Below are 72089 nucleotides of genomic sequence, written 5' to 3' on the forward strand. Positions count from 1 at the left end.
AACTAATTAGCTTTTCCAGCATGTGATATAATTAGAAGATAATACTAGACCTATGTGAGGGAGAAAATATATCAAAGTACTGCAATATGTGATAGATCAGAGTGATAGATAGATAGATACATACATACATACATTCATACATACATACATACATACATACATACATACATGCATATTTACACTGATTAAAGATCACAGATGATATTGTCTACTTTCCTGTCCATCACCGCTAACCTCTACCCCTCACCTTTTATAGTGATTGTCCCCTCCACATTGATATCCCCTTACTTAATGTCCCAGACAAATAAATATCCTAACTTTTAAAATTGGTTAGAGTGCTAAACCAAGAATTCTCAACTGAGGTACCTCAATAGCTGAGAAAAACATCAAGAAATGTTCAGCATCCATACTTATCTGAAAAAGGCAAATCAAAATGAACCAGAGATTCTACATTACACCAATCTCAATGACTAAGATAAAAAACTGATGCAGTAGCAGAGTAAGCTAGGATGTAGACAAATGGAACACTCCCTCACTGCTGGTGTTATTAGTACCTGTAGAGCCACTTTGGATAGCAATATGGACGTTCAGAGAAAATTGCAAATAGCTTTACCTGAAGACCCAGCTTTACCACTCACTTCAACACATATACTCAACCTTGATCCACATACAAAAAGGACATGAGGTTGAACAGGTTCACAACAGCCTTACATACAATAGTCGAATGCTGGGCACAAGCGTGATTTACCTCAACTCCACTGAGGAATAAATAGAGAAAGTGTGCTATATTTAAACAAAGGAACACTACTCAGGTATTAAAAATGAGGACACCAAGAACTTTGTAGGCAAAGGGATGGTGCTGGAAATTAGTGAAGTAACAGAGATCAAAAAGGACATAACATGGGATGAACTTAGTGACAAATGGATGTTAGCCATAAAGCTCAGAACTCCCATTATTGAGAGCATTTATCACATGAAAGGTAACATGTTAGGAGGCCAGATTGCGAATCCTTGCAAACAACTTAGAAGGGAGAACAAAATAATCATGGAAGGCAGAGGGACGGAGGGACTTATTTAGAGGTAGAGAATGATGGACAAATTGGGGGGAGTTGCAACAATGAAAAGAGACAGGAGAGAATTCCAGAGGAAAAGTGTAATAAATGACAATAAACATCAGTGGTTGGTGGTGAACTTGGGTTTCCCCAGGAAAGTCCCAGGTGCCAGGGATGCAAGAAGATCCCATAAACCTAATGGGATGATGGTAGTTGAAATACCAAGCAGCAAAGAGATAGAACCATTAGAGACTGCCTCCTGTAGCTAGACGTGCCCACCAGTGAAGGAATGGTGCTTCCCACACAATTCAAAATCTTTATCCTATATACATCCAAGGTCTAAAAAAAGACAAATACAAAAACAGAGCAAAAACTGAAGGAAAGGCCCTTCAGAGACACACCACCATAAGAAACATTTCTTCCACAGACTCTAAATCCTGGCCCTATTCCTGATTTCAAATGTGCTTACAGATAAGACCCTAATATGTTTGCCCTCTGAGGGGCTCTGCCATCACCTGACTGTGACAGATGCAGAAACACCTAAGCATTTGAGAGCACCTGACAGCCACAAAAGAAGAGTTAGGGGAATGCCTTAAGTATCTGGAGGGGATTGCAACCCAATTTGAAGAATAACAGTATCAACTAAATATAACCTTCAGAGCCTCAGGAAATTTTCCACATCCTAGAGTATGCTTTGCCCAGTCGAAGACTTCTGCTACACAAATAGCAGAGTATATGGTGAAGACAACTGCCTCATCTGCCATATGTGTGAAGGGAGGCAATTGGTCCTTTGGAGACTTCATATCCCAGAGAAGGGGGATGTTAGAGGACTAAAGCGGAAGTGCGCATGTAGATGGGGGAGCACCATATTAGAAAAATGAGGAACAGAATAGCTTAGGGGATTCAAGAAAGAAAGACCAGTTTGGGAAATGACATTTGAAATGTAAGCAAATAAATAGATTATTTTACATATATAATGTATATAATTAATATTTTTTTAACAGCAGAGATATTCCCATCTGTCTCCTTAAGGACTGTATATTTCACTATCTGTACTATAGCTTTATTGAAAGTTGAAATCCATAAGTACTGTGAGTTTCTTATTATTGAAATTTCACATAGAAACACCCAATCAATGTTTTATCTTCTGTCCTTATAGCTTTAAATCTTTAGTTTGACAAAAAACATAATTAAATAAAAAAAATAGTTTTATTTCTGTTGCATATGGTTTTCATTCAATGCCTCAAACGTCTCCCAATTTAACTGTACATCTCTGCATTCCCTCCATTGTCATACTCTTCCCACTCTCTTCACATTTGACATTCCTGTTCCTGACAGTGTTCCTCTGCAATCCATAAGTACATTTGTACATCACAAAGTGAGGATAGTCTGGACCACATCCCTTGACTTTTACACTAAACTAATCAAACTGATACAGTGTGGAGAATTAATATTCAGATTAAAGTGAAAATGTATCCCATTTTTTCTCTTTGGTCCGGATTATCTCATCTATGATGACTTTCACATGATCCATTCATTATCCTGAAAATTACATGCTTTCCTTTTCCAATCTGTAAAAGCACCACATTTTCTTTATGCATTCATTTGTTAAGGAACAACGTGAATATTTCTAAATATTCAAGAGTCTCTATACTAGCATGAATCAACACTTGGATATATTTTCCTCGCGTTATATCTTTAGGTGCATACATTTCCATGTTCCTGAAGAAACATCATACTGATATCCAAAGTTGCTGTAGAAGATTGCATTCCCACCAGAAGAATATCAATGTTCCCCTCTCCCCATAACACAGCAAACATAAGTTGACTCATGTGTTATAAAACTAAAATTTCTGAAAGGGAGGAAAAAAATCTCAGAATAATTTTGATTTGCATTTCTGTATTGTATAAGGATGATAAATATTTCACTTTCGATTCTGAGTCACTTGAGTTTCTTCACTTTTGAATATTTTGCTTAGACATGTAGCCAAATTTAATTATGTTTTCTTGATATATAGTGTTTTAGTTTTTTCTATTATTATTATTTATTGAAGCCCGTTTTTGAACATGTACATGGAAATAATGTTTACTATTTTTGAAAATAGCCACTTTAAACTTATTAAGATCAAATTACATAATGCACATATTCAACTCACAGAATTGGCAGATCTGTTTTAACCAACAGAAATCATAAGGTCGCTTCATGAAGTATCCCTATATAATAAAACATTTTCTATGTACATAATGTTGAGGAATAGAGTTCATATATTTTATTCTTTGAGAATTTCCAAAGAATTTTGATGATAATCTTTCCATTTATTTTACCCACTCACTCTATTTCTTTGAATCCTAAATTTGTATATCTTCTACATTAAAGTACTGTTTAATAACTCTATTATAAACCCTTACAAATAATTTTTCAACCCTCCAACTGAAGATACTTACTGTCCATAGTATGTCAGTTATGTACAGCAGTTTTTAGGCCTTTTCACTGCATTCTTGACTGTTGACTGGCTTGAAGCTTTGCAGGAAACCACAGCTGCTATGTGACATGAGGGCAGCACCTCTTGTATCAAGAAGACGCTTTATGTCTGATCCCATCCACAATTTTGGGGACCTATATTCTCTTTGCATCTTGTTTCAGGATGGCTTTTTAGCCTTGGGGAAGGGGTATAACATGTATATCCAACTCGTCATGGCTGAAATCAATAAAATGTAGACAAATGTAGACAATATAACGAATGAAAGGAAGGGGTCACTCTTGGAAAGTATTAACAGGATCGTCATAACCTCTGGCCATGTTAGGTAATGAAAGGTTTGAATTAATAAAATGAAAGAGAAAATCGGAAACATGGAGAAAACACAGATTATTTATATTTACAGTCCAAAATCTAGAATTTTTTTAAAGCATTCGGATTTACTGTGGGGAGCGGGTGTAGCGGCAATCCCAAAATGGAGCCCGGGATTGCTGCCGCGTCTCATTAATAGCACCTGAAATTAAGCCACGCCCCATCGTGAGAGCTGCGCAGGCGCACCATGACGATATATCAGACCATGTGACGTGGACCTATGAATGGAGGTCACGCAGACTGGACGGTTGAGGTGGTTGAGGGAGGATATAAGGGAGTGGGCTCGGGGCTGGATGGAGACATTGTTCCTGCTTGCAGACAAAAGGGTTCCTGAATAAACTGCTTTGAGAAGAATGTGGGGTGTCAGTCCTTTCCTGCTGGTCGGGGTTGGAAGTGACAGTAAATACTAGATGTATTTATATACCAATATTAAATCAGCTCATTTTGCATAATTTAAAAAGCTATATACTAAACAATTACAAAGAATCAGGTTTTTAATTTCTCCCACCTGAAATATCATAGGACCACATGTATTCAGTTGAACAGAAATGAATATACATTTAAATAGCATTTAAAGTGTCTAAGACTATTCAATAAAGTAGACAAAAGGATTGAATACATTAAAATTGTATTTTGAATCTGGTATTATCTAACAATGACAGAGAAAATAAGGAGAGAGAATGAGACATGGGGACAATGAGGCAAAAGGGAAGGTAATGAGAGAGGGAGAAAGAGTTACAAACGACTGACACAAAGAGAGGAAGAGAGAGAATTACACACTAATTTACTCATATACACACATATTCTCAATAAAATACTTGTGAACAGATTCAAGTCAACATTAAAAATAATCTTCTACCAGATAAGCTTTCTTCAAATCCCAACATAAAAGTTTGATTCGTCCTGGGGAAGCTGTAGATATGGAGGATATAGTTCAACATAATAAAGGCAAGGTACAAGAAGCCCAGCACAAGCATCGTGCTAAAGAGAGAAAAATTCAAAGCAGTTCCACTACAAGCAGGAAGAAGACAAGAATAAACACTGGTTTCACAACTATGTATTACAGTATGTGTAATTTTAGCTAGAGCAATATGACAACCGAAGAAGATCCAGGGAATACAAATGAAAAATGAAGAAATGAAAGTGTTCTCATTTGCAGATGTCATGATACCATTTTAAAAACTCTAAAAATATGTCAGTCTCTTAAGACTGAAAAATACAGTCATAATAGCAGAATATCATACGAACACACAACATTCCTTAGCCTCCTTTATGCCAATCCAAACCATACTGTGAGGAAATATGGGTGAAATTCCCCTCACAATACTCTGAAAATACAACACAAAATATTGTGGACGAAAGTATTTAAAATGCAAAGACCACTATGAATTAGCTAGACGTGATCCTGAATAGAGACAATTTTTCTTTAAAAGATTAAGTTTCTTAAAGCTGAAAATGCATTCATGAAATAGTAGAATTCAAAGTGAACACTCAAAACACGTTATCTTTTTGTTTTCCAATTTCAAACTATGGGCGAGTCATCAGGGAAATATTCCACTTAAACACTCTTAAAATATATATCAAATACCCTGAATTCGCATTGTTAGAAAGAACACAGTGAGTTAGAAGACATATGAAGTAACCATGATACATCCAGATTATACATAAGAACGTTCCAGCTGATGTTCTGAAGGACCTTAAAGCCTTGAATGAATCAAATCTTTTATAGTTTTAAGGATAACTAGATAGTATAATAATGTCAATTTTTGATTAATTAATAAAGTTAATGCAATAAATATTGATTAGAATATTTTACTACAACAAATCACCCACTTTTATGAAAATCAAAAATTTGACTATACTATTTCTATGGGACATAAGATAACTTAAAATGACAAAGTGCTAACATGTTTAGGGAGATAATTTTAAAGAGAAAAAATGTGGGAGGAAAAATATGAGATTAAAAAAGTAAGTTACATACACAGTGTGATTTTGTTGGCAGAGTGAATATGTCAAAAGTTTGGAGTGACTTGGATTTATTTATTAATTTAAAAGGGTAGGTTACATGCCAGCAGGAGGATGGACTATCGGATCAGATCTCAAGAAAATGCCAAATGTTCCAGTTAGTATGACTATGTTATAGTAAACATAAAAATGCCAGTGTGGGAAATTGAAGGTTTAATTCACCTCACAAGTTCCAGTTCATAATCAATGGAATCCATGAAAAGAACACAAGGCAGCAGCATGAAAATAAAGAGGAACTCTGCTTACTAATCTGCTCAGCTACCTTTTCTCTGTAACCTCCTCAGCTTACTAGTGCTGTTACCATCCACAGTGGGCTAAGTCACCTTACATAAACTAACCATCAAGAAAATGCAAAATACTGATGCCCGCAAGCCATTCTTATGGAGTCAGTTGCTCAATAATGCATCATTTAGACAGTCACAATAAGCAATCACAGCAAGCCATAAAAGCAAAATAGAAAACTTAGCCAACGAAAGATAAGAGTACCCCTTCATGAATGGAATTTGAGGTCAAAAGTGAAGTTCTATGTGAGGAAGAACTTAGAAGGAATTATGCCAGAAATCACACTTTATTTAAAATAAAAAGTGAAAAAAAGACAAAGCCACAATTAAAATATTGTTATGTTTGACACTTTGAAACCTCTTCTGGATTGCAGGGTAGAGTCAGGACTTGGTTTTTGGCTGGCAGCACAATTGATAGTCCAGTATTTTGGTGGAGGATTTTCCATCAGAAGCCTTAGCTTTACCACAGAGCCTAGATCCAAGTTAAAAATCATAGTCAGTCAACAGTTTGCCAGATCTTGTGCTCCAAAGAAAGGAGCAGTTCATTTAGTGATGATTTGGTGATGACTCTAATTCATTTCAGAGTCATAGATATTGCCAGCATATAGAAAACCACAAGACCCATTGTCAAACACCAATATTCTCTGCATTGCCCACAGTCACCATAGTAATATCAGTGTTGAGCTCTACAGTATGATTTTTTTCTCTTTCCTGTTGTTGCAGCTTATAAACCTTGTTTCTTTGACCCACAGAGAAGTTTCAAATAAAATAATGACAAACTTTTGCATTGAAAGCTATTGGTGACTTGTAGTTGTAGTTAAAAATGAGGACCTCAAGCAATCTTCACTCGGTCCTCTTCTTTTAGGATTGGGTTGATTAGCTATTTCTTTTGCTTTTGGTTTCATTTTAATGATTTTTTGTTTTATTGTGTTTTCTTTTTCTTTTTGTTCTTTTCTACATGCAGAGATCAAGAGTGGTTAGAAGAATTTCAAGTACAAATTCAGATGGCTGGAAAGAGACCAGTCTTTCTAACAGGTCCACATTGTTTGCTGTACTAGGGATTTTTCTCTTGCCTTTAATGTTGCCCATTTCCACTTTTTGGATCCTTTTATCCTGGCATAATTAATACTACATATATATTATAATTATTTAAATTTCAACTCTGAATCTAAGTGCTCTATCTCCGTCCCAAAACCAGAGACATGGATTGAGTCTTGTTTGCTATCGTTTTGATTCTTAGATCGGGAATCATCCTGCGAACACTGAAGGTCCTGTTCCCAAATTGATTCTGTATAGTTCAATAAAGATGCTCTTGGCCAATCAGTTGTGTGGATTTCTACCAACAGGCTAGTAGACACAAGGGTGGAGAAAGGATTTAGGGTGGAGCAAGAGTTACCAGTCATGTGAGATCTAGTATGGAGTGGCCATTGGTGTAGCAGGCAGGATGTTAGAAACACAGTAAGATGAGTGCATATTTGGGGTGCTGAGCTATGACTAATGTCAATTGACAAATTGAGTTAGGGCAGATTTAGAGGTGTTGAGAAGGGGGTAAAAAGGACAGCTTGCTATTTGGTAAAGGCTTAAAAAAACCTGACAATAGAGCTAAAGCACATCAAAAGTTCCTAAGCATATGTGGCTTTCAAGTGCATTGTAAGGGAACTTGAACAGCTCTGGTAGCTTGGAATTCCTGGACCTTAAAGTGAGGCAGTAGGAATTACCTTCTGCAGAGTATTATGAGAGCAATCCATGACCATAAGGAGCATGTGCAAAGTCATCTTGACCATGAGAGTTAGACTGTCCCACATGTATCTTTTGATTATAACCATTTCTTCTTTGTGATCTTTTAGTGTTCCATTTGCTTAAAACTATTACTGAAAAGGGTAAAATGATTCTAAAGGCTACTCTTCATTGTCAACTATTCATTGGAGATTAATTAAACCCCAACGATAGAGGGAATATGTGAAGAATTTCTGCATAACATAAGGTCAATGTCAAATGAACTTCTTATATGTATCTTTGTGGTAGGATGTTTCAACATTAACCTAGATCTTTATCAAGAAATATTCTTTCTATTATTTTTTCAGGCATCTGCAGATACATCCTTTTGAGGAATGAATTCTTCATACTGGAGACTATAGAGGGGACCTGCATTTCAGTGATAATTAAACATCACTTCAAGACATCAAAGCAAAATATCAAAGTGAGAATGGAATAAATTTATTAAGACAGTGTTTTGCAAACAACTTCTTTCAAAACATCTTTGGAAGGAGAATTCTGAAATTTTGCATTTCCTTTTTGACTTTGCTGGTACTCTGACAGAATCAACTCTCAATTGTTTGGGACTTTACGGGGAATTAAACACTACAAACAGAGATGAATGCATCATATGCTCTGCCGTCTGTGTTAATATGGCTACAGTGAAGAACAACTATGCTACAGCTATTCTTCTGTTTTTTCAAATATTATCCTCATACAAAGTGTGGAATCTAAGGGTTGCTGGATGGATAGGTCGAGAACACTGGCTGAGAGCTGCAAATGCAGAAGTGGGATGGTACATGCTTGGGGCGTAAAAAGCCTGTGTGTAGATCATAAACAACTTCAAAATATTCATTGCTTTAATAATTACTTGGAAGTGGACTTCTGTAAAATGACTTCAGCAGACCAGCATGGTAGAGAAACAGTAACTGATTCCCTGGAGATTTAAATGCACTGGATTGTGAAACATGGACTTAGAGGTAGAGACAAGTCAGTGAATGAAGACTGGATTATCAATCCTCTGTTGTCTCTTAAGTTTCCCTGCCCCATGGTTTGAGGCCTACAGCAAAAGATTTTTTGGAATGAGGAATAGAATGAAAGCCAATTTGTTGAAAATCCCAGTCATAAGAAAATACTGACATCATCTGTGACAAACATCAAGTCTCAGCATGGCTTCAGCATGTCTGAATGTCTGCTGTCAGCATGGGCTTTTACTGCCATCCCTTTAATAAATGCAGAGCTCCAATCTGCTTCAGCCACATCATCATCTCTTCATTCTGTTGCAGGTAGATTAGATCACTGTGCCTGCCTATGCAGTCTTTCTCTACATATAAGGACCCAAGGAACAATGCTCACTCCAGGGAGCTGTTGAAAGTAATCTTGAATTGCATTGGTGTTGTTAGTAGATGTAATGTCTTCAAATCCCAGAAGACCATGTTTGCAAAGGAGTTGATTGAGGAAGTCTTGGGTATTTCAGTATTAGGGGCAGGTTGGATCGATGAACAGGACCGCCTTCCCAGACTAGATCTTGCAGTTCACATACACGTGAGCCATGCTGACAGGGTGCAGCTTCCAAGAAAAGAATGTTCAGTTGAAGATATTGGTCTGTTTGAGAATGGCAAACCCAATGTATTCTAAACCATGCATTCTATTTGAATCCCCGTAGAAAACATGGAAGAAAGAAGCCTTTACTTTTTCATTTTTGCACTCACAGTGATACCAAATCCTCATAGACATTAGAACCTGCATACTGAATATTTATCCATATGTCAATGACCAGATAAGACATCTTGCCTTTTGGACTAATAAACTAATGGATTCTAGGACTTTAAAAATAGTCAGTCATTGTTAAATTATGTGTTCCATAGTCTGTGATCATTGTGACTAGTCCGATTTCTCTGTACAGAGAGATTCATCCTTTACTGTCTGTTGGGGAACACCAACTACTACACCAGATATCTAGAGAAGACCTTTTATGGCATTTTGTCTCTAGTAAGAGTTTCAGGTCAGTTACAAATTTCCAATGGCCACATTACCTTAGTCGGATTTTCATATGATGCTTTGATACAGTCCTTCTTTTTTTCTATAGTTCTTGGCAACATAATTAAAATAGCAATTGTAACCTATTAAAGAAATGCACAGTAATCTATTTGCATGAATGCAGCAGAGAGGATTATAGGATAAACAAGAATTGGAAAGCAAGATATCCTTCCTTCCTAGGACCAAGACCAGGAAATCTTAACTATATAAAAATCTGAGACAAGTTGTCTGAAGTTTGTTCTTTTCTTCAATCATGGGGATCCTAGTGAATGAGCTCAAGTCTGAAGAGTTGGCAAAAATTACCTTCATTTCTGATCCAGGTCAACTGCTGAATACCTCATTCATGGACCTGAAGAAACTCTGTATCCATCCTTCTATAATGTGTATATATCAATGTATCATTCATAGAATGGACACTTTACTGTTGGTTTGAAAGCAACAATTTGTCCCTGGAGAGACACAGATTTCTTCTTTCGCACATTATTTGACAGGCTGATGGTGGGTCTCATAAGTTCATTCCGGGATTTGCTTTACAATAATCATTCAGTTATCTGGAAGAAACACTTTTTAATGTAGTGAGATCTACTAGAACAATATCAACCATCATCTTCCATTCCCAGTTTAATGCTGAATCATTCTCCACTAATTGTCTGTGGTCTCTGATGACAGCAGCATCTCCACAGACTAGTCTGAATATTGCTCTTAGCACTGCATTTAGGATACATCAATGTGATTTCCTTACCACTTTCATTCCCAGGAGAGTTTTTCAATTCATTTCATCTGATGCGTCTAATCTACATTGTCAGCCAGGATGAGTTTTGAGAGTTTTTCTAAAAAAATAAAGAAAAAATGGAAGAAATGAAAGAAAGGAATCCGGCAAGTATATCTCACCAATTGACTCAGAAATCTAAAGTGTTAGTCAGTGGAAATACTAGTGGAAAGTCTGAGATCATGAAGTCTCAACTAGAAGCACTTCTCTCTCCAAGATATTAGTGTAAGAGAGAAACTGCACTATTGGTATCCAAAGCATGGAGAAGTTTACTCTGAGCAGAGGACACAATACTTGCCTTTTATTTCTTACTTAGGACCTTTTTATAATTGACAAAAAGAATAAATGCAATGAGCTCTCAGTAAAACATCTGTTCCCTTCAAAATTCTTGGCATTTGGAATAAAGAAATGAATGATATAAAAACTCTGACTTCCAGGAGCCATAAGAACTGCGAAGTCCAGATGTTTCTGAGAGGCTCGCAGCTCTAGATTCCCATATGCAGAAGGCTCAGAACAAGTCTATCTCTTCAGTGATCCTACTCAACTCCTACAAGGACTCACTGAGCTTTCCGAAGTACCATGTATTTCATCCTTTTTTTATAACAAGACAGAAGACCACCTTCCTTCTTCCCATCTCTGATCTCATCATCCTCTTCCTTCTCACTCCACAATGACTGTTTACTCTCGATTAGAGTTAAATTAGTAAACACTAGAGGTACTGAGGGGATATCTGAAGGGAGTTGCAGTCACGACAACACTTGTGACATCACAGAAGAAGCTAGTCCTCTCCAGGTTTCAATAGATGTTTCAGGGAGGGCCTACTGATTATGTCATTGTGATGTGCCATGGCTTACCTGTTAAACATCTTTCCTTACATTGACCAGATTCAAGGGTGCCCATTCCACGTATGTCTCATGTGACACAGTAGAAACCTTTATGTACTCCATCTCTCTAAAGCTAGAGACTTCTCTTTGCTTTATTAGCAGTTACAAACTTGGGATGGAGAAAGGTAGTCAGTGGCTTGGCATGGGTAGAAAAGATTTTGGAACATCTAGTGTAGAAGATTCTTCTAGATAATATTTTTATTCTCAGGTTGATTCCTGAGATATAGAGTTCAATTTTCTTGGTTATCTATGTATCACAAAGGCCAGTATTTTCCCTACAGACCTTTAATTAAATGAATATTGTATATCACTTTCTTATTGTACTTTCCTTGACAGGGGACTTCATAAATATTCCTGAATGTGTACTGAAAAATTATTTTTTCCTATTCCATTATCTGCAACAAAGTGATTTTGGCAACAAAGTGTGGCCAGCTATAGAGTGAGCATAACAGTGTGAGTACTGTGTACTCACTTCAATTAATAAACTCCTATAAGCTTCTTTTATGTAAAAATTACCAGGCATCAGAAAAGCAAAGGGCAACATGGACTACAGAATTCAGTTCTCTAGTCCCATTTGATATCAAACCTGCACTACCTATCTTCCTGTGTTCCCATGGCCAGAATTAAGGGTTTTGGATGTTTTATCATTATTTGTCCTTAAGTAGCAACCTTAGATACAGGAGGATAGGCAGGGAGAAGAATGACATGTTTATCAGTCAAACCTCAAACTCAATATGTTCATAATACAGGAGGGAGTCTATTTGACATTGTCATATCTGAATTCTACATTCTTGACCTAGTTTGGCAGATTCTATGTTAATATTCCAACGAACCACCTAGCTGTAGGAGCCACCAAAAGTGTATATATATATATATATATATATATATATATATATATATATATATATACACACACACATCTGGCACCAAAATGATATAAAATTGATGAACCTAAGAACTGCAATCGGCCAGGAATCATATATAGACATTTCCTGAGAGACACTGCTAGAGTATGTGAAATACAGAGGTAAATGATAGTGGCAAACCCATGAACTGAAAATGGACTTCTTGTTGGTAAATGTTGAGAAAGGATTACAAGATCTGAATGGGGCTTTAATCCCCACAAGGACAATGCCAATACACGAAACCTTTCTGGTACTAAATCAATATTCAAAGACTGCTCATGGGCAGACCAATGTCTCCAACTGCAAATGTAGCAGAAGATGGCCTTCGTGACACCAATGAAAAAAGAGGCCCTTGGTCCTCCCTAGATTTGATTCCCAGTTCAATGGACTGTCAAGAGGCAGTAAGGGGGGTTATTGAAAAAGGGGAGGGGGACAGGTTAGGGCTCTTATGGACAGGAAACTGAGAAAGGAAATTACATTTGAAATGTAAATATAGAAGTATCCAATTAGAAACTCAATAAAAATTCCTAAAGAAATGATAGAGTTAAAAGAAAAGAAAACTGTCAATGAATCACACATATTGATACAGAAATCTAAAGGGTAACTGTCAGGGAATGGTAATCAGAGAAATACTAGTGGAAAGACTGAGATGATGATGTCTGAACTAGATGCACATCTCTGTCCCAGATATCTGTGTCAGAAACAAAGTGCACTATAGGAATCCAAATCAAGGAGGAGTTTACCTTGAGATGACATGACGATACAATACTTGTTGTCCCTCCTTCCTCAGGACTATTTTTCCTGGGGAAAAAGAATGAAAGCCATTAGCTCTCAGAAAAACAACTGTAAACTTCCGAATACCTGACTTTTGGAATAAAGAAATTAATGATAAACAACCTCTGACTTCCAGGAACCATAACAAGCAATGAAATCCAGATGCTACCGAGAGGCTCCCACCTCCTGATTCCCATATGGGGAAGGCTCATATCAAGGCTATGTGTTCAGTGAACCCTCACAACCCCTACACAGCACTCCTTGTGCTTTCCCATGTACCACATATTTCTTCGTTTTTTAAACTAAAACTTCCTAGGCCAACTTCCTTCTCCCCATCTCTGATATCTGCATCTTCTTTGATCTTCCTCACAAATAGCTGTTTACACTGAAATAAAGGCCAATTAATAAACCCTAGAGGTACTGAATGAATGTCTGAGAGGCAGTTGCAGTCTGGAAAACACTGTGACATCACAGGAGAAGCTAGGGATCTCCAGTATACAAGAGATTTTTCAGGGCCAGCCTAATGATGATGTCACTGAGAACTGCCATGGCCTACCTGCTAAAGAGCTTTCTTTATATTGACCAGATTCTAAGGTGACCTTTCCAGGTGTGTCTCCTTTGACACAGTGGACACATTTATGTAGAACATCTCTCTAAAGCTAGACAGTTCTCTTTGCTTTATTAGTGGTTACATGCTCTGAATGGAGAAAGTTATTACGGGTTTCGCATGTGTAGAAAAGATCTAGGAACATGGGATGTAGGACAATCTTCTGGATTATAATTTTATTCCCAGTTCCATTCCTGTGACAAACAGTTCAATTTCCTAAGTTCTATCTGTTTCCCAAAGGCCATTGCTTCCCTACAGATATTTAATTGAGTGGATTTTGTATTTCATTTTCTAATTGTTCATTCCTTGATAGGGCACATTATAGATATTCCTGAATATGTACTCAAAAATTCTGTTTTGCAATTCTAGTTTTTTGCAATGATTTTCGCAACAAAGCTGCTCAAGCTAAAGAGTGAATGTAATAGTGTAAATATTGTGTTCCTACTTCAAATGATAAACTCCCAAATTTTTATTTTATGCAAAAATTACCTGACATCAGTAAATCAAAGGACAGCATGGACTATAGCATGCGGTTCTGTAGTCCCATTAGGTATCATTTCTGGAATATCTACCTTCCTGTGTTCCAAGGGTGAGACTTCAGGCTTTTAGATATTTTACCATGATTCTTTATTCAGGCCATACAAAAGATACAGGATGATGGGAAGGGAGAGGAATGCCTTGAGGCCCAGTAAAAGCTCAACTTCGATAGGCGCATAAGAACAGGAGGGAGTATATTTGGTATTGGCATTTGTGGATTCTCCATTCTTGACCTAGGACCTCAGAATCCATGTTAAAATTTCAACTAATTTCATAGATGTATAAGCCATCAAATATATGTACATATATATAAAAATAGATATAGATAAATAGATATAGATATATAGAGATAGAGAAGAGATAGAGCTAGAGACAGAGGCAGAGATAGATAAATATATGCATAGATAGATAGATAGATAGATAGATAGATAGATAGATAGATGGATAGATAAATAAATAGATCAGACAGCAAAACTAGATACGATTCAGATTAATAAAGCTAAGAAGTGCATGCTGCCAGTAACAGGTTATAGATCTTCCCTGAGAGACACAACTAGAGCATGTCAGTTACCGAAGTGAATGCTAGTGGCAAACCAGAGAATTGTAAACGGACCTCTTGTTGATAAATTTTCAGAAAGGATTACAAGAGCTGAAGAGGCTATCAACCCCATCAGAACAATGAACAAGAACTTTCTGGTACTATACAGATAATCAAAGACTGTACATGGACAGACCTATTGCTCCAACTGCATATGTAGCAGAGGATGGCATTGGTGGACACCAAAGGAAGGAGAGGACCTTGGTCCTCCCTAGGTTTGACTCCCAGTTCAAGGAAATGTCAAGGGACAGTAAGGGTGGTTTAAATGTCAAGGAATGGAAACATTTAGGTCTCTTATGGAGAGGAAACTGGGAAAGGAAATAACATTTAAATGTAGATATAGAAATATCCAAAAAATATTAAAATTAGCTTAAATTAAAAAAAAATTATGAAAGAGATAAAAGTAAATAAAACTGCAAGGTAATCAGACATATTGATTCAGAAATCTACGAGGGACACTGTTAGGGAATGGTAGTCAGCATAACACTAGTGGAAAGACTGATATGATTAAGTCTGAACTAGAAGCATTTCTCCCTCCCAGATATCAGTGTCAGACACAAACTACAGTGTAGAAATCATGTACACGAAGGAGTTTACTCTGAGCTGAGGATACAATACTTGTCTTTCCCTTCCTCCTCAGGACGTTTTCCTTCTCGAAGAAAAAATAGAAGCCATGTGCTCTCAAAAAAAAAAAAAAAAAAAAAAAGCTGTGCCCATCCCAACACCTGACTTTTGGAATAATGAAATTAATGATAAAAAAAAAACCTCTGACTTTCAGGAACCATAACAAGCAAGGAAATCCAGTTGCTACTAAGAGGCTCCCACTTCCTGAATCCCATATGTGGAAGGCTCATGTGTTCAGTGAACCCTCACAAACCCTACACGGCACTCACTGCACTTTCCCATGTACCACATATTTTTTTCATTTTTTTCAAACTAAAACAGAAAGCCAACTTTCTTCTACTCATTTTTGTTATATACATCCTCTTTGTTCTCTTTCCCAAATGGCTGTTTGCACTGAAATAGAGGCCACTTAGTAATCCCTAGAGGTACTGCAGGAATATATGTGATGCAGTTTTTTGTGACATCACAAAATTAGGGCTCTCCAGGGTACAAGAAATTTTTCAGGGAGGGTCAAATGATGATGTCAGTGAGAACTGCCATGGCCTACCTCCTAAATAGCTTTCCTTACATTGACCAGATTCGAGTTTGCCTTTTCCAGGAATGTCTACTCTGACACATTGGTAACATTTATGTACTACATCTCTCTACAGCTGGAAACTTCTCTTGCTTCATCAGTGGTTACAGGCTCTACATGGAGAAACTCAGTTAGGGGCTTCTATTGAGTAGAAAAGATCTAGGAACATGGGATGTAGGAGATTCTTTTGGATAATAATTCTATTCCCAGTTCCATTCCTCTGACAAACAGATCAATTTCCTATTTTTTCCCTGTTTCCCACAGGCCATTTTTTCTTTAAAGATGTTTAATTGAGTGAATATTGTATTTCATTTTCTAATTGTTCATTCCTTGAAAGGGGTCTTTATAGATATTCCTGAATGTGTACTCAAGTATTCTGTTTTCAAATTCCAGTTTTTTGGCAATGATTTTGGCAACAAACGTGGCTAAGCTATGAAGTGAATTTAACAGTGTAAATATTGTGTACCTACTTAAAATGATAAACTCCCAAATTTTTATTTTATGCAAAGAAATAACTGCCTGAGTAAATCAAAGGACAGCGTGGACTATGTAGTCCCATTAGATATGATCTCTGTAATATCAACCTTGTCGTGTTCCAAGGGTGAGATTTCAGGGTTTTGGATGTTTTAAAATGATTCTTTCTTCATTCCAAAGATAAGATACAGGAGGATTGGCAGGGTGGGAAGAACTAGAGGTCCAATGAAACCTCAACTTCATTAGGGTCATAAGAATAGGAGCGAGTCTATTTGGCATTGCCGTTTGTGGATTCTACCTTCTTGACATACCTGCTCAGAATCCATGTTAAAATTGCATGTAATCTCATAGTTGTAGGAACCACTGATATATATATATATATATATATATATATATATATATATATATATATATATATACACACATATATACACACACACACACACACACACACACACACATATATATATATATATATATATATATATATATATATATATATATATATATAATCAGCCACCAAAACTAGATAACTAGATAAGATTGATGAACCTAAGAAGCACATTCTGTCAGGAACCAGATATAGATCTTCCCTAAGTGACACAAAAAGAGCATGTCAAATACAGAAGTGAATGTGTTGTTGCAAAAATATAAAAATAAAAAAGTTGTCTTATATCCCGCTATCTCTGGCACTGTAGTTTCCCAAGTCTCTGCAAGATATCTTGGTTGAATACATCACCACTTCTCAGCTGCCCAGTGTCTCTTATTGCCACACATGTTTTTACACTCAAAACCTCACATGAAAGAACACACAACACAATAATCTTTGACCCAATTGATAAGATATAGTAGCCCACATAAGCATACAAAGCCTGGTACGATCCATACCTTAGGGACAATAATAACAACCAGTAAATACACAGAGCAGTATCTTAAATTCACCTGCCATGGCTTCTCACCCTCTCCTCTTCCTGTCTCTCCTTTTTCCTCTAGTCTCTTCTACTTCCTTCAAACTTCATTCCTGCCCATACTTCCTTCTCTTCCAATGATAGGCCTGCTTCTATCCTGTACCTGCCCCTCACCTGTACTTCACAAATTTAATGTGAAAGCTGTTCTGTAGAATTCACCTGAGTTCTGAGTACAGGACAAGGCAGCTGTCCTTGGAGCAGTGGATTAGCATCAAAATACAGATAACTTTAGTGTAAACAACGTTTCCCCCTTTTTGTCCAGTTAAACAGACTTTTCATTTATATATATCAATTGAGTAAGATTATTACTATTCTACAATTTATAAAGCATTTGATATACTCAACACCCAGTCTGTCACTATATCAGTTAGAAAGAGCATTTAGTTCTTCATTCCAGCTTCAGAAAGGCTTAAAATCTATATTATGTCTTGGCTAGCTTGTATACTATCTGATAACTATCCAGTAAAATATGTATATTCAGAGGTATACAGCCTGATAAGCAATGAGGCTATAATCAGTCTCCTACCCCGTCAGAAATCTGAGAGTGACCAAATATCTATACACATAGGATGTCTTAGAGGGCTTCTAGAACTGAGAGGTTGTAGAGACAAATCTCCAATAGCACAATCCCCTGTTAGCAACATGTGAGCTTAAGTCTTCAGCCTTCTGACACAAGATCAACTGACAGCCTATTGAAAGGCGGACTTGGAAGGGCTGATTACCCTGTATTGGCAGGGTTTATCCCTCAAATCCTCTGCATAATTTGTCCTTTTCTGGATAGTATTAATCTGCATATGAAACAGGCATTTTTTTCCAGTGACTGCCTAGCCACAAAGTATTGCCTCATTTGGAGGTAGAGATGTTCAAATTCTTCATTAAATTTGCCAAAGGGGAACAGTTAGGAGAAGATATGACTCAACAAAAGATAAGTAATAACTTTAAATCTCAAATTTTGTGGATTTCTTACATTTTTGAAAAGCATCTATCTATCTAAGACAATCTGGACTGTTGTCTTTATATCTTAATTTTTTCTTGATAGTACTCTTACAAAGTCAGATGCATGACTTTAATATTTCAATCTTAACTCACAGGTTTAATCAACTCAGAAGTGTGTAATGACAAAAATAATAGAACTGGCTCTTGTAATTTTAAAATTTTTTCAAATTATTTCTATACCCAAACAAAGATAAGATTAAGCTTAGTTACCAAATACGATTATGACTGTAACTAAATCTAGCTTATTCCTCCCTGCTAAATTTCAAACAATTTTCAATTCTTTATAAAAACATCTTTAAAATAACCACTTCCAGCCCCACCCCACAAATTCCAGGTAATTGAGACAACGGATCCACCATAACTTCTTCAAGTTGTACATGGGCATTGAGATATCCTTAGGTGTAGGGGGTAGGAAAAATGAAACAAATGCGATAGCCGATATGTCCTGACTGGACCCAGCTGAAATTCACTGAAACCAGGATTCCAAGTAGGTACACTCTACAAAATACAACTCTCAGGAAAAAGGTTAAGAATCGATATATCTTTTGTTTGATTCTCCTGAATATATATTTGATAGCCGTCTACTGACATCAAACCTGATCAGTATGACTCTGTGAGGTTTCCAGAATCCTAATCACAATTTTTAAAAAGACAAGGACAAAATCTTTCTTCCAAAATACTCTGTTTCTTAATCTGAAACCAGAGAAGCTTGTATCTTGCACTCTCTCCCAGAGTAATAATATAAGCATAAAACTCAAAGTCACACCCATCCTGAAGATTAAACAATTTTTAAAAAAGGAATTTAAGTATAAAATGAGCCTGATATAACTCAGTACTTGGTGATATCAGGAAATAAACCCAAAGTTCCCATGGAGCCCATGTTAAGAGAATTTGAACTTGCTATTGTCATAAATATCAAAAGTAACCACAAATCATCGCTAAGCGTCATCAACGAGCCATATAGTGGGATAATTCATAAAACTAATCGAATACCTTCTATCAATTCTAATATCAATAAGAAAACTTCAAACCAGGACTTTTGCCCAAAATATCTCAGTCTGTTAAGCTCTCTACCTGAAGCCACAGATTTTTCTTTATCGTTAATAACTTCTACAATATATGTCTGCATTCACTTTCCCTGTTGTTACAGACATTTCATCAAAACTCTCTACTTGGTAGTGCCTAATTTTTCCCTAAGTTCTGAGCAGTAGATGAAAATCCCCACCTGATTCAGGTAATCTCTCTACTCTCTTCTTTCTTAAATAAAACTTAATCACTTGTTAATAATACCTTAATAGAAGAAGTATCTTGTGTAACTAGGATTTCCACACAAAATTCCCCTGTGGAGCCTATGTTAAAAAGAAAATGTGTATCCTGAAAGACTTACTAAACAACTCTCATTAAAAAGCAGCTTTAATCTCTTAACTCTCTGAATTGCCATTACTTATCACACAGCAGGGGACCAACAGCCTGTCAGCTCTTACTTCTTCCCCATTTTTGTTTTATATTCTGCTCTAAAGTTATCAAGAATTAATATGGCACAGGTCCTCTTACTTAGAAAATAAAAAGGTTCTCTCAACTTTTTGATTACTAGTGGATTCTTGCCCATCACCTTGTTTTGCCATCTGTTGTTGTAAAAAAGAAAGAAAACTTGTCTTTTACCATGCTATCACTAGCACCGTAGTGTCCTAATATAATAGGTAGATATCTTGGTGAAAACACATCCCTACTCCCTGTCAGCCCAGTGTCCCTTGCCGCCACACACTTTCCTATACTCAATCCCTCACATAGAAAACACACATCACAAAAATTTTGACCCAATTGCTAAGATATAATTGCGCACTTAAATATACAAAGCCCTTTACCATCCATCCCTTAGGAACATTAATAATAACCTGTAAATACACAGACCATAATTGTAACCTCACCTGCCATGACTTCTCACCCTCTCCTCTTCCTATCTCCCCTTTTTCCTCCAGTCTCCTCCTCTTTCTTCAAACATCTCTCTCACCCATTCTTCCTTCTCCTCCAATGACCTCCTTCTTTACATGGTAAAGAAAAGTTCTTTACATAGTACAAGTAAAGAAAACAAAGTTACTCCCAAAGCATCCTTCTATCATGTACCTGCCCCACACCTGTACTTTACAAATTCAATAGGGAGGTGGTTTTGGTGAAGTCACCTGAGTTCTGAGTACATGATTAGGCAGCTGTCCTTGGGGCAGTGGAATTAGCATCAAAATACAGATAACTTCAGGGCAAACCACAGCAAATAGCTTTGATATCCTAGTGAAATCTTTCAAGCCAAGTAAAACTGCAAATGTGATAATGTTCTAGTTTCTTCTCATGCTTGATGCTGAAAAGAGTGATAGTGTATGAGAAGAAATATTACATAGTACACGTAAAATAAACAAATTACTCCCAAGGCCAACAAGGCTCATAAGTAAGCAATATGTTATAGAGTAACAAAGAGTAAGCAAAGTAGTTTTCTCATTCGGTTTCCCTTCACTGTAGGCAGCATTTTGAATTTACAGAGAAATGGTTGATATTGTATCATTTATCTTTAAAAGTACTCTAATAAGAATCTTTTAAAAAGCACAAATCTAAATATGTGTATAAAAATGTCATATCTACTTTAAATGATCAGAATGCACACCTGTGATTGTCAATCCTTATTAAATCCTATCAGGGAGCTGAGGGTACAACTGGGACAGAAATCAGTCCTCAACAGTCCAGCATGTGTGACAGTCACACCATTAGCCTGTGCCACCATTGTTCTTGATCCCTGGCCTTAAAAAGTCCCTGTCTTTTCGAACTTCAAATTGTTACCTAATTTTTTTTTACATCAGAGGCAGTAGTTAAAACATGTTAGCCAGCTTAACAAACAATTTTATTTTTCCAAATGCTTTTTAAGGGTGCTGGTCGTCACTAATTATTCTACATTTCCTTTGGTGATGGTGGAAGCACTGGTCTTCCACAGAGGAAATTCCTAAAAGACCTCGACCAATATTATTGCAAATGCCAATGATGTTGCTCCCTGAGTGGTGGGAAGCTCCAGGAGGATTTTTATGTACTTCTTAGAATTAGAGAGATATGAGGGGAACAACCGAGCGAAATGCTGCATGAAGTTCTCAGTACAGTTGGTCCTTGGGGCTATGACTCACCAAAGAGCAATGAGGCTGTTCTAAAGAGTGGGCCATACCCCAGGATTTTTAAAATGTTGTGCCATTCCTCCTTCACAGCACTTGGCAATACTCCATGTCAGAACCAAATTTGAACCATGCTTTTACCCTGGATAGAATTTCAAATACTATACTGAATAGGGAGAGTGGGCAGCCTTACCTTGTCCTTCACTTTAATGAATTGTTTTAAGTTTCTTTATATTTAGCTTGATGGTCATTACAGGTTTCCTCTCCCTTGCTTTTACTATGTTTCTCCATAGGACTTGTCTCCCTTATCACTCACACTCTTTTATCATGAAGCGGGGCTGGAATTGCTTTTTCTGCATCTAATGAGATTATCATGTAATTTTTTTTCCTTCAGTTTCACTTATAGTGGATTATACTGATGGATTTTCAGAATTTGAACCATCCCAACCTCCGACTAGAAATTAAAAATTACCCAGCATAACCTACGGAAGTACTCGCCTGCATACTCTAACAACCCCCCCCCGAAAAAAACAAAAACAACATGCAAACAAAAAAAAATCATTCACCCTACAGAACAGATTTTATACTAACATACACACTCAAACATCCCACCCCAAAAAAAAAAAAAAACAAAAAACAAAAAAACCAAAATACATGCAAGCAAGAAAACCCTGCACCCACAACATCAAAATAGCATGAAGTTAATATCACTGGTCATTAATACCGTTAAGCATTAGTGGCCTCTATTCAACAACAAAAGGACAGAGGTTAAAATAATGGATGTAAAAACAGGATCTGTCATTCTGTTGCATTCAAGAAGCACACTCCAGCAATTGAGATAGACATAACCTTAGACTAAGGTGTTGGGACATGTTTTCCAAGAAATAAAACAAGAAACAAGATGGTGTAGCCACTCTAACATCCAGCAATCAGACTTCCAAACAAAAGTAATCAAAAGAGAAGGGGAAGGACACTTCATATTTATTAGAGGAAAAACCCACCAAAATGGCATCTCAATTCTGGATGTCTATATCCCAAAGAAAAAAGTAGCAACATTGGTGAGAGAAATATTGCTGAAGCTCAAATATCACATCGAACCTCACACATTAATAGTGGGGGGCATCAATGTCCCATCTCACCAAGGGCAGGTCATTGAGACAGAAACTAAAAATAAAACAATAAAAATAGAATATATAACTGCCAGGGGTTTCAATTAATCTGACCTCACTCATATCTACAGAATATTTCACATGAACACAAAAGTACACACTTTCTTTTCTGTACCTCATGGAACCTTATCCTGAACTGATCATTTTCACCCTCAATAAACAAGTCACAACAGACACAGAAAGACTGTGCTAACCATTGGATCTTCTCAGATCACCATGGATTTAAACTGGACTTCAATAGTAACAAAAAGTCTATAAACTCATGGATATTCAATAGCTTGCAACTGAAGAACCACAAGTTCAGAGAAGACTTGAAAAAAAAAAAGGTTCCTAGAATTCAATGATAATGATGGCATATCGTCTCCAAACTTAAGGTACATAAGGAAAGCAGTGCTAAGAGGAAAGTGCACATGCAGCACAGAGCAATTTTATAAAGAAATTGGAGAGACCCCATACTAGCAGTTTCCCAGCACACATGAAATCTCTAGAATAAAAAGAAGCAAACACATATTAAAGGAGGGCATAGAAAGAAATGATCAGACTCAGGGTGAGAGTGATCCACCAGAAACAAAAAGAATACTAATATTAACAAAAACAAGAGCTAGTTCCTTGGGAAAATCAACTAGACAGACAAACCCTTAAATAGATAATGTAATACGAGGTAAGACAGCATCCAAATAACAAAATCAGAAATGAAGAGGGAGACACATCGATAGACAAAGATGAAAGTCACAGAATCCTTAGGTCTCACTTCAAAAACCTGCTTTCTACAAAATTAGAATCTCTGAATTAAATGGATGTTTGTGTAGATGGATAACACTGACCACAGGTAAACTAAGGTAAGATAAACTATGTAAATAGTGAAAGACCCCAGCTTAGCAGCAGTAACACCATTTTGCAAGGCTGTACTTAAGATGACTGGTTCAGGGAAAGGTTAGAACACTGAGTATACAGCGGCTGCCAAGCAGGAGATGTTTGGTTGAAGGCCTGGCAACAGGATGACTGGGGTTGAGCACCTGACAATAAGAAAAAGCCCCGGGAGAGGTCCCACACCCTGGTGGGGGGCCGAGTCAGTTGTTATGTTTCAAGAAGGTAGCTTGGAAACTTGCCCCCGGGCTGAACCCTTTGGGGGCCGAGTCAGCCGTTATGTTTCAGGAAGGTAGCTAGGAAACATTAGAATCCACCAATGATATCCCTGTAACCATGCATCTGCTTCTGTATGCTTGCTTCTGCTCCCCAAAATCCTATAAAAAAGCCCATCCTTGGTTCCGTGGGCGCGCCAGTCCCCCGAGTGACTGAAGCGCCCGCAGGTGCCTGTGCCTGTGTATCCCGACAATAAACCAAATCCTCTTGCTGATTGCATCCTGTGGTGTCTCGGTCTGGTCTTTAAAGTTGGAGGGTCTCCATCCCGAGGGAAAGTTCTCCCTGAGAGCTTTTCAATAGCTGTACAACCCCTAAAAAGACACAAACAGTAATTGAAAGTTTAACCACTGAAAAATTCTCAGGGCCAGTTTCATTGAGCGCAGACTTCTACCAGATTTTCAAAGAATTCTCAACCTACTCCAAAACACAGAAACAGAAGGAAAATCACCAAACAGATTCCACGACACCACTGTCGCCTTGACACCGAAATCACAAAATGACTCAACAAAGAAAGAATTTCAGACGAATTTTCTTTACAGACAATGGTGGAAAAAATACTAGGTAAAATGCTCAAAAACAAAATGAAAAGCATTTCAAACTGCCATTCAGTGCAATCATGTAAGCTTTCTCCTGAGGATGCAGGAGTGGATCAATCTATGAAAACCCATTAAAGTGATCCACCATATTAACAAACTTAACTGAAAAAAAAATTGTGCCCTCTGCACTTCAAATTAACGTGGGAGCTCCCCTTGGATTTAACTTTTTGGTAGTTGCATATCATAATATATATTTTTTTAATAAAATACATATATATTTTAATAAAGTAACATTAAATTGTTATATCCTAACATCATAATATATAACTAATATTAATATACTATGTTAATATTAACATGTATTTATACATTAAATTATTATATTAATAAGGTAAATATAATTAATATTAATATATTTTTACTATATTAAATTAATATATATTGATATAATAATGTAACTGATATATTACATTAATATATCAAAAATAATATATTAATTATTAACATATTTAATATGATTTATTAATATTCACTATTACTCAATGGTGTGAAGGAGCAGAATTAAAGAAAGAAGGAAAAAATGAAAGACTATCTCTTAAATGCTGAAAATGCTTTTGACAAAATCCATCGTCGTTCCATATTTAAGGTCTCAGGAAGACCAGGGATGTCAGGCACATACCTAATGTAATAAAATACTAAAATAAATACAAAAAATATTACATAAAATGCAATATAGCAAGCCAACAGTTAATATCTAAATAAGGGGTAGGGAAGCAAAAGGCAATTCTACTAAATTGGAGAATGAGAACAGACTGCACACCTCGCAGCATCCTTTCAGTAAAGTCCTTAAATTCCCAGCTAGAGCAATAAGACAACCAAAGGAGGTCAAGGGGATGATATCGCAAAAGGAGAACTCAGTGTATCACCATTCACACATCATATAATAGTGAACATATGTGATCCAAAAGTTTTACCAGAAATGACCTACATATGAAAAACACCTTCAGCCAAGTGGATGGATGAAAAATTAAATGAAAATAATATGCCATGCAAATGACAGAGAGGCTGAGAAGAAATTATGGAAGACATGCCAATCACAATGGAGATATATATATATATATATATATATATATATATATATATATATATATATATATATATATTATGAAATATAAATTAACTCTAACCTAGCACATCAGAAGCATATCTGGTGTGAACTCCAAGTCTCTGAAAAGAGACACTGAGGAAGGTAGCAGAAGACAGAAAGACCTCCCATGCTCACAGACGGGTAGGATTAAGAGAGTTAAAGAGGCCATCTTAATTTTGGGTGTAGATTCAAAGTTCCTATCTTGCAGTCAGGATGACATGGTTGCCAAGGTGCATGCAGGAGAAGAGGCAATTTTGCAGTCACATGTGGAGTCAAAGATGACATCATCTTGCTGTTTGGGTGTCACATGGTTGCTCATTGTGCACATGTGACATCATTGGCTGTGGAAGCAGGGTCAACCTGAAACATCTCTGGCTTTCTACCATGCGGATGGTGTTACAATTTCTAAATCACATCAATCACCAAAAATAACCAGGGTAAAAACCTGTGACAGAGGGATGGCAGCCATTACTGGAGAAGGAAATGGCTTTGATGTCCCTAAGAAAAAACTGCTCATGCCATGGCCATTCAGGCAAAGCAAGCATAATGGGATGAGGAGATCTAGATTTAGAGACTGAATGTTTAATGTTTTCTTGTGAAATTTTAGCCTACTCAGGACGGTTCACTGTTATCAGAAAATTTTTAAAGTGGAATAATATGCAGGTATGAGCAATAAGGACATTGTGAAGCTGCGGTTAACTAAGTGGAACAAGTTGAGAAACCTGAAACTCCTCTGGGTGAGATCATTGAAAACCTTGAGAAAAAGGAACACTGGGCATGGATCACTGAAGAAACAGATATCCACAGAAAATACAAGAGACATGACTGAGGAAGAAACAGCTGTATCTACTGGACTATGGAGCAATGGTTAGAGCCCCTACAAGGGGTGATCTCTATTAACAGAAAATTTGATTCAGAAATACTGTTGAGGAAAGCTTGTTGGAATTTCCAAACCCAATGACCCATAAAGAAAACACACAATTTGGTTATTATAATTATAATCTATAAACGTGTATTGGGTAGATCTAATGTTATCATAACTTATACTCCAACCATAAAACCCCTGCTACATGTGCATTCTTCAGGCCACATGGATTGTTTCCATCATTACTTCCTCCTCTTTTTCTTCAGTCTTCTCCCTTCCCCTCTTACCCTCTTCTGCCTCTCTACCTAACCCCACTGTCATACCTCCGGTACCAACTTTCCCCTCCGGCTATCTGTAACAGGCTCTAGCATTTACTGACCGGTTAAAATGGGAAGAAGTTTCATATGTGATCACCAGTGTCCATGATAGAGGGCTAGTTGGTGGGGGGAGACCTCCTTTGAGGAAGCAAATAAATATCAGGATACAAATTGCATTTGCTTGGGAAGAGCAAATCTGTATAATGCTATCAATATCTGTCCAGTGGATTGTGAGAAAATGGGGAATATTCTTCCTAAAGACCCAGCTATACTACACCTGGTCTTATATCTGAAAAGACCTCTGCCATGCAGAGAGTACATGTGCTCCATCATGTTCCTAGTGGATTTCTTCATAATGAACAGAAAATAGAAATAAGCCAGATGCCCCTCAACCAAACAGTGGCTACAGATAATTTAGTTCATTTACACTATGAAATACTATACACATATGAAAAATAAGGACCCCAGCTCTGAAAAAAAGAAAAAAAAAGAAAGAAAAATAAGGACATTGAGAAGCTGCGGTCAAGAAGATGGAGTGAGAAAGTATTGTCCTGAATGAAGTAATTGAGACCCAAAATAACATGTATATATTCATTAAAAGAGGGTATTAGCCATTAAGTACAGAATTCACACACTAAGTTCTATGGAACCAAAGAGGATAAACAATAAGAAAGGGCCAAGAAAAATGTTTGAATTTGACTCAGAAGGAGGAACAAAGTAATGAGAAGAGGCAGTTGGAAGGAAAGGAGTGGGTGACTGAGGGGATGGGAAGGTAAATAGGGTTTGAGAATCATTTCTTGGGAGAGACGAGCAAGAGGGACAGAGCGCCAAGAGAATAAACTGAAATCAGTGACTGTCCAGGGTGGGTACTATCTCTATGATTTGCCAGCAATCTGGGATGGGTGAGGATACCCTGGCGTCCATGAGGGTGACTTTAGCTGAGACTCGTAACAGTGGGGATACGGACACCGAAATGGTCAATTTCTGTAGCCACAGAGGACCCAAGGTGGAAGGATAAGGAACCAAACACATCCCCAAAATTTTGACCCAGAAATTGCCCCCTCTATAAGAGACACACGGAGAGAGATGGAAGAGGAAATGAGGAAATGGCCAAAGGAAAAGTGGCCGGATGTGAGACTTATCCTATGGGCAGACGGCAAACACTGACATTATTAATGGTCCTTTCTTATGTTTGCAGACGGCAGTGTAGCATTATTGTCCTCTGCAAGGCTCCAACGAGCAGCCGACTGATACAGATGCACAGGCACAGGGCTTGATATCAGACAGTGCTCAGTGAGTCTCACTAAAGAGCTGAGGGAAGGACTGAGAGAGGTAGAGGAGCACAATGGTTCTCACATGAGTTCAGTAAACCCGTCGCCTGTCTGTGGATCCTGTTCTCCTACCCGGGCTGCGTTTTCAGGACCTAGTGGGAGACGATGAGTCTAGTCCTGCAGAGACTTTATGTGCCAGGGGACGGGGTGTACCCAGAGGGGTCCTCTACTCAATAAGAGTAGAAGGGGAGAGGATAGGAGGAAGAACTGTAAATGGTGGGTGCCTGGAGGAGTCTGGTGACAGGGCAGAATTGAGAATGTTACCTGGTGAATATATACAACCATTCTAACAAGGGGCCAAGGCATGACATCATGGGGGTGGGGCATGACATCATAGGGGTGGGGGAATGACATCATAGTGGTCGAGGCATGATATCTTGAAGCCAAAGAGTAAATAGATGAAACTAGAAAAAAAAATCAGCCCAAGAGGGAAATGAGAACTAGAGACACAAACATGGCAGGCGTTTACCTATGCATGGTATCGGCTGTGAGATAAATCATATTCCATCTACAATCCACAAATGCAGAGAGGACAAAGGAAAGGAGAAGGCACCTTGAGAAGAAAAGCATCGACCTATCTGAAAGGAAAAACTGGAACAGGTTCTGTGAGTGAGTGAGTGCGACTGAGGACAGGAGCAGAAGTTCAGAGGGGAAGATGGAGGGATAGCGGGGTGTAGAGAGAACCGGCCAGAAATAGAGGACATACGGGTTAATGCAGAAACTCGATGGAAGCACTGGTTAATTCATGATGTCTAGAGGGCCACGTTCCTGAGGATTTATTCTGACAGAGAATGCAGAACATGAACCTGCAATCCTTTGAAATCGAGCAAGTAGGACCTCAGGGTTGGGTATGGGGCACATTCAGTGGAGTCGATTTCTGAGTAGGTAAAATGGAGATCACTGAACAACAGACCGATGCTGGGTCAGAGATTATAAAGATATAGCAATAGAGGACTTCCTGGTACCTTAAGCCTGCAACTGATGTAAGTGCACACAAAAACCCCTTCCTGCTCTCCAAGGTTCGTTTAGCCCTTTTGACCCTGAGTAAATTATATGCACACAACCATAGCGTGTCCCTAAATACCTTCTAACAGAGCTGTGACACTGAAATCCTTGGAAGACACCAAAATTCACTTGCACGCAGACCAATATTCTGCTGACTAACTGTTTCCTGGGTCCACTTCATCCTTTCACACATTTTATGCACCTGGACACTCTAGGTAGGAGACAAGAGATGAGTGTGTGTGTGTGTGAGTGTGTGTGTGTGTGTGTGTGTGTATGTGTGTGTGTGTACATAAGTGTGTTTGTGTGTGTGTGTGTGTCTGTCTGTGTCTGTGTGTGTATCTGTATATTGGTTATCGTCTCTGTGTCTGTGCTTCTGTATATTTGTGTGTATACGTGTGTGTGTCTGTGTGTTTGTGTCTGTGTATGTGTGTCTGTGTCTGTGTGTTTGTCTGTGACTGTCAGTCTCTCTGTGTGAATGTCTGTTTGTCTAACTGTCTATGTCTCTTTCTGTGTGTCTCTGTGTATCTGTGTGTGTGTACATGCATATGTGTCTGTGTGTGTGTTTGTGTGTTTGTGTATATGTTGTGTGTGTTAGCCATGCATAAGCTAACCATCCTCACACAGAATGTCTGGATTGCTTTTCTTTATAGAATGTTGGCGAATCTTTCTCTTGTCCTAAAAGACCACTCTGGTTCTCAACTCTCTCTGTGAAGCCATGACAGTTTGAGTGATTTTCATGTGAGAGGAGTCTGTCCTATTGAAAATTGCTTTCCTGGATACAATATCACTTAAAAAAACACATCTCAACATTTATTTTCCTTATAACGTGATCCCTCGAGGGGATTTTTCCATCATCATCATCATCATCATCATCATCATCATCATCATCATCATCATCATCATCACTAATATTATTATTACAGGATTATTCCATTATATTGTTATCTGTGTTGTTACCAGTGTGCTAAAGTTCATTGATGGCAGAAAGAAAGATATTGTTTCATGTGGGTCATGGACAGCCACGATTTTGTTCTTGAAACTGAAAGATTTATTTGCATGCTCCCATGAGTAAATACATGCAAGTACAGAAAGTTCCTTGGTCTTCTACATGAGAGTGACACCCTCACATAGTCCTCAGATCTACATGAGAAACAGAGAATTTAGATGGGCAATGAAAAGTAGGGTGATCAAAAACCAAGTTGGGGAGAAATAAGACAGTTTTCCACAATGTTTCAGGCTTTGGGGATTGGTAGACATTACACAACCATCTTATTATTCATAGCAGTAATAGTCAAAATTAATAAAGGCAGAAATTTTAACAACATATTTATGCTGGCTAATTTAAATTCCCATATTTCATCTGTGGAACATTATATATTCTCTTTCAGGTTCTTCTTGAAATTATTTGAAGAAGTGAAAACTGGTATGTGTTTATCTATTCACATTCATAAAGCATCACCGTTGCTCTAGTGATGAACAGACTGCACAACTGTCAAGAGACAGACTGACTTTCTTGCCAAAGAAAAAAATCTTCACCTTCATGGAGGCAGTTTCCTTCTTAGGTGCAGAAGTTTAAAATCCCCTGAGAATGCTTCCTACAGGTACCATTTCCTGTATATTGTAATATCCTAGAAAATGGGTTTCTTTTTGCATTTTATTTCAAGTGTTAAGATCTACAAACAAGTTTTGAGTGCGTGTACTATTTGTAGATGTAGTCTTTTTTCTTTCCTATAGATGGATTCTGGTTTGTGGACTCTCAGGCATTTTCTGATCCATCTCTCACAGCAGGGGCTGCAAATGAGATGAGTCTTAATCAGGAATAAAGGAAAGAAGAAAGGTAAGGTAATAGATGATGCCCTTATGTATTTAACCCCTCTGAGTCTGAGATGGCTGTTGTCATCAACCTGTATATCTAAACTTTAACTTTGAAACAAAGTACACTCACATGAGTTTAAGCCTTTGTACTTTTCATTGTGTAAATATATGCAATAAAGAGAGCTTTCAAAGTAATAAAGTTGTGTGATGTGTGTTACTCATTTAACAGATGCCCTTGTATAACTTAAAAGAATATATAAATGCTTTTCCTTCATGTTGAAGGTAATGAAGACAGTGTCTCTTCTAAAAGTATATGTAGGAATTTTGACAACTATTAAATTAAATATGTTCATATCTTGACAAAACACCAACCACAATTGCTTATGGGATACTTCCTATACTTACTCAGTGTTTTTTCCTAAATATTGACTTTAAAATGCAGTTAGCAGAATTGATATTGAGGAGGATGGAGGGAGAGAGGAAACTGAATGAGAGGGGAGGTTGGGAAGGGAGTGGCCTTTGCAGGAATTAGGTATAGGGAAAGCAGGGAAATGAGAATGGAAGATAACCTCATACTAATACTGTCCAAACTCTTCCACAAAATTGAAACAGATGGAGCACAACCACACTCCTTATATGAATCCACAATTACTCTTATACCTAGCCCACACAAAGACTCAGCACAGAAAGAGGACTTCAGACCAATTTCCCTTAGGGATATTGATGAAAAAATTCTCAATAAAATTCTTGCAATCCGAATATTACAACACATCAAAAAAATCATCCATCTTGATCAAGTAGACTTGAACCAAGGGATGGAAGGATGGTTTAATATAGGAAAATTCATAAATGTAATCCATCATGTAAACAAACTCAAAGATAAGGAGCACAAGGTCATTTCATTAGATGGTGAGAAAGCATTTGACAAAATTCAACAACCCATGCGAATAAAAGTCCTGGCAAAATCACGAACTGAAGGCTCATATCAAAATAGAGTGTAAGAAATATACAGGAAACCTGTAGCTAACATCAAACTAAATGGAAAGAAACTTGAAGCAATCCCACTAAAATCAGGGACTAGACAAGGCTGCCCACTCTCTCCCTACTCATTCAAAACAGGACTCCATGTTATAGTCAGAGAAACCAGACCACAAGGGGGTCAAACTGACACAAATTGGAAGGGAAGATATCAAAATATCACCATTTGCAGATGATATGATAGTATATACTTAAGTGACCCAAAAGTACCACCAGAGAACTTCTTAACCTGATAAATAACTTCATCAAAGTGTCAGGGTATAAAATTAACTCAAACATACCAGTAGCCTTCCTCTCCTCAATGGATAAACAGGCTGAGAAAGAAAATATTGAAATCACACACTTCACAATAGTCCCAAATAATATAAAATATCTTGGATTAAGTTTATTCAAGCAAGTGAATGATCTGTATGACAAAAGATCAAGTATCTGAAGAAAGAAATTGAGTACTATCTCAGAAGATAGAAAGAGCTTACATGCTCATGGATTGACAGGATTAATATAGTAAAGATGACCATTTTGCCATTCAATTTAATTTTACACATTCAATGCAATCTCCATCAAAATTCCTACTCACTTCTTTAATAGAGATAAAAAGAGAAATTTCCAAATTTATTTAGAATAAGAAAAAACTAGAAGAGCTTAAACTATCCTCCACAAGAAAAGAACTTCTGGGGGAATCATCACCCCTGAACTCAAGCAGTATTACTGAGCAATAGTGATAAATACTGCATGGTATTGGTAAAGACACAGATGGATAGACCAGTAGAATAGAAGTGAAGACACAGAAATGAACCCACACACCTATCATTTGATATTTGGAAAAGTAGATAAAAACCATTCAAAGGCAGAAACATAGCATTTTGCAAAAATAATTCTGGTTCAACTGGAAATCAGCATGAAGAAGAATGCAAATTATCTCATTTTTATGACCACGTACGAAGCCTAAGTCAAAGTGAATCAAGGACGTACACATCAAACCAGAGGGAGAGGAGAAGGAGAAGAAGAAGAAAAAGAAGAAGAAGAAGAAGAAGAAGAAGAAGAAGAAGAAGAAGAAGAAGAAGAAGAAGAAGAAGAAGAAGAAGAAGAAGAAGAAGGAGAAGAAGAAGGAGAAGAGGAGGAGGAAGGAGAACAGGAAGAAGAAGCCATTGAGAAGGAGGAAGAAGAGCAGGAAGAAGCAGAAGAGGAAGAAGAAGGAGGAGGAACAGGAGGAAGACAAGGAGGAGGAGACGGAGGAGGAGGAGACGAAGATGATGAAGAAGGAGAAGAAGAAGAAGAAGAAGAAGAAGAAGAAGAAGAAGAAGAAGAAGAAGAAGAAGAAGAAGAAGAAGAAGAAGAAGAAGAAGAAGAAGAAAAAGAAGAAGAAGAAGAAGAAGAAGAAGAAGAAAAAGAAGAAGAAGAAGAAGAAGAAGAAGAAGAAGAAGAAGAAGAAGAAGAAGAAGAAGAAGAAGAAGAAGAAGGAATTTAAACAGAAAGAGAACTAAACTTCCATTCTTCCCCATTCCCTCTCTTCCTCAGCTGTTGTTTAGGCAGTTGTGTTAGTGAGACGTTAACAGTGTAATTTCTGGTGTTACTTTGAGACACCAACTCATAGTAAATTTTAGTCTCTTAAAATCTTCTTTCATGAAGTAAGACACCCATGGCTACATCATTCTCTATTCTCCAGCACTTCACTTAGTTCCTTTGAATAGGCAGTGTCAATATTATATAGGGTCTGTTCAGATAGATGTAAGTATTTTGAGTTCCTGAGGGCCACAATTGTATCATGCTCAGTGGACAGCACCTCACAGATCTCCTTACCTATTAATAAGCCCTTTAAAGAACCCAAGGCCTGCATATCACCTTATCTCTAATTTGGAAGTTATCTCCATTGGATAATCATGTGAAAATGAAAACTTAGTTTTCTCCAAGGGAATATCACTGGGTACACAAACTAATTTTAAGGGTAGACTGCGTATAAAGCACTAATAGAACTGAACATCATCTTTGGAGGATCCTTGTCTCATAATGGGTCAGGACTTTTTCTTCAGAATGTCTTTTTCATTTTCTTTTATGTTTATTTATCTATTAATTTTTGCTCTGTATGTTTTGTGTATATATTTTTCCTGGTTTTATGTTTCCATGGAATTCCAGAGTGTGTGAATGGAAGTCTGGGTCTCCGTGTCTGTATCTGATTCTTGAACCTTGTTTTGGCTCTTTTCTATATGCTTGTTTTGTTCTACTCCAATTCATTAACTTTCATTTTATTTTTATCCCTTAGATGATGGTTTGTTTTGAGAGTCAGAAGGATGTAGATACAGATGACAGGAGAGGAATAGAAGGGGGGAATAGAGGGTAGAGTAATCATAATTCAAATATATTGCATGAAAAAGTCTAATTTTAAGAAAAGAATTTTAAAAACATACTTTCTGGGGCCTGTCTGCCCCCTTTTCTCAAAATCCTTACTAGTTTCATATAAAAAGTTAATGAAAATATTTTAAATCTTTTCCAAGGCAAAGAAAATTGTTTGTTTACATCTGATCTGGAACTGCCACTATGGGAGTGAAGCTTCTGTAGAGTTGCAATAATGCAGTAGGAGAGTCTATAAATGCTTTCAGAGAAATCAATCCACTGAGGTTCAGCGGGAGTTTCACATGATTGATGTTACAAATTTTCAATGGGAAGATATACATTTTCGATACTTCAGTTTTCATGAAATTCTTCAAGATCAAATTACAAGTAGTATGGAATACAATCATAAAATAGGTTTGTTCCTTTGAAAATTTCAAAATTACCCCAAATAATACTTAAATATCATTAATAAATCAGAACATATTGTATCCTAAACCCATATAAACATGACAATTATGAAATAGAAGTAGATGCGTATTAGTGGATAAAAGCTGTTTCTGGAGAGGCACTATTTTATGTCTGTGATAATTTCACTTCGTTGGTAGATGGGTTAAATCAAAGTCTGATAATGAAGACCTTGCTGTAAAAGACCATTCTCTCACTAAGGGACTCTAAAACCCTGTTGTATAGAGTGCTAGCATTTCAATGTATCTCTTAATGACACTCCATTGGTTAGATGTGCCATATTTCCTGTATTCATTCCTCTGTGGAAGATCATCTGGGTTCTTTCAGCTTCTGGCTATTATAAATAAGGCTACTATGAACATAGTGGTGCTCATGTCTTTGTTATATATTGGGGCATCTTTTGGGTATATGCCCAAGATAGGTGTAGCTGTGTCTTCAGATAACTCAATGTCCAATTTTCTGAGGAACCTCTACACTGATTTCCAGAATGGTTATATCAGTCTGCAATCCCACCAACAATGGAGGAGTGTTCCTCTTTCTCCACATCCTCTCCAGCATTTGCTCTCACCTGAGTTTTTGATCTTAGACATTCTCACTGGTGTGAGGTGGAATATCAGGGTTGTTTTGATTTGCATTTCCCTTATACTATAGTTGTTGAATATTTCTTTAGGTATTTCTCTGCCAATTGATATTCTTCAGCTGTGAATTCTCTGTTTTGCTTTGAACCCCATTTTTCAAATGGTTATTTGTCTCCCTGTAGTCTCACTTCATGTGTTCTTTGTATATTTTGGATATAAGCTGTCTATCAGTTGTAGGATTGGTAAAGATCTTTTTCCAATCTATTGGTTTCCATTTTATCCTAACAACAGTGTCCTGTACCTTACAGAAGTTTTTCAGTTTTTTTAAGATCACATTTGTTGATTCTTCATCTTAGAACATGAGCCTTTGGTGTTTTGTTCAGAAAATTTTCTCCAGTGCCCATGTGTTTGACATGTTTCCACACTTTGTCTTCTATTTGTTGGAGTGTATCTGGTTTGAAGTGGAGGTCCTTGATCCAATTGTACTTATGCTTTCTACGGGGCAGTAAGAATGGATTGATCTGCAATCTTTTACATACTGACCCACAGTTGAACCAGCACCACATGCTGAAAATGCTGTCTTTTTTTCCATTGGATGGTTTTGACTTCTTTCTCAAAAATTAAGTGACCATGGTTGTAGGGGTTCATTTCTGGGTCTTCAATTCTATTCGACTGGTTTATTTGCCTGCCTCTGTCACAACGCCATACAGTTTTTTTTTTGTTTTTTTTTTTTGTTTTTTTTTTTATCGCTGTTGCCCTGTAATACTGCTTGAGTTTAGGGATAGTGATTCCCATGGAAGTCCTTTTATTGTTGAGGACAGTTTTAGCTATTCTGTGTTTTTTTTTTATTACAGATGAATTAATGAATGTTCTGTCTAAATCTTTGACGAATTGGATTGGAATTTTGATGGGGATTGGAATGAATATGTAGGTTGCGTTTAATATAATGGCCATTTTTACTGTATTAATCCTGCCAGTCCATGAACATGGGAGATCTTTCCATCTTCTGAAATCTCCTTCACTTTCTTCAGAGACTTGAGGTTCTGCTCATATGCTCATATTTTTTACTTACTTGGATAATGTCACCCCAAGACATTTTATATTATTTGGGGCTATTGTGGACGGTGTCATATCCCTACTTTCTTCCTCTGCTTGTTTAGCTTTGTGCAGAGTTATTTTTATACTCAGCCACTTTGCTGAAATGTTTATCAGGCTTAGTAATTCTCTTGTGGAATGTTTGAGGTCACTAAGTATACAATCATATCAACTACAAACAGTGCTATTTTAACTTCTTCTTTTCCAATCTATATCCCTTTGACCTCCTTCAGTGTCTGCTTGCTCTGACTAAGATGTCTAGAACTATATTGAATAAGTTGTGAGAGAGTGGGCACCCTTGTTCAGTCCCTGATTTCAGTGTGATTGCTTTAAGTTTCTCTCCACTTAGTTTAATGTTAGTTACGGATTTGCTGTATATGTTTAGGTGTGGGCCTTAAATTCCTGTGCTTTCCAGGACTTTTTTCATGAAGTGATGTTGAATTTTGTCAAAATCTTTCTCAGCATCTAATGAAAGGATCATGTGGTTTTTATCTTGGAGTTTATATAGTGAATTATGCTGTTTGTTTTCTGTATATTAAAGTATCCCTGCAAGCCTGGGATGAATCCTACTTAAACATAGTAGATGATTGTTTAATGTGTTGTATGAATAGGTTTGCAAGAATTTCATTGAGTATTTTTGTGTTGATATTGATAAGAGAAATTGGTCTGAGTTATCTTTCTTTGTTGAGTCTTTCTTTGTTTTAGTTATAAGAGTAATTGTGACTTCATGAAAGCAATTTGGTAGTACTCCATCTGTTTCAATTTTATGGAATAGTTTGGACAGTATTGTTATGAATTTTTCAATGAATTTTGGATGGATTTCTGCACTAAACCCATCTAATCCTGGACTCTTTTTGGGTGGGAGAGTTTTGATGATTGCTTGTATTCCTTTGGGAGTTATGGGTTGTTTAAATGGTTTATCTTTTCCTGATTTAGGTTTGGTATCTTGTATTTGTCTGGAAAATTGTCTTTTTTTTTCCAGATTTTCAAGTTTTTTGAACCTAGGCTTTGTAGTACAGTAATTTTTTTTAATTTCCTCTGATTCTGCTGTTCTGTCTCCCTTTTTAATATTTGATTTTGTTAATTTGGACACACTCTCTGTATCCTCTGCTTAGTCTAGCTATGGGTTAATATATCCTGTTGATTTTTTCAGAGAATCGGGTATTGGTTCTGTTGATTCTTTGTATGGTCCCTTTTTTTCTACTTGGTTGATTACAGCCCTGAGTTTGATTATTTTCTGCCTTCTACTACTCCTGCATGTATTTGCTTCTTTTTGTTCTAGAGCTTTTAGGTGTGCTGTAAAGCTGCTGATGTATGCTCTCTCCTGTTTCTTTCTGCAGGCACTCAGAGCTATGAGTTTTCCTCTTAGCACAGCTTTCATTGTGTTCCAAGAGTTTGGGTGTGTTGTACCTTCATTTTCATTGAATTCTAAGAAGTCTTTAATTTCTTCCTTTATTTCTTTTTTGACCAAGTTATCATTGAGTAAAAAAATTGTTTAACGTCCATGTATATGTGGGCGTTCTTTCCTAATTTTTATTGAAGAACAGCCTTAGCCCATGGTGGTCTGATAGGATGCGTTGGATTATTTCTATCTTTCTGTATGCTTTGAGGCCTGCTTTTTGACTGATTATATGATTAATATTGGAGAAAGTGCCAGGAGGCTGTGAGAAGAAGGTTTATCTTTCTGTTTTAGGATAGAATGTTCTGTAAATATCTGTTAAGTCCATTTGGTTTATACCTTCTGCTAGTCTGTCTATATCTCTGTTTAATTTCTGCTTCTGTGATCTGTCCAGTGATGAGAATGGGGTGTTGTAATCTTATACTATTATTTTTTGCGGTGCAATATGTGCTTTGATCTTTAGTAAGGTTTCTTATGTGTATGTAGGAGCCCTTGTATTTGGAGCATAGACATTTATGATTTTGAGTTCATCTTGGTGGATTTTTCCCTTGACGAATATGAAGTGTCCTTCCTTATGCTTTTTGATGACTTTTGGTTGAAAGTCGATTTTATATATTCTTCAGATCCTTTGCTTGGAAAATTGTTTTCCAGCCTTTTACTCTGATGTAGTGTCTGTCTTTGTCTCTGAAATGTGTTTCCTGTAGTGCAAAATGCTGGGTCCTCATTACATATTGTGTGTCAATCTGTGTATTTTTAGTGAGGAATTGAGTCTATTGATGTTGGAGATATTAAGGAATAGTGATGGTCACTTTCTGTTATTTTCATAATTGGAGGTTAGTTTATGTTTGTGTGCTTCTCTTCTCTATGTGTTGTTGTGAAAAGATTAATTTCTTGCTTTATCTATGGTTTTACTTGAATCCTTGTGTTCGGTCTTGCCAGTTAGTGTCCTTTGTAAGACTAGATATGTAGAAAGGTATTGTGTAAATTTCGTTTTGTCATGGGATATCTTGGATTCTCCGTCTTTGTTAATTGAGAGTTTTGATGGATACAGTACCCTGGGATGGTGTTTTTATTCTCTTAATGTCTGTATGACATCTGTCTATGATCTTCTGACTTTCATAGTATCTGGAAAGAATTCTGATTTAATTATGATAGCTTTGTCTTTATATATTACTTGACCTTTTTCCTTACAGTTTTTAACATTTTTATTTGTTTTGTGCATTTGGTGTTTTGACTATTATGTGATGGGAGGATATCCTTTTCTGGTCCAATCTATTTGGAGTTCTGTAGGCTTTGTGTATGTTTATGGGCATCTCTTTCTTTAGATTAGGGAAGTTTTACTCTATAATTTTGTTGAAGATATTACTGTCCCTTGATGTTGACAGTCTTCACTTTCTTCTATACCTGTTAAGACTAGGTTTGATCTTCTCATTGTGTCCTGGATATCCTTTATGTTTTGAGCTAGGTCTTTTCTGTTTTACATTATGTTTGACAGTTGTGTGATTCTTCTGCTCCTTAGATTATGTCTTCTATGTCTTTTATCCTGTTGGTGATTCTCACTTCTATGACTCCTGGTCTCTGTCCTAGGTTTTCCATTTCCAGGGTTATCTTCCTTGTGCTTACTTTATTGTTTCTATTTCCATTTTTAACTCCTGGGTGGTTTTGTTTATTTCCTTCTCCTGTTATGCTGTTTTTCAAGTAGTTCTTTAAGGTAGTTTTGTGTTCCCTCTTTCTTGCATTATATTTGTTTACTTCAGTTTTTTCTATTGTCCTGCATTTTCTTAAGGGAGTTATTATTCTTAACATCCTCCATCGTCATGATAAATGTGAAATTAAATTTAGATCTTCCTTTTCTGGTGTGTTTAGATATCCAGTGTTTGTTTTGATGGGAGAATTGGGTTCTGTTGAGCCCAAGTAGTCTTGGTTTCTGTTGTTTGTGTTCCTGTGCTTACTTGTGGCCATCAGGTGGTCTCTGGAATTAGCTTGTCTTGCTCTTTCTGACAGTGGCTTGACCGTCCTGTAGGCTCGTGTGTCAGGGCTGCTGTAGACCTGTTTTCCTGTTTTCTTTTACCCAGTTAAGGGAACAGAGTATTCTGCTCTCAGGCATGTAGTTGCTCCTGTCTACTTACTTTCAGCTGTCCCTGTGGGCGGGAACCAGAAGGAACTTCCCATACTTCTCCTAGGTCCCTCTGTGGGGGGAGGGGGCACAGATGGTACAAGGTGTTTTCCTCTTGAGTCAGGAATCTGGGCAGAGAGTAGTCTCCTCTGATTTCCCAGGAGTGTCTGCTTCTCTGAGGCTCTAGTTACCCCACCATCATGATTTGGGTACAGGGAGCTGTTTGACAAGATCAGTTCCGATCCAGGCACAGTCTGGAACATGGTGCTCCAGTAGATTTACTCCTCCTCTATTCCAGAGTCACTATGCAATTTTGTCTTGGGCTAGAGATGTGGGTAATTGTGGGCAGAAGTGGTAGTCTGTGTGCATTGTATGCTCAGTACTGCCCACACTCCTGGGTGATCAGCTCTCTCTCCCACAGTTTCTAGGAGAAGGGAGCTTTGTGCTGGAATCAGCAAGGTTCAGGAGCCAGCTAGAAACTGGAAATGCCTGATCCCAGAGGAGTTCTGCCTTTGCATGTCCTGAGTCAACCAGTGAGCTCGCTTCAAGCAGAAAAGTTGGAATCACCTCTTCTCTCAGGCCTGAACTCACTTGTTGGGCTGACTTTCAGCTTTCCATAAGGGCTGCAACCAGAAGTTTCTTGACCCTACTGCTCCTAGGTTCCTATGCACAGGAGGCCCAGATGGAGCTAGGTGTTTTTTTCTTGAGTCAGGAATTTGAGCAGAGTTCTCACGGGTTTCTGCCCCTCTGACAGTGTAATACTTCCCCACCCCTCATGACATTTGGGTGTAGAATACTGTTTGGACAAGTTCAGATTCAGCTGCAGTTTGGACTGCAGGGCTCCTGCAGATTGACTGCTCCTATATTCATGTATCCAGTGGCACTATGCAGTTTCCTCTTGGGCTAGGGATCTGAGCACATGTGGGAAGAAGTAGCAGGGTCTCCTCGCTGAGGTCTCAGTATTGCACACTCTTCTGGGTGTTCAGCTCTTGTCCCACAGACTTTCCAAAGGATTTCAAATGTTCACTCCCTATCTTACAGGTCCTCAGTCTTTCCAGTTCTCCTCCAAATTTTGTTTGAGAAGACGCCTCTGGTTAAGGGGAGGTACAACAGGCCCAATCAGAAAAAAAAGGCTGGAAATCTTCTTCTCTTAAAGGTAATCTCAGTGATTTCTCATATTCCACAAGTGGAATAAGTCCTGCCCCTTCTCCAGAAGAGACTGTAATTCCTTTGCCAGCTGCCAAAGCAGGGCAGAGAGCTCTGTCCATTCACAAAGACAGTCAAAGATGTGCCCTATCTCCACCAACGTGCTTATGAAATCTGCTTCGGATAAAATGAGTTTGAAACCTGATTCTGCTGACAAAGCGGATTGCAGAACTACCCTATTAAGCCAAGAGGACATTCAAAGTCCTCCACTATTAAAAATGCGCTTAAATCATCACTTATGATCCAAGGCGTACAAAATACAATTACAAATACCCAAGTGAACCTCATAACACACATACCAGCCCAAAAAGAGACAAAATTTTCTGCATGTACACCATTAGATCAAGGACCATTGACAGTTTCAGAAGGGGCTCTTGAGAGTTCCACACCCACGCAAGATGTGGTAGAAATTTCTGAATCCACCGATGGAACTCCTGTGCCTTCTGCACATAAAAAATATGTTCTAGCAGCCTCACCATATCCCCCACTACTTCAAATGTCCCTATATAATAGAGAATTATTCAAATATCCTCTACCACTGAAGGGACCCTCCTGACATCCCATTAGGCCCCAAAAAGCCAAGTTTATCAAAACACACTGTCAATGAGCCATGCAGACTCCATATTTATACAATGTGCAGAGAAGATAAAATATCCCCTACCTCCTCAGGGGACTCTAAGTCGTTCTGTCCTGAAAGCAGAGGCTCCAAAATTTTCCACATATACATCAGAGATGCTAGAACTTCCCAAAACTGAGCAGTATTCTCTGAGTATTACTCTATCTCATAAAGAGACTGTGGGACAAGAAACTTCTACAAAAGGAGGTCTACCCATAGCCACATCTTTAGAAATGTCTTGTGGATGTGACACATATACAAAAGATATTCTAGGACAGATTCCATCTGTAGAGAAGTTTATGGACCCAACCATATGTGAACCATGAAATGCGAACACCAGAGTCTGTAGCATCCTCCACAACTGAGGAAAGGGATTCCTTGTATTCCATTAGTGTAAAAGAATGAATACGACCTCCACAAATTCCACAGTAGGCTATAGGAACTTCCTTATCTCCTCAAAATCAGCCATCTTCCCCAACTACAGAAGATGCTACACACTCTTCCAAATATTCAGAAAGGATTGCCATTCCTTCTTTATACCCACAAGCAGACCCAGAACATCTGCCAAATACCTCAAAAGCTCTGGATTTTACCTAATCTTCTGAAGGGGCTTTGGAGCCTGTTTTACCTCTCAAGCAGGCTAGGGAACCTGACACTTCTATAGGAAAGTCAGTTTCCACTTCTCCAGCAGAAGAAATTTCTCTTGGAACTTCCACAGTTAAAAAACAATATCTAGAATATGTCTATGATGCTCAGGGAGAGGTCACATTTTCAGAGGTAGCTCTAATACCTTCCCTACATTCTGATATCACAGTAAGGATTTCTACACGTATACACGGTACATTAAGACCTTCCTCATCTGAGAAGGATGTCTTAGGATCTACTGCATCTGAACAGCATGTTTTAGAACTATCCCCATATACCTAAGTAGATTTATTTAACATGTCCACTCTGGGGATAAAGAGGCGACATTCTCCCTCTACCAAAGTGGACCACAGGCATCCAGTTTCTATAAAAAAAAAAAAGGTTAAGATTTGATCCTTCTGATGTAGTCTTGAGAAATTTCCTCTAAAGAAGATAGTTTCAAACATCCCCCTTCTGCAAAAGGGATCTTGTGCCATCTTCTGCAGCCAAAGAGACAGCAAAAGCTACATTTTCTCCTCAGGTGAGTCCTAACCTTCTCCATCTGTCCAAAGGGCCATGGAATTTCCAAAAAATATGAAGGAATTGTGCAAAGATGCCATTCCTTGAAAGGACTTGCTGGACATTCCATATTGTCCCAAGATGCTCAAGTAACTCCTCCTTCTACAAAAAAGGCATGTTCACCATCTACCCTAGGGTTTCAGAGAATTTCTTCACCCCTCTCTAGGGCTCCAGAAAGTGTTCTCCATGCTCAAAGTGGTTTGTCATTGTGCAAATTAGACTTCAAACATATAAAACCTTTTTTTTTTATATTACCAAAGGTCTGAGGGAAAGTCCACATCGAAAAAAAAATCATTTAGACCTTGTGCCATTAGTCCAAGTATATCAGAAAAATTCCATGTCTTTTAAAGCACCTAAAAATCTATCTTGCTCTAGCACTCGTCCTAGAAAACAATTACCTTTAGTCATACAATCCCTAGGATCATTGAAATACAAAAAGGGGTGTCTAGAAACTTTACCATCTGCCAAAAGGTCTTTAGGATGTTCACCAACTTCTCCAAGAGCTCGGTTAACCCATAGAAGAACAAAAGAACTAAAGCCATCTGCTCAGGGTGTTTTCCAAAAACCACTTATTTCTTCTTTACTTTTATACCAAGACAAGAGGCCAGCTTCCTCATCCCCATCTCTGATCCCTTCTTCCTATTTGTTCTCTCTCCCAAATCGCTCTTTACTCTGAATTAGATGCCAATTACTAAACCATAGACATATGGAAGGAGGTAGTTGCTGTCAAAACAAAACTTGTGATATCACAGAAGAAGCTACGGCTCTCCAGGACACAATTGAATTTTCAAGGAGGGCCTAATGATGATGGAACTGCCATAGCCTACCTGCTCAACAGCTTCCTTGCATTGACCAGATTTGGTTGTGCACTTTCCAGTAGTGTCTCCTGTGACACAGTAGAAACATTTACATGCTACATCTCTGTACAGCTAGAGCCTTCTCTCTGCTTTATTAGTGATTACATGCTCTGAATGAAGAAAGTTAGTCAGGGGCTTGTCATGGGTAGAAAAGATCTAGGAACACAGAAGGAAAGATATTCTTCTGGAGATTAATTTTATTCTCTGGTCAAATCCTGTGACATAAATTTCAATTCCCTAGGTTTTCCCTGTTTTGCTGGTGCCAGAATTTTCCCTACAGAACTTTAATTGAGTGAATATTGTTTTATATTTTCTGATTGTAAATTCATTTACAGGGGACATTATATATGTTCCTGCATGTGTACTCAAAATTTCATTTTTCAAATTCCATTTTTTGCAATGAATTTGGTATCAAACGTGGCTCAGCTATAGAGTGAATATAAGAGTGGAAATATTGTGTACCTACTTCTAATGATCAACTCCCAAATGCATATTTTATCCATTAATTACAAGACATCAGTAAAGCAAAGGACAACATGGAGTATAGAATGTGGTTCTGAAGTTCTATTAGATATCAGTCCTCTAATATCTACCTTCTTGTGTTCCCAGGGATAGGCTTGAGGGTTTTGGATGTTTTACCATGATTCTTTCTTCAGGCCACACTTCAGTTTCTGAGTGATGGGCAGTGATAGGAATGGCTTGTGGTCCAATGAAACCTCAAATTCAATAGGTTATAAAAAACAGGAGGGAGTCTATTTGCAATTGTCACTTGTGGATCCTAGAGTCTTCACCTTGTTATGCAGAATCCATCCAAATATTAAACCAAAATTCCTAGTTGTAGGATCCACCAAAATTGTATATATATATATATATATATATATATATATATATATATATGTATATAAATGTATATATATGTATATATGTATATATGTATATATATATGTATATATGTGTGTGTATGTATTCACTTATATATATATGTATGTATTCATATATATATGTATGTATGTATATATATATGTGTATATATATACATATACATATATATATATATATATATCAGGCACAAAAACTAGATAAGATTGATGAAGATAAAATTGCATTCTTCCAATAAATGGTTTTAGATCTTTCATGAGAGACACAGCTAGAGCATGTCAAATACAGAAGAGATTGCTAGTGGCAAACCAGAGAACTGAATACAGACCCCTTGTTTGTAGATGTTGAGAAAGGATTACAAGAGCTGAATGGGCTTTCAACCCCCATAAGAACAACAAGTTCAATTAACCAGGGCTTTCTGGTATTAAACCAATATTCCATGACTGTTTATGTACAGACCTGTGGCTCCAATTGCATATGTGGCATAGTATGGCGATGTTGATCATCAATGGAAGGAGAAGCCCTTGGTTCTCCCTAGTTAAAGGGAATGTCAGAGCACAGTAAAGGTTATAGATAAGGATAAGGGGACCAGCTAGGAATATTAAGGACAGGAAACTGGGAAAGGAAATAACATTTGAAATGTAAATATAGAAATATCCAATTAAAAAAGGTATATACGGGGCTGGGGATTTAGCTCAGTGGTAGAGTGCTTACCTAGGAAGCGCAAGGCCCTGGGTTCGGTCCCCAGCTCCGAAAAAAAGAACCAAAAAAAAAAAGGTATAAAATTTGCTAAAAAAAAAAGGAAAAAAAAACAAAAGATAATTAGCAGCTAATCAGACCTATTGAGTCAGTAATCCAAAGGGTTCCTGTCAGGGATTTATAGTCAGAATAATACTAGTGGAAAGATTGAGATGATGAAGATCAAATTTGGAGCACTTCTCTCTCCCAAATACCAGTATCAGACACTTACTGCTCTATAAGTATCCAAATAATTGAGGAGTTTACTCTGAGGTGAGGAAAGTATACTTATTTTTCACTTCTTCCTTAGGACCATTTTCTTCTGGGCAATAAGAACAAAAATCCATGAGCTCTAAGGAAAAGAACACTGTCCTTCCAAACACCTGGCTTTTGGGAGAAAGAAATTAATGATATAAACTCTCTGACTTCCAGGAACCATTAGAAGCAGGGAAGTCCAGATTCTTCTGAGAGGCTCCCAGCTCCTGATCCCATGTGTGGAAGGATCAGATCAATTCTATCTCTTCAACTTACATATTCCACTCCTACCAAGGCTTCAGTGAGATTTCTCAGGGATGATGTATTTCTTCCTTCTTTTATACCAAGACAGAAGACCAGCTTCGTTCTCCCCATCTCTGATTTCTTCATCGTCTTTGTTCTCCCTCCCTAATGACTGTTTCCCCTGAATTTGAGGCCAATTAGTAAAACCTATAGGTACTGAAGTAATATCTGAGAGGCATTTGCAGTCAGGACAACACTTATTACATCACAGAAGAAGCTAGTGCTCTCAAGGATACAAGAGATTTTTCAGGGAGAGCCTAATGATATTGTCACTGAGAACTGCCGTGGCCTGACTCTAAACAGCTTTCCTTACATTAACCAGTTTTGAGGGTGCCAATTTAGGTATGTCTCCTGTGACACAGTGGAAACTTTCGTTCTCCATCTCTCTAAAGCTAGTGACTTCTGAATGTAGAAAATGAGTCAGGGGTATGGCATGGATAGAAATTATTTAGGAACTTGGAGTGGAGGAGATTCTTCTGGATAATATTTTTATTCCCAGGTCAATTCCTGTGACATACAGTTCAATTTTCTAGGTTTTCTTAATTTTATAAAGGCCAGTACTTTACCTACACACCTTTCGTTGAATGAATATTGTATTTCACTTTCCTATTGTACATTCCTTCATAGGGGACATTATAAATATTCCTGAATATGTACTCAAAAATTCTGTTTTCAAATTCCATTCTCTGCTATGATTTTGGAAACAAAGTGGGCCCATCTATAGACTGAGAATAACAGTGTAAATATGGTGTACCTACTTCAATTATAAATTCCCAAATCCTTATGTTATTCAAAAATTACCATCATCAATAAAGCAAAGGACCACATGGAGTATACAATTCTTTTCTCTATTCACATTTGATATCTGTACTACACTATCTACTTCCTGTGTTCCCATGGCCAGACTTGAAGGTTTTAGATGTGTTGCCATGATTCTTCCTTAATGTCATATATAAGAAACAGGAGCATGGGCAGGGGGAAGAAAGACTTGAGGAACAGTGAAACCTCAACTCAATACCTTCATAAGTACAGGAGGGAGTCTCTTTGATATATTCATTTGCAAACTCTACATTCTTGACCTAGTTGTGCAGAATCCATGTAATCATTCCACCTAACCTAATAGGTGTAGGAAGCACCTAAAGTATATATATATATATATATATATATATATATATATATATATATATATATATTCAACCACCAAAACTGGATAACATTGATGAAGCTAAGAAATGCATTCTGCCAGGAAACAGATATAGATATTTCCTGAGAGACAAAGCTAGAGCATGTCAAATACAAATGTGAATGTCAATGGCAAACCAGTAAACTGGAAATGGAGTTCCAGTTGGTAGATTCTGAGAAAGGATAATAAGAGCTGAAAAGGGTTTCAACCCATAAGAACAAAAATGCCAATGAACCAGATCTTTCTGGTACGAGACCAATATTCAAAGGTGGAAAATGGAAAGGCCTAAGGCTCCAACTGCATTTGTAGTAGAGGATGGCCTTGTTGGGCACCAAAGGAAGGTTAAGCCCTTGGTCCTCCCTTGGTTTGACTTGCATTTAAAGGGAATGTGAAGGGACAGTAATGGGATGGTTTATAGAAGAAGTGGAGAGGGACCTGTTAGGGATCTTACGGGAGGAAATTCTAAAAGGAAACAGTATTTTAAATATAAATATATAAATATACATTTTAAAAAAAGAAATAAAATTTGTAAAAAATAAAAGATATAAGAAATAAAAGAAGAGAAAACTACCAGCTAATTACAGCTATTGACTCAGAAATCTAATGAGTCACTATCAGGTAATGACAGTCATAGAAATAATAGTTGAAGGACTGAGATGATGATGTTTCAAATAGAAGCTCTTCTCTATCCCAGATATCAGGGTCAGGCACAAACTGCACTATAGGAATCTAAAGCGTGGAGGAGTTTACACAGAGCTAGGGTTATAAAACTTGTCCTTCCCGTGTTCTTTAAGTCCCTTTTCTTCTTGTCAAAAAGAATAAAGGCCATGCACTCTCAGGAAAAAAACTGTGCCCTTTCCATCCCTTGGCTTTTGGAATAAAGAAATGAATGATATAAACTCTCTGACTTCCAGGAACCATAAGAACAGGTAAGTCCAGATGATTTTGAGAGGCTCCCATGTCCTCATTCCCATATGTGGAAAGCTGAGATGAAGGCTGTCTCTTCAGGAAACCCACTAAACACCTACCCCGGACTCACTGAGCTCTCAAATGGACCAGGTAATTCTTCCTTTTTGATACCAAAACAGAAGGGACGCTTTCTTTGAACATCTCTGATTCCTTCATCCTCTTTGTTCTCCCTTCAAAAATGTCTGTTTATTCTGAATTAAAGGCCAATTAGTAAGCTCTAGGGGTACTGAAGAAATATCTGAGAGGCAGATGCTATCAGGACAACACTTGTGACCTCACAAAAGGAGCTAGGGCTCTCTAGGTTACAAGAGATTTTTCAGAGAGGGCCTAAAGATAATGTCTCTTAGAAAGCCCATGGCCTACATGCTGAACAGCTTTCCTTACATTGACCAGTTTCAAGAGTGCCTTTTCCAGGAGAGTCTCTTGTGTCACAGTGGAAACATTTACGTACTCCATCTCTCTATAAAGTTAGATACTTCTCTTTTCTTCATTAGTGGTTAAATGCTCTGAATCGTGAAAGTTAGTCTGGGGCACGTCACGGGTAGAAAAGATTTAGGAAGATGGAGTGGAGGTGATTCTTCTAGATAATATTTATACTCCCAGGATTATTCCTGTGACATACAGTTCAATTTTCTAGGTTTTCTCTGTTTCGTAACGGGCAGTATTTTCCCTATAGACCTTTAATTTATTGAATATTGTATTACAAATGTGATCATATTCTAGTTTTCTTCTCTTGCTTAGTGATGAAAAAAGTGATACCCAGTACTGTATTAGAACAAACATTATATAGTACACCTAAAGAAAACAAATTGCTCCCAAGGTCAACGTAACTTCATAAGTAAGCAATTTGAATTCACAGAGAAATGTTAAAGTATTGTATTATTTATCCTTAAAAGGATACTTGTAAGAATCTTTTAGAAACAGAAATCTAAACATCTGTATAAAAATGTTATACCTGCTTTAAATGATCAGAATGCACATCTGTGATTGGCAAACCTTATTAAATCCTATCATGAAGCTGAGGGTAAAACTGGTTCAGAAAGCAGTCATCAACAGTCCAGCATTTGTGACAGTCACACCATTAGCCTGTGCCGCCATTGTTCTTGATCCCTGACCTTAAAAGATCCCAGCCTTTCCGAACAACAAATTGTTCCATACATTGTTTTTTATATCAGAGTCAGTAGGGAAAAGATCTTAGCCAGCTTCACAAACAATTTTATTTTTCCAAAAGCTTTTAATGGGTTGTGGTCCTCGCTAATCATTCTACATTTCCTCGGGCAATGATAGAAGCAATGATCTACCCCAGAGGCAATTGCTAAAAGACCTGTATCACTCTTATTGCAAATGCCAATGGCACTGCCCTCTGAGTGGTAGAAAGCTCCATGAGGATTTTCATGCACTTCTTAGATTAAGAGAGGATGAGTGCAATAACTGAGCACCACTCTGCCTGAAATCCTCGTGGGGTTCATGACTCACCAAGGTCCAACGAGACTGTGCTGAAGAGTGGGCCATACCCCAGGATTTCTAAAGCTCTGTGCCATTCCTCCTTCACAGGACTTGGCAATACTCCATTTCAGAACCAAATTTGAACTATGCTTTTACCCTAGATATAATTTCAAATACTATACTAATTAGGGAGAGTGTGCAGCCTTACATTGTCCTTGACTTTAATGGAATTTCTTTACATTTCTTTCCATTTAGGTTGATGCTGGATACCGGCCTGCTGTCCATTGCCTCTATTATGTTTCTGCATAGGACTCGTATCCCTGATTGCTCTCACCCTTTTAACATGAAGGTGGGTTGGAATATTTTTGCAAGCTTTTTAAATATCTAATGAGATTATCATGTGATTTTTCTCTTTCAGTTTCATTATATAGTGAATTATATTGATGGATTTTCAGAAATTGAAACATCTCTGCCTCCCCCTAGAAATTAATAATTACACAGAATAACCTACAGAAAGGATCTCACATTCACATGCATACTCCAATAGCTCCCCAAAAACACAAAAAAATACAAACAAAAAAAAAATCATGCACCCTACTGAACAGATGTAATACTCACATACATACTCAAACATCCTAATCGAAAACACAAAAACCAAAAAAACATGCAAGCAAAAAAAAAAAAAAAAAAAAAACCCTGCTCCCGCAACATCTCATTAATACCTTTAAGCATTAATGTCCTCTACTCAACAGTAAAAGGACACAGGCTAATACAATGGATTTAAAATCAGGATCTATCCTTCTGTTGCACTCAAGAAACACAATCCAGCAACCAAGATAGACACAACCTCAGACCAAGGGGTTGGAAAAGATTTCCAACCTAATGGACACAAGAAACAAGATGGTGTAGCCATTCTAACATCCAGCAAATCAGACTTTCTACCAAAAGTAATCAAAAGAGACGGGGAAGGATACTTCATATGCATCAGAGGAAAAATCCACCAAAATGGCATCTCAATTCTGGATGTCTATAGGCCAAAGACAAAAAGCAGAAATATTGGTGAGAGAAATATTGCTAAAGCGTAAATATCACATCGAACCTCACACATTAATAGTGGGTGACATCAATGTCCCATCTCACCAAAGGCAGGCCATTGAGACAGAAATTAAAAAAATAAATAAATAAATGATTTAACAAACACGGGGTTCAATAAAATTGACCTCACTGATATCTACAGAATAGTTCACACAAACACAAAAGTACACACTCTCTTTTCAGTACCTCATGGAACCTTATCCTAAAATGAACATGTTCTCCCACTCTAAAGAAGCCACAATGGATACAGAAATACTGCACTAACCATTGGATCTTCTCAGATCACCATGGATTAAAACTGGACTTCAACAATAAGAAAAAGTGTATAAACTCATTGAAATTCAATAGCTGGCAACTTAAGATCCACCAGTTCACGGAAGAGATGAAAAAAAAAAGTGCTCCTAGAATTTAATGAAAATGAAGGCACAACTTCTCCAAACTTACCTGCATATGCAGCACAGGGTGCTTTTATAAAGAAACCGGAGAGACCCCACACTAGCAACTTCCCAGCACACCCTAGATCTCTAAAATAAAAAGAAGCAAATACATATTAAAGGAGGAGACAGCAAGAAATGATCAGACTCAGAGTGAGAGTGATCCATCAGAAACAAAGAGAATACAAAGATCAAAAAAACAAAAAAAACAAAAAAAAACAAAAACAAAAAAAAAAAAAAAACAAGAGCTGGTTCCTTGGGAACATCAATCCGACAGACAAATCCTCAGACAGATAATGTAATAGGAGGAGAGAGCATCCAAATAACAAATTCAGAAATGAACAGGGAGCCGTATCAATGTACAATGATGAAAGTCACATAATCATTAGTTCTCACTTTAAAGTGGATGATTGTGTAGACTGATTGCACTGACCACAGGTAAATTTAGGTAAGATAAACTCTGTAAATAGCTCTACAACACCTAATGAGACACAAACAGTAATTAAGTTTCCCTACTGAAAGAGCCCAAGGGCCAGATTGTTTGAGTGCAGACCCCTACCAGGTTTTCAAAGAATTCTCAACCTACCAAAAAAACAGAAACAGGAGGAAAACGCCAAAATGATTCCATGACACCAGTGTCGCCCTGACACATAAATCACAAACGACACAACAAAGAAAGAATTTCAGAAGAATTTCCCTTACCAACATTGGTGGAAAAAATACTAGGTAAAATGCTCGAAAATAAAACCCAAGGGCATATCAAAACCGCCATTCAGTGCCATCATGTAGGCTACCTCCTGAGGCTGCAGGAGTGGATCAATCTATGAAAACCCATCAAAGTGATCCACTATATAAGCAAACTGAACTGAAAAAAAATATTCTGCCCTCAGCATTTCACATTAACGTGCGAGCTCCACCTGGAGTTAACTTTGTGGATGTTGCATACCATGCAGTATATATATATACACATATATATTTATATTGTATATAAATACATATATATATATACACATATATAAAATATTATTATAATAAATTAATATATTAAAGTGATATGTACAATCATTATAATAATATAATTAATAATATACTATATTAACATATTAAAGAATATTATTATTAAAATAAATAATATAGTCATATTTTATTAATACATTATATTATTATATATTTATATCATAATAAAATATAATTGATACTAATATATTATGTTAGTATATTAAATTATTATATAGTAATAAACTATACCTCTCTTACCCTCTTCTGACTCTCTACCTAACCACACCCTCAGTACTCCAGTATCAACTTTCCCCTCTGGCTCACTGTCATAGGCTTTAACATTTAAAGAACAGTTAAAAGGGACAGAAGGTTCATATGCGATCTCCTTATTCCATGAAAGAGGACTAGTCAGGGGCAACCTCCTTTGAGGAAGCAGATAAATATCAGGATACAAATAACATTTGCTGGGGGAAGATCAAATTCGAATAATGACTTTGCATATCTATCCAGTGTATTCTGAGAAAATGGGGAATATTCTTCCTAAAGACCCAGCTATACTACTCCTGGCCTTATATCTGAAAAAACCTCTGCCATACCGCAAGGACATGTGCTCCATAACGTTCTAACTGCTTTCTTCATAATGAGCAGAAAATAGAAATAACCCAGAAGCCCCTCAACCAAAGAATGGCTACAGAAAATGTGGTTCATTTACACTATGGAATACTACACAGTTATGAAAAATAAGGACATTGTGAAGATGCAGTGGAGTAGATGGAATGAGAAAGTATTGTTCTGAATGAGGTAACTGAGTCCCAAAATAACATGTACATACTCACTTAAAAGAGGGTATTAGCCATAAAGTACAGAATTCAAACACTAAGATCTAAGGAACCAAAGAGGCTAAACAAGAAGAAAGACCCAAGAAAAATTATTGAATTTCACTCAGAAGGAGGAATAAAATAATGAGAGGAGGCAGATGGAAGGAAAGGAATGGGTGGCTGAGGGGATGGGACGGGAAATGGGGTTTGAGAATCATTTCTTGAGAGAGACGAGCAAGAGGGACAGAGGGCCAAGAGAATAAAGAGAAATCAGTGACTGTCCAGGGTGGGTGCTATCTCTAAGATTTGCCTGCAATCTGGGATTGGTGAGGCTACCCTAGCGTGTATGAGGGTGACTTTAGTTGAGACTCGGAGCAGTGGGGATACAAATACTGAAATGGTCACTTTCCATAGCCACAGAGGACTAAAAGTGGAAGGATAAGGACACAAAGCCACCCCCAAAATTTTGACACAGAAATTGCCCTCTCTATAAAAGACACAGGTACAGAGATGGAAGAGAAATGAGGGAATGGACAAAGGATAAGTAGCCGGATGTGAGACTTATCCTACGGGCAAACCTCAAACACTGACATGTTTGCAGACGGGAGGATAGCATTATTGTTCTCTGCAAGGCTCCACCGAGCAGCCGACTGACACAGAAGCAGAGGTGCACGGCCAAAGATCGGATAGAGCTCAGAGAGTCTAACCAAAGAGCTGAGGAAAGGACTGAAAGAGGCAGAGGAGCACAGTGGTCTTCACGAGGGTTCACTAAACCCGTCGCCTGTCTTTGGATCCTGTTCTCCTACTCGAGCTTCGTTTTCAGGACCTGGTGGGAGATGATGAATCTAACCCTGCAAAGACTTGATGTGCCAGGGGAGAGGGTGCACCCAGAAGGGCACTCCACTCTCTCAGAGAAGATGGGGAGAGGATAGAAAGAGGGACTGTAAATGGTGGGAGCCTGGAGGAGTGTGGTGACAGTGCAGCATTCAGAATGTTACCTGGTGAATATATACAACCATTCTTGCAAGGGGCACAGGCATGACATCACGGGGATGGTGGCGTGACATCATGGGTGTGGCTCATGACATCGTGTAGGTGGGGCATGACATCATGGGAGTGGGGCATATCCTCATGGGGATGGGGTCATGCTATCATGAAGCTTCATGGAAAATAGTTGAAACTAGAAAAAAAAAAAAAAAAAAAAAACAGCCCGAGAGCGAGCTGAGACCTAGAGACACAAACATGGCGCGTGTTTACCTATGGATGGTATCAGGTGTGAGGCAAATCATATTCTATCTACAATCCACAAATGGAGAGAGGACAAAGGAAAGGAGAAGGCCGGTGAGAGGGAAAGCATCAACCTCTCTGAAAGGAAAACTGTAACAGATTCTGTGATTGAAGTGCGGACGACTGAGACAGGAGCTGAAGGTTGGTGGGGAAGAAGGAGGGATAGAGCTGTGCAGAGAGAACCGGCCAGAACTGGGGGACATATAGGTTAATGCAGAAACTCAATGGATGCACTTGTTAGTTCATGGCGTCTAGAGAACAACCTCCCGAGTATTTAATCTGATAGAGAACGCAGAGTCCGAACCTTCAATCTTTTGAAATCAAGCAAGTGGAACCTCAGGTTTTGGGATGGGGCACATTCAGTGGAGTCGGTTTCTGAGGAGGTCAAATGGAGATCCCTGAATAACAGACCGATGCTGGGACAGAGATTATAAAAAGATTATAAAAGCTCAAGCAAATGAGCCCTTCTGGTACCTTAAGCCTCCATCGATGTAAATCCACCCGAAAACCCCTTCCCGCTCTTCAAGGTTTGTGTAGCCTTTGTTCAACCCGAGTAAAATATATGCACACAGCGCTTCCCTGAATACCTTCTAACAGAGTTGTGACACTGAATACCTTGGAGCAACCCCCAACTCACTTGCAGGCAGACCAAGAGTCTGTTGACCGACTAGTTCCAGAGGCCACTTCATCCTTTTGCACCTGGACACTCTAAGAAGCATACATCAGAGATGTCTGTGTGTGTGTGTGTGTGTGTGTGTGTGTGTGTGTGTCCATTTGTCTGTGTGTGTGTCTGTGTATCTGTGTGTCTGTCTGTGTATCTATGTGTCTGTGTGTCTGTGTGTGTATTTTTATGTGTGTGAGTGTTTGTGTGTGTTTGCATCTGTGTGTGTCTATCTCTGTGTATGTGTGTGTATGTGTGTTTATGTGTGTGTATGTGTGTTCCTGTGTTGTGTCTCTCTGTGTGTATTTTTATGCGTGTGAGTGTTTGTATGTGTGTATGTCTCTCTGTGTGTATGTGTGTGTATGTGTGTTTATGTGTGTGTATGTGTGTGTATCTGTGTGTGTGTATCTGTCTGTTTGTCTGTCTGTGTCTCTCTTGGTGTGTATGTGTGTATGTGTGTGTGTCTGTGTGTGTGGATATGTGTGTTTATGTGTGTGTGTGTGTGTGTGTGTATGTGTGTGTGTGTGTGTTAGTCATGCACAAGCTAACCATCCTCACACAGACTGTCTGGTTTGCTTTTCTTTTTGGAAAGTTGGCAAATCTTTCTCCTGTCCTAAGAAAAGACCACCCTGGTTCTCAAATCTCTCTGTGAAGTCATGAAAGGTTGAATGATTTTCATGTATGAGGAGTCTGTCCTAGTGAAAATAGCTTTCATGGGTAAAATAACCCTTGAAAAACATGTCTCAATATTTACTTTACTTAGTCTGTGATCCCTTGAGGGGATTATATTATTATTATTATTATTATTATTATTATTATTATTATTATTATTATTATTATTAAAATAATCATTATTATATTATTATTATTATTATTATTATTACTGGAATATTATTAATATTCCAGGATTATTACATTATTTTATTGTCTGTGCTGTTATCAGTGTGCTAATGTTCACTGATGGCAGGAAGATTATTTTCCATGTGTGTCCCATTCGACGGCCATGTTTTAGTTCTTGAAACTGAAAGTTTCATTTACATGTTCCCAAGAGCAAATACATGCAAGTACAGAAAGTTCCTTGGTCTTCTACATGAGAGTGACACCCTCACATAGTCTTCTGATCTATTTGAGAAACAGAATTTAGATAGGCAATGAGAAGGTTGGTGACCAAAGACCCAAGTTATGGAGAAATAAGACAGTTTTCACAATATTACAGGTTTTGGGGGTTGGTAGACATTACATAACCATCTTTTCATTCATAGCAGGAAGAGTCAAAATTATTAAAATATTGTAGGCAGAAAATTTTAACAACATATTAATGCTGGCTAATTTAAATTCCTGTATTTTTTCTCTGGAACATTATATATTCTCTTTCAGGTTCTTCTTGAAATTATTTGAAGATGTGAAAACCGGTATGTGTTTATCTGTACACATTCATATAGCATGGCCGTCACTCTAGTGAAGGACAGACTGCACGACTGTCAAGAGAAAGACTGACTTTCTTGCCAAAGGAATAAATCTTCATGTTGACGGAGGCAGTTTCGATCTTAGGTGCAGATGTTTAAAATCCCCTGAATGCTTCCTACAGCTACCGTTTCCAATATGTGGTTATAACCTCGGATGTGGTTTGTTCTTTGAATTTTTTTTTTAAAACTACAAGAAAGTTTCGATTGCATATACTATTTGGAGATGTTGTCTTTTATCTTTTCTATCGATGTACTCTGGGTTGTAGACCGTTAGGCATTTTATGATCTATCTCTCACAGCAGGGGCTGCCGATGAGTTGAGGCTTCATCAGGAATAAAGGAAAGAAGACAGGTAAGGTAATAGAGAACTCCCTGATGTATTTATCCCTGTGAATCTGAGATGGCTGTTGTCATCAACCCGTATATATAAACTTTAACTTTACAACAAAGTACACTCACATGAGTTTAAACCTTTGTACTTTTCATTGTGTAAATATTTGCAATAAAGAGAGTTTTCAAAGTAATAAAGTTGTGTGATGTGTGTAACACTTTTAATAGATTCTCTTGTATAACTTAAAAGAATATATAAATGGTTTTCCTTCATGTTGAATATAATGTAGACAGTGTCTCTTCTAACAATATATGTTGTAATTTTGGCCTCTATAAAATTAAATATGTTCATGTCTTGCCTAAACTTCCACCACAAGTACTTATGGAATACTTCCTATACTTACTTAGTGTTTTTTTCCTAAATATTGACTTTAAAATGCATTCAGCAGAATAGATATTGAGGCGGATGGAGGGAGGGAGGAAACTGAATAGAAGGGGAGGTAGAGAAGGGAGTATGTAGGAGGAATTAAGTATAGTGAGTTTGGAAGAATTAGGTATAGTGATTGCAGGGAAAAGAGAATGGAAATCACAAGTGTGGGGTGCACATCTCTAGAAATTGCCAGAGAATGGTAAAAGGCGAATCCCCAGGGTGTCTATTGGGGTGACTCTAGAAATAGAGATACAGAACCTTAATTTGCCATTTCTGTAGCCAGGCATGACTCCCAATGATGTGACACGGAAGAAAACACACCCACAAAACGTTCAAACCAAAATGAACACAGCCTACAAGATCTTCTAAGACAAATATAGATACAACAGACATGGAAGGAACGTCCAACCAATGGTTAGCATAGATTGAGAACTACCTCGTGGTCAAGCACCGATCCCTGACACTATTAAAGATACTCTATCGTGATTGTAGACAGATTCTTAGCATAACTGTCCTCTGAGTGACTCCACCCAACAGCTGAGAGAAACAAGTGTAAAGATTCATGACCAAACACTAGCTGGAGCTTGGGGAATCTTAAAAAAAAAAAAAACAAAGAAAAACAGGTGAAGAATTTAGGCCCAGATGATATGAGGGACTCCATAGGAAGAACAATAGAGTCAACTCACAGTGATTCTTGTGATCTGCCAAAGACTGAACCACCAATCAGAGAGTGAAAGTGGACAGAACCTGAGCCCCCATGACATAGGTAGCAAGTGTGTAGCTTTGTCTTTTTACAGGTGCCATCGAAAATGAGTGTTGCCATCCCATGAAGACGGAGCACCGATTTTTGGATGTAAAGTGTAAAGACAGGCAGCTTAGGCACTATATTTACAAAAAAATGGCGTTTGCTGAATATGAAGAAATGATTCAGTGATTAATAGCACTATCTGTACTTGCAGAGGACCCAGGGCCAATCCCCAGCTCCCATGTTACAGCTTACAGGTGGCTGTAATTTCAGCATCACGGAATCTCACATGCTCTTCAACCTCCTGGGCAGAAGGCATGCATATGTCTCACATGTAGACAAGCAGGTAATACACTTACATAAGTACAACAAAAAGTACTAAGCTGTTCCTTGTTGAAATCATTTGATTTACGAGAATTTTCAAAGTGATAATCACAGTCAAATAAACATTGTATTGATCCATAATAATCAAAGCCAGAAAAAGTTAGCAATCACCTGAGTCACTTTAAATCTATTTATTTAAAAAAATTGTAATAAAAATTTGCAGTAATAAAATTTAAATTTTATTAATATACATATAATATACCTTAGTATACTCATACATAGCTGAAAAATTATACTTTCCACATATTTGTTTAACTTTTATAAAGTTTACAGTTTGTGGTTAGTTTTTGTTGGATATTGTAGGTGTTTATTTTCAGGTATTAGCTCATAGACTCTCTAAACTCATGCAGAATATATTACAGGAACTGAGGTCCTCTTCTGTTGAATCCAGGAATGCTGCTCTCTGTTTTTCTTGTTGTCTGATCATTTTTCTCTATGTATATATGAACAAGGATATTCATGTTCTGGATTTCTTCCAGTTTTGTCAAGCTGATACGTGATAGCTGATAGCTGATAACTGGAGAATATATAATTTTTGAAGATCATTTTAGGAACTATTTCTGATATCTGCACTATCAATGTTGTAGACTTTCTAATACATGTTCAAATGAATGGCTATTCAGGGAGTAAACATGCCTTAGTTACTGTTGTTTTGTCTTTTTAAAAGAAGAAATGTGAAAGGGATGGGGGTTGAGGTAAGGGACTCTGAGGGGGAAAATAGGAAGGAGGGCAGCATTTGAGACATAAAGAAATTAATAAAATGAATAAATACAAAAAATAAGCAGAAGTCAAAATATACAGAAAAAAATCAGATTTAATTGATAGGAAACAATACTCTTTTGTATCGTACCCCACTCCTGAATTTTATATTACATAATCCATCTAATAACTAATTCTCAAAAATTAGATAATTGAAAAAAAACATATTACAAGTACCACAGTAGGTTGACCAAATCATAAAAGCAATGTTTGTATTACTGTACACTTTCTATATTCTATGCCCATATCCAATCCAGAAATTCATTGACATTCAATTATTGCATACTGTACGTTATTCTATTCTGTGATAATTCATTACTATTTTTATCTTCTATGACCAGACCTTTGAAGAGAAATAATTACTTTGGTAGAATGTCTCTGATTTTGGATTTGCCTAGCGTTTTTTTCTTTTTTAGGTTGAGATTGTATGTACTTGATGCAGATACCAAAAATTGTTTCCTGCTTTTTTTGTCTCAGTTCAGCACTAGGTGGACACCTGGCATCTTAATATCGCCCCATTAGAGAGCAATGAAATTATTTTAAATTATTTTCCTTTGATAGTTAAAAAATATTTTAATGTATTTTTCTATTGGATTTCCTTTTAAAGTAATAGAAGTTTTAGAAGAATTACTTAAATACTATGAAAAGACTGTGTGTCTCTTCAAAATTTTAGGCTTTGTTTTCAGTTTCTCGGTCATTTTTTTTCCAAAACTTTGGCCTTAATGGTTCTTCCTACCTCTAAGTAGACTCAAAACAAGAATTCTGAGGAAAATATAATCATTGTCTTAATGTTTGGGTGACTCATGGCTCAAACAATACTCTAGTTTTAGTATCACTGTAATTTATATTTTAAAATCTTCCATATTGTCTGCACACCAAAATGGAATTCTATTTTTCTTTCATTATACACATAAAGACCCAAGATTCTAATTTTATTTTATTGGGGAATAACAACCAGAATCTAATTTTCTAACACTAGCTGACCTTTTATATTACTCTTCTGTCACTTGTAAACTCACTTATTTTCCTTTATAATGTGTGCATGCATGCAGATGTGTTTGTGTGTGTGTGTGTGTGTGTGTGTGTTTGTGTTTATCTGAAACTATGATGTTGATTTTGAGAATCACCTGTCTGAAATTCTTTTCCACCACCCTGTTAGAAATCATAAAAGGGAAGAATGATTACTCCTGTTCCAAAATCATAGGCGCTGGGTGCCCAAATCTGACATGTGGACTGACCAAATGGTACACAAAGCAGAGTCTAACAATTCACTCCCCTGAGAACTACATAGGAGTTCCAGTCCAGTGAAATGAATTTACATGTACTGAGGAATATGGAATTGTAGCAAAATGAGCTGAGATCACTTGGAAGTATTTCTTGGAAGATCTCCAAATAGCTAAGAAAAGGATACAGAGAACTTTCAAGGACCCTGAGACATTAGCATGTGGTTTAAACTCTGCCCAGATCAAAATATTTAAGTGCTGGACTAATCTACTAAACTTATTTAATAGTAATCGTACTTTACCACTATTTGCAATTAAGAATGGTGGTGAATGTAGAGAACACTCTAAAACAAAGTTATGTTTCTAAAAGTTTGTTTCAAGACAGCCAGAAAGAGCACAGTGGTTTTGTTTTCTTTCTTTCACAGACTATGCACCTTTTTGAAAAAGCACTTTGTGATCCTCAATTACCTATTTGTTATCACAACTTTCTTCAGACCCAGAGTTTTTCTCAATGCAGCCTTGACTTCTTGTTTATTTAGGCTTTAGATGATGGTGTTCAGCATGAATGTCACTGCTGTATAGACCAAGAGATTATCAACTCCTGATGGGTGATTAGATTTGGGCCTCAATTAGTTTTGTCAAAAACCTACAGGGCATCCCTTTCTCCATGAAATAATTGCCAAATGGACACACAGACCATGACTCATTTGGGTTGCATAGTGAAGCTGGGCCATACCCTGGGCAAAGGCATGGGTGCCAATATGCATCACCCAGTTATACCAAAAAGTGTGAAGAAAAACATCTGTGTGGTACATCCCTCCTGAGAGAGTCGTAAGTACAAGGCTCTCCACACCTTAGGTGTGACAAAGCCCATGTAACCAATTTCCAGGATACATAAGTTCACCAGAAATAAGTACATGGGGGTGTGTAGAGATGGACTGGTGAAGATAGCTAAGGCAATGAGAGAAGAATGTGGGTGAACAGAAGGAAGCATTCTCCAGGGACCTCAGAGAACTTGGCATTTGCAAAGCATTTGACAGTCAAGCCCTTCTCCTGCCACAAAGAGCAATTGACATAATTGACCCTCATCTCCAGAAACACAGAACAGTAAGCAATTTTTAGGATTATTGTAGATGAGAGATATTAATTTTTTAGTATTTTAAAGCCTCAGTTACTTCAGAGTCAAAGTCAGTCTGCAGTTACAAAAATCAAAGCTTAGAAAAGATTTTTTTCTCACATAATTTCATATCTTATACTTTCTCTCTTAACACCAGGGAATTTTTCAAAGTGTGCTAAGCATTGAGCCAAGTGTCCAAATATTTACAAAAGAATTTGGAAACATGTAGTCCTGGACTAATGATGCTCAGGCGGAAGATTTACCTTCGGTTTAAGTTCAGTTTCACAGGCTGTATAAGCTATCATTCAAACGAAGGAAAAGAAAACCTTGAGTGTATCTCGATTTTTACACATTCTTATCATTAACTAGTTATCAATGTTATACAGAGAAACTGATCCACCCACTCATCTCTATGCTTTCCTGATGCCACAGGTATAGTCTCTCCAACCACCCTGTGTGTGTGTGTGTGTGTGTGTGTGTGTGTGTGTGTGTGTGTGTGTGTGTTGGGCCCAGATTTTTCTCTGTTTGCCATTATGAATATTCAAACCCACACAATAAAGTTATCATTTCCTCAAGACTCATCATTTTTGAAGATGAATTAAAATCAAATAATCATTGGATAAATAAATAATTACTGGTTTACATACATAAATTTAAAGGCAGTGAACATCTAGATGTCTGCACAATAATGATGTGGACAGAAACAAATCTTAAGAAGTGTAAAATGAGCCATGAAAGAGAAGAAGGATCAACCAAACAACACCATAATTCTTCATGATGCATCGTTCAATATGGCAGCTGTTATCTGTAACTTAATAGTTCCAGTCTCTTTTTTTTTTTTGGTTCTTTTTTTTTTCGGAGCTGGGGACCGAACCCAGGGCCTTGTGCTTCCTAGGCAAGCGCTCTACCAATGAGCTAAATCCCCAACCCCTCCAGTCTCTTTATAGAACATGTTTTCTTAGAGAGAGTATGATTGCGTAGGCTTTAAATTTCTGTTTTCTTAATATTGTTCATGATATTCTATCAATCAGACTATTGATTTAAATTTAAAAAAAGAGAAAAAAGAGGTGGTGTCTTGATATGTATTCCAGGCTAACCTGAAATCCCTAATTCCTCTCCCTCGGTCTCTTAAATGTGGGTATTGTAAGAGCAAGACATGGTGCCTTGCTTGATAGAAATTTCTTCCTATTCTTTCATCTCAACATCTTAAAATTCTACCAAATTGCCTGTATTTCTGTACACATAGTATCTATGCAGTTCATTCCTCTTTGCTCACTTTTGCATCAGGCAGCTGCTGTATTCTTGCTTGGTTACTTACATGGAAAACTGTTCAGTTCCAGCACAGCCTTGTCTGTTTTCAGATATCATCCTTCTCTTCTGTCTACAGTGAAACTCTGTATTTCACACTGTAACTGATAAAGTAGTTGTTAGCACTGTAGTGGTGACTACATTTCACCTTGTTCAAATTGTAGCCTTATATGGATATTGAATATGGTCTGCAAAGTTCTTATCATTATTTTTACCATACTTACCAATCCGTGAGCTCTCATGTAATGAGAATTTCCAGTGTTTAGCTTATTTTGGCTCCTTAGAGATTCTGTCGGTCCCATCCCATTATATCTTCTGAAGTTCAATCTCATGTCTCTCAAGCATTGAAGATGTGTCAAACTCATTTTTCTCCCAGTTGATATCTTTTCTCTTCAAATGACATAACCTTACCTGTTTTTTGGGGGTGTGTATGTCTTTGCTGAAGTTTGGCTTTTCTTGCCAAAAAATACTTTCTCCTTACAAAGGTAGAATAGCAGATACCACCTGCCTATTAGCTTCTCTCTCTATTCACTTGATATAATGGGATTTCAGAGATTTGTGAGTAGATCAGTCACATGGTTGATCCACAAATCAAACGTGAGTTTCAGTATATCCAAATTATATATACACATGTTACCTATGTTTACAAATACCATATAAGACACACACACACATACACATGCACATGCACTCACATGTATGCCACATACACATGTGTGCCTATATATTCATGCAAAACACAGACACAGAGAAACAAAATAGAGAAAGAGCACATGGAGATTGTACATGAATTAAAATGTTAGTATAAACAAAAATGCAGGGTAACAGTATTTGTTTACATCCCATTTCACCATTAGATCACTTAAAGAAGCGACTAAGAAAAAATATATTCCCCATTGGATTGCTTCTATGTGAAATAAGTTAATTTCCCAAATCACTTAAGTTGATCTGGAGTTGAATGCTTGTCAGCTACATGAGTCAAGAGCATGTGTGCATGTCTACCAACACACATTTCAGATTTAACTTTGTGTACACTCTGTTTTGGGGAACTTCTCATCATCATACATAATTTTCGTTTCTATTCAATAATTCATCACTAGATTAATTTTCTATTGGGGATAATGAAAAAGATAGCTCCCCAAACATCAACAACAAAAGAGCAAAACAATACGTACTTTCTCATGGGGGCAGGAGACATAATCACGTATACTAGCTTATTAGATCTATTACATTAGATCTGCACCCATTCATGCAAAAGTTATAAAAATCTAAGTGTAGAGAACATGAGACAGACTTAAAGCTCTGACAATTATTAAGCAGTAGGTTTGTTGTACATAGTTGACCTCTCAGTGGACTTTGCTCTTGTAGAAAAATTAGGGGAATGCAGAGGATTCTATTGTGATGGATTTCACACTTATTTTGATGTTTTGTAAATATTTCTCAATTTTCAATTAAAACAAACAAATTAACAAAAACAAATGAACAACCTTCCCACAGCTAACACAGAAAATGAATACTTTTATAATTTGAAATATTTTTAAAGAAACTTCCTTTTCTTTTTTTCTGTGTGTATAATAGGGCAACATATTTATTGTTCAGAGGCATAAAGTACAGACTACTGAGAAGCTAAGATGAAATAGTTATAAACCTGTCACATTATCAAAATATTCCATTTGCATAGCAGCATGGAAAGGTCGGTATACATTGTGACCCATTTTTTTCAATTATTTTTATTTATTTAATACTTAATAATAATTTTTTGGTTTCCGGGCAAACATCCCCCTCCCCCCTCCCCTTCCTTATGGGTGTTCCCCTACCAACCCTCCCCCCATTGCCACACTCCCCCAAACAGTCTAGTTCACAGGGGGTTCAGTCTTAGCAGGACCCAGGGCTTCCCCTTCCACTGGTGCTCTTACTAGGATATTCATTGCTACCTAAGAGGTCAGAGTCCAGGGTCAGTCCATGTATAGTCTTTAGGTAGTGGCTTAGTCCCTGGAAGCTCTGGTTGCTTGGCATTGTTGTACATATGGGGTCTCGAGCCCCTTCAAGCTCTTCCAGTTCTTTCTCTGATTCCTTCAACGGGGGTCCTATTCTCAGTTCAGTGGTTTGCTGCAGGCATTCACCTCTGTATTTGCTGTATTCTGGCTGTGTCTCTCAGGAGCGATCTACATCCGGCTCCTGTCTGTCTGCACTTCTTTGCTTCATCCATCTTGTCTAATAGGGTGGCTGTATATGTATGGGCCACATGTGGGGCAGGCTCTGAATGGGTGTTCCTTCAGTCTCTGTTTTAATCTTTGCCTCTCCCTTCCCTGCCAATGGTATTCTTGTTCCCCTTTTAGAGAAGGAGTGAAGCATTCACATTTTGATCATCAGTCTTGAGCTTCGTTTGTTCTAGGGATCTAGGGTAATTCAAGCATTTGGGCTAATAGCCACTTATCAATGAGTGCATACCATGTATGTCTTTCTGTGATTGGGCAGGATGATATTTTCCAGTTCCAACCATTTGCCTACGAATTTCATAAACTCGTTGTTTTTGATAGCTGAGTAATATTCCATTGTGTAGATGTACCACATTTTCTGTATCCATTCCTCTGTTGAAGGGCATCTGGGCTCTTTCCAGCTTCTGCCTATTATAAATAAGGCTGCGATGAACATAATAGAGCACATGTCTTTTTTATATGTTGGGGCATCTTTTGGTTATATGCCCAAGAGTGGTATAGATGGATCCTCAGGCAGTTCAATGTCCAATTTTCTGAGGAACCTCCAGACTGATTTCCAGAATGGTTTTACCAGTCTGCAATCCCACCAACAAAGGAGGAGTGTTCCTCTTTCTCCACATCCTCGCCAGCATCTGCTGTCACCTGAGTTTTTGATCTTAGCCATTCTCACTGGTGTGAGGTGAAATCTCAGGGTTGTTTTGATTTGCATTTCCCTTATGACTAAAGATGTTGAACATTTCTTTAGGTGTTTCTCAGCCATTTGGCATTCCTCAGCTGTGAATTCTTTGTTTAGCTCTGAACCCCATTTTTTAATAGGGTTATTTGTTTTCCTGAAGTCTAACTTCTTGAGTTTTTTGTATATTTTGTATATAAGGCCTCTATCTATTGTAGGATTGGTAAAGATCTTTTCCCAATCTGTTGGTTGCCGTTTTGTCCTAACCACAGTGTCCTTTGCCTTACAGAAGATTTGCAGTTTTATGAGATCCCATTTGCCGATTCTTGATCTTAGAGCGTAAGCCATTGGTGTTTTCTTCAGGAAATTTTTTCCAGTGCCCATGTGTTCAAGATGCTTCCCTAGTTTTTCTTCTATTAGTTTGAGTGTGTCTGGTTTGATGTGGAGGTCATTGATCCACTTGGACTTAAGCTTTGTACAGGGTGATAAGCATGGATCGATCTGCATTCTTCTACATGTTGAACTCCAGTTGAACCAGCATCATTTGCTGAAAATGCTATCATTTTTCCATTGGATGGTTTTGGCTCCTTTGTCAAAAATCAAGTGACCATAGGTGTGTGGATTCATTTCTGGGTCCTCAATTCTATTCCATTGGTCTGGCTGTCTGTGTCTGTACCAATACCATGCAGTTTTTATCACTATTGCTCTGTAATACTGCTTGAGTTCAGGGATAGTGATTCCCACTGAAGTCCTTTTATTGTTGAGGATAGTTTTAGCAATCCTGGGTTTTTTGTTTTTCCAGATGAATTTGCAAATTGTTCTGTCTAACTCTTTGAAGAATTGGATTGGTATTTTGATGGGGATTGCATTGAATCTGTAGGGCGCTTTTGGTAAAATGGCCATTTTTACTATATTAATCCTGCCAATCCATGAGCATGGGAGATCTTTCCATCTTCTGAGGTCTTCTTCAATTTCTTTCCTCAGTGTCTTGAAGTTCTTATTGTACAGATCTTTTACTTGCTTGGTTAAAGTCACACCGAGGTACTTTATATTATTTGGGTCTATTATGAAGTGTGTTGTTTCCCTAATTTCTTTCTCGGCTTGTTTCTCTTTTGTGCAGAGGAAGGCTACTGATTTACTTGAGTTAATTTTATACCCAGCCAATTTGCTGAAGTTGTTTATCAGCTTTAGTAGTTGTCTGGTGGAACTTTTGTGATCACTTAAATATACTATCATGTCATCTGCAAATAGTGATATTTTGACTTCTTCTTTTTGGATCGGAATCCCCTTGACCTCCTTTTGTTGTCTGAATGCTCTGGCTAGAATTTCAAGAACTATATTGAATAAGTAGGGAGAGAGGGGCAGCCTTGTCTAGTCCCTGATTTTAGTGGGATTGTTTCAAGTTTCTCTCCATTTAGTTTAATATTAGCAACTGGTTTGCTCTATATGGCTTTTACTATGTTTAGGTATGGGCCTTGAATTCCTATTCTTTCCAGGACTTTTATCATGAAGGGGTGTTGAATTTTATCAAATGCTTTCTCAGCATGTAATGAAATGATCATGTTGTTTTGTTCTTTCAGTTTGTTTATATAATTGATCACATTGATGGTTTTTCGTATATTAATCCATCCCTGCAAACCTGCGATGAAGCCTACTTGATCATGGTGGACGATTGTTTTGATGTGCTCTCGGATTCGGTTTGCCAGATATTTATTGAGTTTTTTAGCGTTGATATTCATAAGGGAAATTGGTCTGCAGTTCTCTTTCTTTGTTGGGTCTTTGTGTGGTTTAGGTATAAAAGTAATTGTGGCTTCATAGAAGGAATTCGGTAGGGCTCCATCTGTTTCAATTTCGTGGAATAGTTTGGATAATTTTGGTATGAGGTCTTCTATGAAGGTTTGATAGAATTCTGCACTAAACCCGTCTGGACCTGGGCTCATTTTGGTTGGGAGACCTTTAATGACTGCTTCTGTTTCCTTAGGAGTTATGGGGTTGTTTAACTGGTTTATCTGTTCCTGATTTAACTTCATTACCTGGATTCTGTCTAGGAAATGTCGATTTCCTGTAGATTTTCAAGTTTTGTTGAATATAGGCTTTTACAGTAAGATCTGATGATTTTTTGAATTTCCTCTGAATCTGTTGTTATGTCTTGCTTTTAATTTCTGATTTAGTTAATTTGGACGCACTCTCTGTGTCCTCTCATTAGTCTGGTTAAGGGTTTATCTATCTTGTTGATTTTCTCAAGGAACCAACTTTTGGTTCTGTTGATTCTTTCTATGGTCCTTTTTGTTTCTACTTGGTTGATTAAAGCTCTGAGTTTGATTATTTCCTGCCTTCTGCTCCTCCTGGGTGTATTTGCTTCTTTTTGTTCTAGAGCTTTTAGGTGTGCTGTCAAGCTGCTGACATATGCTCTTTCCTGTTTCTTTCTGCAGTAACTCAGCGCTATGAGTTTTCCTCTTAGCACAGCTTTCATTGTGTCCCATAAGTTGGGGAATGTTGTACCTTCATTTTCATTAAATTCTAAAGAGTCTTTAATTTCTTTCTTTATTTCTTCCTTGACCAGGTTATCATTGAGTAGAGCATTGTTAAATTTCCACGTATATGTGGGCATTCTTCCCTTATTGTTATTGAATAACATTGGCCGTGGTGGTCCGATAGCACGCATGGGATAATTTCTATCTTTCTGTACCTGTTGAGGCCCGTTTTTTGACCAATTATATGGTCAATTTTGGAGAAAGTACCATGAGGAGCTGAGAAGAAGGTATATCCTTTTCCTTTAGGATAGAATGTTCTATAAATATCTGTTAAGTCTATTTGGCTCATGACTTCTCTTAGTCTGTCTACGTCTCTGTTTAATTTCTGTTTCCATGATCTGTCCATTGATGAGAGTGGGGTGTTGAAATCTCCTACTATTATTGTGTGAGGTGCAATGTGTGTTTTGAGCTTTAGTAAGATTTATTTTACATATGTATTGCCCTTATATTTGGGGCATAGATATATAAGATTGAGAGTTCATTTGGTGGTTTTTCCTTTGATGAATATGAAGTGTCCTTCCTTATCTTTTTTGATGACTTTTAGTTGAAAATTGATTTTATCTGATATTAGAAAGGCTACTCCAGCTTGCTTCTTCCGACCATTTGCTTGGAAAGTTGTTTTTTAGCCTTTCACTCTGAGGTAGTGTCTGTCTTTCTCTCTGAGGTGTGTTTCCTGTAGGCAGCAGAATGCAGGGTCCTCGTTGTGTATCCAGTTTGTTAATCTATGTCTTTTTATTGGGAAGTTGAGGCCATTGATGTTGAGAGATATTAAGGAATAGTGATTATTGCTTCCTGTTTTATTCATATTTGGATGTGAGGTTATGTTTGTGTGCTTTCATTCTCTTTGTTTTGTTGCCAAGACGATTAGTTTCTTGCTTCTTCTAGAGTATAGCTTGCCTCCTTATGTTGGGCTTTACCATTTATTTTCCTTTGTAGTGCTGGATTTGTAGAATGATATTGTGTAAATTGGTTTTGTCATGGAATATCTTGGTTTCTCTATCTATGTTAATTGATAGTTTTGCAGGATACAGTAACCTGGGCTGGCATTTGTGTTCTCTTAGGGTCTGTATGACATCAGTCCAGTATCATCTGGCCTTCATGGTTTCTGGCGAAAAGTCTGGTGTGATTCTGATAGGTCTGCCTTTATATGTTACTTCAGCTTTTTCTCTTACTGCTTTTAATATTCTTTTTTTTTGCTTTTGGTGTTTTGACTATTATGTGAAGGGAGGTGTTCCTTTTCTGGTCCAATCTATTTGGAGTTCTGTAGGCTTCTTGTATGCCTTTGGGTATCTCTTTTTTTAGCTTAGGGAAGTTTTCTTCTATGATTTTGTTGAAGATATTTACTGGTCCTTTGAACTGGGAGTCTTCCCTCTCTTCTATACTTATTATCCTTATGTTTCATCTTCACATTGAGTCCTGGATTTCCTGTACGTTTTGAACCAGTATCTTTTTCCGCTTTACGTTATCTTTGACAGTTTAGTCAATGATTTCTATGGAATCTTCTGCTCTTGAGATTCTCTCTTCCATCTTTTGTATTCTGTTGGTGAAGCTTGTATCTACAGCTCCTTGTCTCTTCTTTTGGTTTTCTATATCCAGGGTTGTTTCCATGTGTTCTTTCTTGATTGCTTCTATTTCCATTTTTTAATTCCTTCAACTGTTTGATTGCGTTTTCCTGGAATTCTTTCAGGGATTTTTGTGTCTCCTCTCTATGGGCTTCTACTTGTTCTCTAAAGGAGTTCTTCATGTCTTTCTTGAAGTCCTCCAACATCATGATCAAATATGATTTTGAAACTAGATCTTGCTTTTCTGGTGTGTTTGGATATTCCATATTTGTTTTGATGGGAGAATTGGGCTCCGATGTTGCCATGTAGTCTTGGTTTCTGTTGCTTGGGTTCCTGCGCTTGCCTCTCGGCATCAGATTATCTCTAGTGTTACTTTGTTCTGCTATTTCTGACAGTGGCTAGACTGCCCTATAAGCCTGTGTGTCAGGAGTGCTGTAGACCTGTTTCCCTGTTTTCTTTCAGCCTATTATGGGGACAGAGTGTTCTGCTTTCGGGCGTGTAGTTTTTCCTCTCTACAGGTCTTTAGCTGTTCCTGTGGGCCTGTGTCTTGAGTTCACCAGGCAGGTCTCTTGCAGTAGAGAAGTTGGTCTTACCTGTGGTCCCGAGGCTCAAGTTTGCTCGCGGTGTGCTGCCCACAAGCTTTCTAGGGCGACAGCAACCAGGAAGATCTGTGCCGCCGTTTCTGGGAGCTTCAGTGCACCAGGGTTCCAGATGGCGTTTGGTGTTTTCCTCTGGCGTCTGAGATGTGTGTGCAAAGTGCAGTCTCTTCTGGTTTCCCAGGCGTGTCTGCCTCTCTGAAGGTTTAACTCTCCCTCCCACAGGACTTGGGTGCAGAGAACTGTTTATCTGGTCTGTTTCCTTCTAACTCCTTTTAAATGATTAAAAGTCACAGATAGTTGGTAGCTGTCATACTGTGTAATGATTGTGACGATGATATATTCTCTGTTTCATGCAAATGCATAGTAATAATGAAAAAAATTATGTACCAAGTTTCATGCTTTAGGTATCTAATTGCATGTATTCAATTGTATCTAAGATAATATCATATTAGCTAGGTATCAAATGCATAATAATTATGATTAAATTATTAATTATATATTAAAATAAGCATACTAGAGTTACCAAGTGGAAATGGAAAATAAAATAAATTAGAGTAAACAAAATATATTTATTAAAATCCAAATGATGAAAACATTGTATATATACAAGCACCCTGGAGGTATATGTCACCTTAAAGTTTTATAGTATGTTCTAGAGAGATGGCCGAGCAGATAAATTTTCATGCCATGAAAAACCAAGAATCTAAATTTGATACCCACACATATATGTTTTGAAGATTTTCATATTTACTACATGACCTGAGCACATAAAAGCTTAAACAGAATATTAGTAATGAGACTAATAAGAACAATAATAATAAGAAAAAGAAAAAAAAACAAAACCCTATGAATATTTTAATACAATAATGTATTGTATTGGCCTTAAAAAAGGAAATTCAACACATTTTCTTAGTAGATTAACTCTTCAAAGAAAAACTAAAAGTCTTTTACTTCATTCTATATGAAATAAAAACACATGAGATGAATTGTGTAAAGGAAGAGAGAACAGCAAACTGTAAAATTAATATAGTCATTGCAGAGGAAAGAAAAAGATACTGAACCAAGGTTATATAAGTAAAAATTTGAAAGATTTACTGCATAATATTGACATATTTAATCTAAAACATCTTAAAAGATAAAGGAAAGAAAACTGGAAAAAAATGCCTGAATGTAGTCTCAGCACCGAGAAGGAGGCAAGATGTCTCAAATACAAAGATACACTGAAATACATGAGAAAATGATAAATAGGTTGATTTTATTATGGAATAAGTATTGTAGTATTGCCTTAGTGGTTAAGAGCACTTATTACTCTTTAGAGCAAACTTGTTAAGTTTACAACACCCATGAAGACACTTGCAACCAGCTGTAAAAGCATCTCTAGGGGATCTGATAACTGATCTCCCCAAGTGCCTGTGTTCATGTGCACAAATCTATACATAGACATTCACACATAACAGATCATTAAAATAAAAGATTCCTAAATATATTTTCTACACAAATAATAAATAGTAAGCATACGACATATGAAAACACAATTGATGCAATGTAGTAAGAATGGAAAAAATCGCAAATAGTATGAAGAGT

The 72089-nt window shown here is 37.5% G+C and overlaps 1 long non-coding RNA gene across 5 annotated transcripts; it reads right to left on the reverse strand.

The window, feature by feature from the left end:
• Window positions 1–6475: 6475 nt before the first annotated feature.
• LOC134484600 (uncharacterized) lies at window positions 6476–46543 on the reverse strand. Of its 5 annotated transcripts, XR_010062089.1 has the most exons (3): window positions 46239–46543; window positions 13304–13361; window positions 6476–10832 (listed from the first exon to the last, which is right to left on the reverse strand). It is a non-coding gene; the product is annotated as an uncharacterized LOC134484600 (long non-coding RNA). The 5 variants fall into 5 exon arrangements; XR_010062091.1 differs by lacking the exon at window positions 13304–13361; XR_010062092.1 differs by lacking the exons at window positions 13304–13361; window positions 46239–46543 and adding an exon at window positions 11391–11828.
• Between the last annotated feature and the right edge of the window lie 25546 nt (window positions 46544–72089).

The sequence above is a fragment of the Rattus norvegicus genome, assembly GCF_036323735.1.
Source record: "Rattus norvegicus strain BN/NHsdMcwi chromosome Y unlocalized genomic scaffold, GRCr8 chrY_unlocalized_16, whole genome shotgun sequence".
In the NCBI taxonomy this organism is placed as follows: Eukaryota; Metazoa; Chordata; class Mammalia; order Rodentia; family Muridae; genus Rattus; species Rattus norvegicus.